This window comes from Humulus lupulus, chromosome 3 (assembly GCF_963169125.1).
Source record: "Humulus lupulus chromosome 3, drHumLupu1.1, whole genome shotgun sequence".
In the NCBI taxonomy this organism is placed as follows: domain Eukaryota; kingdom Viridiplantae; phylum Streptophyta; class Magnoliopsida; order Rosales; family Cannabaceae; genus Humulus; species Humulus lupulus.
This window is the reverse complement of record NC_084795.1, coordinates 3,462,655-3,523,602: the sequence shown is the minus strand read 5'-3', so window position 1 is coordinate 3,523,602 and position 60,948 is coordinate 3,462,655. Positions and strand designations below refer to the sequence as shown.

Below are 60,948 nucleotides of genomic sequence, written 5' to 3'. Positions count from 1 at the left end.
ATCGACACTACGATCTCTGTGACAGTAGGTATCATAAGGTTGTCTGTGGTCCGGGGTGTCTCTTTGCTTGACACCTGGCAACTGTCCTCCTACTCCGGAGAAGAGTTCTCACAAGTTCAGAAGAGATGATTACAGCCTAGAGTATTATTCTTTGACTAGGTCCTCGGGAGGTAATACTTTCGGAGGATGTACTCCTCTGATGGTGACAAACGATAATGGTGACAAACGGTAATACGAACTAGACTCAGCTCCCGTGGAGCCTTAAACAACTTTTGGGGAGCTTTAAATAGCCTACAGGGACCCCTAATCACTCTTAACTTATGCCATGTGTCACAGACAACAAATATTAATATTAATAAATTTCATATATAAAGAAAGACATATTCATGTTAGGTATCATTAAATACCTTAGGTAACAATTTAGAACAATACTACTAACTAAAATAACTTAATGAAATTAATTCAGAATGTAAGCCATGTGTGACTAATACATACATTCTTAATCATAGTTAAAACACCGAACATGAATTACTAAACAAAAAAAATAGAGTAAATACTAAATGATTTTTGAGGTGGCAGCAAAAAAACATGTGCACATTTGGTTTAGTGGAATGACCTTTGGAATGGAAAACTCATTTCTACATAGAGCTCATTCTATTATTTAGTATTACATAAGAGAATTGTTATTACTCGTGTTAGCTATATATATTAGTTGTTCATATTAATTGTAAATTAACTATAAATTAGGACTAATTAGTTTCTTATTCTCTCATAATTTCTTAGAATAGCTTCCCTAATTTGCATATAAATATATGTTTCCCTAGTTTGCATATAAATATATATTTATTTCTTAATATAAGTAAATACAATTCTCTTCACCTCTTGTTACATGGTATCAGACTGTAAAATTCAAATTTTCAATGGCCATTGATTCCTTGGTTCTTTTGCTCGCTAACATGTAGCAGTGGCACTCATGGAGTTTATAGATTGTTGTTATAGTTTTTGTGTTCTAAGTTTTAATAATGTGAGCTCACTATTTTCTCTATTGAGGAAAAATAATTAAATTCCAAAGATTTTATCAATAGAGAACAAAATTTCAACAAAAACTCAATCATTAGAGTTCTAATACTAATAAATCTTAACAAAACTCCATAAAGATAACGCAAGCTATAAAAAGTTGTAACATCAAGGAAGAAAATACCTAAAATAAAATCTACCATCACCTTGAATGGAAATCTACCAAGATAGACCAAGATCTAGAAAGATGCAATCATAGTCTTGTCTAGATAGAAACTCAAAAACTCTACCACAATGAAAGAAAGATGCAATTATTTACACAACAAACAATCACAAACAAGATGCAAATCTAACAACTCACTTTAACAAAACTTTATAGTAATTTTCCTAAACAAGAAAAGTTTTTGGTCATTGAAGATGAGAGAAATACAACATCCATAAAGTTGACCATTACAAAAACAACAATAACAACAACATGATACCAGCCTGCCATCATTTAATTTAGAAAGGCTGAATATACATGCCATTCTCAAAATAGAACAAACACTTGTGCAACATTTTCTCAGTAAATTCCGGGGATGACCCTGTACCGAACCTTCTCGCAGTACGATTTCCAGTATTTTCCATACCTACAATAACAATCACATGTCAAGATTTTATGCCTTTATCTGTATGAAAACGCGCAAACCATTATTCATTTCATCTACTTATTTATTTTTCTCTACACTAGCATCGGTTTGTAAATTGCCTACACCTGTTGGACCAGAAACCACTAACATGATCAGAGTTTGTCTCTCCCATACAAGCAAATAAACTAGCAGCACTCGTAAGGTAAGTTTTAACTGATGAATTACCTCAACTTCGGGATCTATTTGAAAAACTAAATTTGGAAGGTTTACCCTTGCAATTTTTAAGGGACATATAATTTTTCACAAACAAATGATGAAATTGTGTTTGCTTACTTGGATCGGCACCGATCATCATCCCTTTTCGCCCGGTCGAGGAGAAGAATTGTAAGAAACACCACATAAAAGTAGGGTAAAGCCTGCAGGACAAAAGTGATTCAATTCAAACAAACTTCTAACAACATAAACAAATCTAACCCCCAAAAGGAAAATTACTTACGTGGTTAAAAAGAGCTGGAACAGTCCAGAAAAATGCAGCTAATATTTCTGGGACATAGTGGAAATGTCGAGCTAATCCCCACCTGCGTGAACCAGAGAACTTTGTTTTTAGAATTTTAGCATTTGACAAATTAGGACAATGGCTCATAGAAAAAGAAGAAGAAAGCATCCTCTGTCAGAAAACCAAACCATCCACATGGTTAGAATGCTCATTTTATATACATAGTGTACCCATTTCAAGGTTTCCAACATCCTGTTGGAGAGCAAGTAGGTCAACAACAGCATGCTCACCCCCCGCATTCATAACCATGAAGAAAAACAAAACCCATTTGTTCATATTTACATGGCAGAGCCTGAAAACGTACCATCCCGAAGTTAAAAGAATACTGCTTTTTGTTTCCCCAGTTGTGGTAGTGTAAGTGGCAGTTATCTGTGAAACAGAAAGGGAAGAATTATGCAGACTTTAGCAGCAGATATACAGAAAATTGTATGTATAATGAGAACCAAATAACGAGCTTCAGAGAACCATATACCTTTGATGGAGCTTTACCCCAAACCAAAGCTTTGCCATTTGTTCTGCGAAACTCTTGCCTTTGCCTATCACAGTCGTAGTTGATGTATATGCAAAGAATGCCTGCTACTAGGATGTAGAGTGCCAACTGTGACAAAGCAAAGTAGACAACTAAAATTAAGAATTAATTTAACAGGGACAATGGGGAAATAAGACAGGAAAGAAAGTATGGTTGGTTGCAAAAAAAATCAAGTCTACGCTCATCTCATGGGCTTGGCAGCTGACAAACAAAGTTACAAGCATTCAACTTTTGCATTTGGCTGGTAGAATAGATTTTCAGCTTCTAACTCAAATCTAGAATCAAATTGCCAATATACAGCTTTTACAAGCTAATAATAATATTACTGGTATATACCAAGAGAAGTTAGCTCAAATGGTAAGACATGTGGTTTGCTTCCATAAGGTCTAAAGTTAGTCCCACCAAGGTATCTACATAGCCATTGCTGTAGTTTCCTAGTCTCTAGTAATGCAGAAAAGTGTTCACATTTTGAAAAGGTTGAAAAACATTTTGGAACTGTTCCTGAACGAAAGCAGTAATACTACATTTTATTGACCAAATAAACTTAGAATAGAAAACTTTATACCTGAGTTCCAAGGTGTACGGGATGATTGACCAGGTACATGCCAGGAGAAGTATATATAGAAGGCACCCATACAAGGCATCCCCAGCAAATATAAAAACCAGCTGTCAAAATGATAGGTACAATGATCCAAATGAGAGAAAGTATGAACAAACCAAAAGAATGGGAAAGAAGCAATAGATAAATTCAGCACTACAAGAACATTTGTTTAATAATTATTTGTTCTCTTCTAATCACAGTGAAAAATTAGGTAGTAGAAACAATTTATCTGCTAAAATTAAGGCCAAGAATTTGCAACGTCATGGAAGCCAGTCCAAGTAATTGGGATCAAATACAGCAATAGATGGAAAAGGTTAAAGGGGAAGTAACTATAATCTTCGAATGGTAACGAAAGTGAGAGACTTTAATGATGATGACTTCATAGAAAACAAGTTATCTTATTTCTATCTCACTTAATTCATAAATATAAGTTATGCTTAGTATGCATTCAAAAAAATAATAAGACATCTAAATTTGTACATATTCCAAAATATCAAACCATCCAGAAGATTATTGTCAAAATGCTGTTTAATAAAATAATGGATAAAAAGGATGGAAAGTTAAAATAAAAGGATGTAGAACCTCGATCATGTGCAATATCCATTGTGCTCCAGTATCCAGCTTCCCACCAAAAAAACTTAGTAACATACACCAGCATCAATACAGTATTAACAAGCATTGAATCAGCTACTTTGCCGTTCACTTCATACTGGTAAAAAGAAAAAAGAAAGAAGTTAAATACTAGCAAAAGAGCTAAAGAGTGTGTACACAAAGCAATCTGTTGTAAAAGTGTAAAACAGGAAGGTCAGGTCTGATTTAGAGGTAAGAAATAACCACCAGGCCAGCTGCACGGGCACACAGTAAAGTAAGATTAAGTGTTCTTTTTGTTCAAATGAATTATACAGAGAAACAATCATTGAACAAGAGGGAAAATGATTGGCCGCTGGAAATGGATTGTAGAGATGTTGTCGCAAAGCAACTCAGATTCATTAATAAAATTTTAACAGTCTAAGTTCACACAATCAGTGACTACACTGCTGCCACATATCTCAAATGTAAGCGAACCAAGTTTCAAACCTAAAATGCAATTCATATTGCAACTGGCACATCAACCAACACCATAGACATAAACAAAGTGATGCTGAATTACTGACATAATTAGGCATAATTCACAACTATCCCATAGACGCTACCTGCTTTATGCAATAGGTTACAGCTAGAACTGCCCAAGACATCATTCCAAATCTGCAATTTGTAAAAACTTTAATGTCGAAGTTTTTACCAATGCGAGGATAGAGTTCCATACCCTGCAAAAAGACAATCAAAATTCAAAAGGATATTGGCAGAGTACAAGTTGAGAAAATTGATAGGTAGTTATGGTTTGGGAAAATTTCAATAATGACCGTATACACTTAGTAATCCTGCAGAGTTTAAGCTGCTACAAAGCACATACTCTCTAGCAAAAGTGAAATAGTAAAAATGACAACAACAAAAACTAACAGAAACAAGTAACAACCACCACCACCAAAAATCCACTCAAAGTCCTTTTTACAGTTGACAATTGGTGCCAAGACTGGTGCTAATTTTATTATTATGATTATTTAAATTAAAAAAAGAGATAAATAAAAAAGAAGAAGAAATCAAGCAGAGCACTATTGTGATTTCTAGTAAGTATTTACATGTGATAGCACAAAGCCCTTGAATAAGACTTAAGAACAACTGATAGGTGAATTATCCTTACAAAGAATGTCACACTCCAAAAACCTATCCTGTTGAGTATGAAATATAGATGAAGTTATATAAGAACACGGGGTCGACAATCCTAAATTTACATGTACCTTCACAACCTTATCTCATTACAGTTTTTTTCTAATTTACTACATCCCAAATTTAATAAACAAGAAAAACATAAATCCCAGAAGAATCACACTTACCCAATAGAAATCAATTATGATGTTCCCAGACGAGCCAGAATCAGTGGAAGACGGTGCCACGTGGCCCTTAAAACAGAAAGAAAGAGTCTCAAAAATGTATCTCTAAGTTCATATTTGTGAAAGGGGAACAACAATTGTATTACATAACAATTCAAAATCCTTACTTTTATGTATAATAAAATGCAAAAAACCAAGCTTCCGAAAATAAGGGCAGAATATATTTCTCCCAAATGATCATAAACAGTTGAAGGATTGAATATGCCAAACCTGAAAACAGCCAAAAAAGAGTACCAAGATATAATATATCACATTGCTTATATCAATCCCAAACTGAACAATATAAGCATCTAACTTTTAAAACAGTAATTAACCAGCAGCACTGTCCTTTAACTTAAAACAATGAAATATTTCACTTGGAACATTATGAAATTTCAGAATATCTCATCAGCTAATAAATTCCAACATTTCACAAAGAATTTGTAAATAAGAGTAAAACAGACAACTTAATTAATAACATTGTAATGAATAATGATGCACATTAATCATAGTGAATTAGTGATCACTGCAATAATTCAGAAGGTGAAGTCTGAAAAACAAAATAAGATGAATAAAACCTAAGACATCGGTTTTAAATGAAAAAGATGCTACACAACTGAGTAATACTATAATAACTTCAGGCTCTAAAAGCTTTTTCAACTTGACTGGTAAGCCATCATGGAAAAATTTCTTACCACCAAAGGCCAAAATAGGTGGTCAGTGTCACAAAATACGCTAGCATTCCATTCGCCTGTAAAGGGCATGAACTAAAGAGTAAGAAATTTACAATACTGAAGGAAAATTTAAGTAGCTGAAATTTAAGCCCATCTGAAAGCGTAATAAGATTGACAACCTTCAAAATCAGCAACTAAAAAATTCCATACATGTATCAAACAAAGAGATACAATTTAGTGTAAGACCAAAGCATTGCTAGAACGTTCAAGAAACGTGACGTAAGATTGTATGACATTTGATATGGAGATCATATTAATATACTAATCAGTATCATGAACACCTTGTATACAGGCCGATGCCCAGTAGGAGATATTGGGCCCTCTACCCTTTTTCCAGGTAGAAGTAGCTGAAGTGCAGCCTCAAAAGCAGCATAACATGCAATTAACTTCCAAGCAGTAGCAGTAGGTCTGGGCCATATATCGATAAATCCTTGCACCCCATGCTGCTTTAAGTAGTCGAAAGTTTGGTAAATAGAGCCATCAGCGTGTACCATCGTATACCACCTGCATTAAGTATAACACTTCGATTTCAATTACTAGAAATTTGTATGTTAAACTAATAATCAAATATAAATTAACAGCCAGACGAGGCAAACAGTTGTTGAATAATTAAATGTTTAAAGCATTTTTTACAATTGAAAAACGATGGTAAAAACTGCAATAGAAACAAACATGAAAGGGAGTCCACAATGTAATTAAGAGAAGAAAAAAAAAACCAATTCTAAGCCGTTTCAATGTCCACTTTAACATTTCCAACTTGCACAGAAAGATGAAAAGAAAATAATAATAACAACTTTACTTGTACCTAAGAGCCTCACGAGTTTGACATTGATGTTTTAAATATAACTAAACTTTTCAGCAACTAAGTGTAGTTTTATGAGGTGGGCTGCTCGTATATTTATTCTATCTTATTCTTCCAGTCCAGAAGAAGAGTATATTGATCTCATAAACAAGTTTATTTTATTTTTTATTCTGTTTTCCTACAATGAGTAAAATTAATAATATCAACGTAACTATGACAGGCCCAGATTCATTCCTAATATTTTCCTCCATTTTCTCATCAGCCAAGCGGAGAAAGTTAAAAAAGGTAACATGCATGCATACTAATTAAGTAATCCACGGATCTGAAGTGACATTCAAAGTTGATAATTAGTCAACCCGAGTTAGCATCCAAAAACGAAATCAATTATCTCAAGATTTGAATCTACGAAGTACAGTCTCTACACTTGTATAAAGAAAAATATTCCCATTTCACAACATCGTCGAAAAAAAAAAGGATCTCCGCAAAAGAAAGAAATATATTCACATGAAATTACAGATTCTACAATCTTCAAATCTCTTTATAGAATCATTCCAAGAAAAAATTTCCACGAAGATTAAAAATTGAATCAGACAAAAAGAGATTCGGGTTAAACAATTCTAATCGAAAAACATGAAAATATCAACCAATTGAAAAAGAAAACCATGAATCAGCATTAACTCATTGTCCGAGCCCAGACACAAATAAGCAAAAAACTGATAGTATTACAATGAAACCAGTATTGGAAGAGCTTACAGTAGAATAACGAAGGGTGGACAGAGAGAGAGAAGCGAAAGCATAGAAGCATATGTGACGAGCGAGGAGTGCACAGTGTTGGATTCCGCCATTGTCAGAGCTCAAAAATGCCACAATTCAAATGGGTTTTGAGAGTTGTGAGATGAGAGAGCTTCGTGTTCGACCAGTTTTCTATGGTTTGGTTTGATTTTGTGTTGATTCAACTGTTTTAAGGAGAGTGAGTGTGAGTGGGGAGGAGAGCCATGACTGTCTTTTAGTCAAAGTCTTGCAATTCTTCATAATTACAATTTTGCCCCCAAAACTATTCATATTTAAGAAAGTCTTCCATTTGCATCATCTCACTTAGTAAATTCTTCCAAAACTATCCTTCTGTTTATTTATGACTAAATACTATTTTTTTTTAACTTATTCTTTCATTTCTATAACCATAGTTAAGTTTTAATTTTGACTAATCAATAGTAAGGGTGTGCAATAACGATGGCCAAAAAATTAATATCCGATTATAATTTGATAGGATTGGATTTTGAAGATTCAAATTTGATTGAATCGATTGTTGGGTGATATATGAAGAAATTTAATCAAACTGAATAATTCAATTATATATATATTTATTTATTTAGGATTATACTTGTAATTTATGTTGTATTTGTATGATTTTGTATCATTTTAAATATATTAGTTTTTTTATTTATAATATTATGAATTATTTAAAAAAATTAAGCTAAATAAATACTAAAAAATATTGAATGGATCTAATCTGATCAAATACATAAGCAAAGAGACACATTTAATTAATAAAGCTGAATTAATTGAATTGATAATTGGATCGAATTAGATTGTTTGAGACAAGATAATTAGATTGGATCGGTTATAAAAATTCATCATCCAATGAATAATTAGATCGGATCGGATAGACCTTAAAACATTATATGTGATCCAAATTTTTAAATTTATATTTTAGAAGAAAAAAACAAAATTTAGAATTTAATTTTTATTTTATTTAAAACAGATTAATATATATTTTTTATATTTTTAAATTATTATAAGATTTAAAAAATTAGATTTAAGACCCACTGTAATATTATTGATGATACTCTTTAAAATCCATAAGTTTGTAAGGATTTGAATTATGTTAATATGGAATAATCTGACTCCAACGCTATAAGATTGTTAAAAATATAAAAATCTTCGTACCAAACATATTGTCAAAGATTACCAAACAGTCTCCTTAAGTAAGTCTCAGTTTTTTTTTTCATATCATCATTTATGTTTAAATCCTATAATTTTTTTTTAAATTAAAATATATTTTAAATTATAAAAATAATTAAAAAATATTTTAATAAAATCTTATTTTTGTTTTCTAAAAAATAAATAAGAAAAATTTACAGTTGAAATACTTGTAAATTTTAACTTGCGGCCAAATACCAATTTTTTATTTTTTTATGGTAAAAGTATTAAAGCGTGAACCAACATGTAGATATTGACTCGACTCAAGGGTTGTACCAGAATAAAAGAAAATTAATATTTTCAACACAAAAAAAAAAAAATTGGTATGTAGCTATTAGTAAACACAAAATTTATATATATTTTAGCAATAAATTTTCCCTTTTAAATATCCTGGTATACCTTTCACGTGCACACACAAAATATAAGTTTATTTATTTTTTAATATATGTTACAACTTTTTATTCAAAAAAAAAAAATACATGTTACAACTTCTATATGCAATACATTATAGTATAGAAAAAGCAACCCCCTTTAAAAAGGGATTACTGACTCACGTTCTTGTGTTTTTGGTATTTGTCTAGTTCTAGTCTTAATTTTTTATATATGACTTTATATATTGTAGTTATAGTACGCATCTCATTGTTTAAGCGAAATGAATTTTCAATAATACAATATTTGCAGCTAATTGCATATATAATATAACAAATATATAAATAAACTAAAAGGAAATTCTATAATACCCATCTTATTGCGAAGTTTTAAAATAGTTTAGGGCTTGATGGATGTTTATTATTATTGCACTGTGACTAGGCTTTGCTGTCAAGGCTCGAGTTTAGGGGATCGTGCTCGGGATCGCACTAGTCGATCAGCTCGGGACACAGGTAAAAAAACTGTTGGTGCTCGTAGAACAGGGCATGGCCTGATTATTTGTGTTTAATGTTGTGTATGAATATTTGTAGTTGTTATGCTATGTTTGCATGATTATGATTGATCGGCGAATACCGGAAATGGCGATAAGCATGTTTAATGCAAGTCGAACGACAACAAACATGTTGAATGTAGGCTGCCATGCATGGCCATCCAGGGTGTTGTACTCACCCGTTCGGTGAAGACCGTGTCGTTATGTGAATAGTCTGTTATCTGTTTAAATTTATGCATTTACTGGAATTAATTATTATATGTTATGTGCGTGAGTATTCTTGAATGGTATTGGCTCACGGGTGCTCTATGGTGCAAGTAAAGGTAAATGAAAGGTCGACCAAGCATGAGTTGGAGGGCTTGAAGCAACGCGTACATGTCTGGCCGCCACGGCTGGGGTTGTTTTGAGGGACACGTTGTGAACGTTTGATTTTGTTACTTAGGTCGACTGTACTCTAACATTTAAGTTGTAAATATATTTTGAAACTATATTTTGGGATCCCAATGTATCACTTTTATAACATTAATGGATGATCAGACCTTATACTTAATTTTCACTAAATGAGTTTTTATTCCGATTTAATCACACTTTTCAGTCTAAAACCTTGATTAGCGAGTTATTGTCACATTTTAAAATTACATGGTAACGACTCTAGGGTGGTAGGGCATTACACAAAAGCTTTAAAATATCTTGCAAATTTTCAGAAAATTTGAATAATTTATAACGTGGAAAATAAAATTTAAATAATTTATTACACGTACTACTATTTTATTTGATGCGCATGAAAAGTAGCATATTTGAACTCTGTTTTTGATAATGTAAATTATTTAGAATTTTTTAAAGATTTGCCCGATATTCTAAATAGCTACAATAGATTAAGTAATCAAAATACCAAAAATAGGAGAGACTATCCAAAAGGGAGTGTTTGATATGAAGTAAAGTAAATGTGAGAAAGAGATTATTTCTGTATTAAATTTTAAGAAGTAAAGTTAATAATTTGTGTAAGCCACAAATAAAGTGAAAAAGTTTACTCGATCCTAAATCCCTTCACACTTTTGAAGTCATCTCAACTGCTCAAAACAGTCAACAAATATATGTGAAAAAATATGGGTATAACAACACAGTTTTTAAGCAGAATGATTTTATTTTTGTTCTGAATTATTAGTTTGGTAAATTATATGTGATTTTAGTTAAGAAAACATTGTAAAAAAAAACACATGATATAAAGATATAAAAGTATAAACCAACAAAAATATTTGTACTTTACAAAACTAGCATATGATTTTAACATTAGGTCATCACTCCTTGTTCTGTTTGTTATTATTTTGTATTTTAGAGCTTCAAATTCCCGAAGTGGAAGAAAACAATGGAGCAACGACTGGCCAATTCATGGCGTCTCACACTCAATGAGAAGAAATTTATCGAGAACGCTCTTCTCTCCGACCTCCGACTCGACGGTCGCCGTCCATTCGACTGCCGCAATCTCATCATCACCTTCGGCAAGGAGGATGGCTCGGCGGAGGTGCAGCTTGGCCAAACCCATGTCATGGGATTTGTCACGGGCCAGCTGGTTCAGCCCTATCGTGACCGCTCCAACGAGGGCTCGCTTTCCATCTTCACCGAGTTCTCCCCCATGGCTGACCCTTCCTTCGAGCCTGGCCGCCCCAGCGAGGCTGCTGTTGAGCTCGGCCGCGTTATAGACCGTGGCCTAAGGTTTGATAGTCGTTGCCATTAGTAAAATGAAAGAAAAAATTAACTGTGTGCTGTGCATAGTAGTTTGAACAAGTGGAATTTTGAAATGTATGTGCAGAGAAAGCAGGGCTGTTGACACTGAATCGCTTTGTGTTCTTCCAGGGAAATTGGTTTGGGCCATCCGTATTGACCTTCACATTCTAGATAATGGAGGGTAAGCTGTAAATTTTGTCCCCTCTAGCACCAATTCATTTTTTCCTTTTCTGTAATTCATTTGATTTGAGTGTGTATATTTAGTTTTCATTTTGAACAATTTGTTAATAGAAACCTTGTGGATACTGCAAATATTGCTGCTTTGGCTGCTCTCATGACGTTTCGGAGGCCTGAATGCTCATTAGGAGGAGACAATGGTCAAGAAGTGATTGTACATCGGCCTGAGGTTTGCATATGGAATATCTTTGGAATTTTGTGTTGAACTTGTGGAGAAAAACTGTAAGAGAGATGAGAAATTTGATGCATACTTTATCCACTGAACTTTCTTTGAATTTTGTAATGTGTTGCATTGTGGCAGGAGAGAGACCCATTACCTCTGATAATACATCATCTTCCTATAGCAGTAACCTTTGCATTCATTGGTAGTGAAAGTAGTGTGGTAAGCTAAAAATGTCTCTTGGGGGTTATCTTGAGTTTTTGTTAGGAGGTTGGCACATATAGTTTTCTTCTAAATTTGTATGAATGTTGGCTAGGTAATAGACCCAACTCATCATGAAGAGGCTGTTATGGGAGGGCGAATGACTACCACACTTAATGCAAATGGTGATATTTGTTCTATTCAAAAGGCTGGAGGGGAAGGTGTCTTACAAAGTGTTATCATGCAGTGTTTGCGAATTGCTTCTGTGAAAGCTGGTGATATAACAGAGAAGATAAAGAAGGCAGTATGTTTATTTTTCCTTCTCCTCTATGAAATTTCTTTTTGAATGTATACAGATTATTTCTGAATCTCATTAGAGAAACAACTGGTTGCAAAGCCTTCATCGTAAATATTGTGATAGGAGAATAACCCTTTTTTTCCTTGGTTGCAATGCCTTCATATAAATATTGTGATAGGAGAAGAACCCATTTTCTCCCTCATGTTGTGCAGCGCGTTTAGTATTGTGGTTCGTTTTGGCAAATTTACTTTAGAAGGATTTTTAACTAGCATTTTTACATTTATAACTTTTTGAATACATCTCTATTAGGTTGATTCATTTAACACACAGAGAGCATTAAAGAAGATCAAACGCCATCCTGCTTCTACTGCTATGGATATTGATGGAGTTGATTCTAAATTAAGGGAAAAACAGAGCCCGCTAGTTGATAAGAAAACTACCATCATTCCCAGTCAATCTGAAAATGTTGAAGGGGGAACTAAATCATTAGAACAAGAACAAACTAAGAAGGGAAATGAGGGTGCGGAGAATTTCATCGGGGGCGCCTCATCTTGGTACGCTGCTAATTCTTTTTTTGTTTAAAAAAAAACATATATTTTAGCTTTTGTTAACTTCACTTCAATGTAATGCTCAGGATTTAGTAAACAGTATAATTTGAACATGTTTGGATATATAACTGACACATGTACAATCATTTATTAGGAAAAGCTAAGGGAGTTTTGATCACTTTAAACCTTTTCAATGATTTTTACATATTCAAGTGTGTAATCTGTGCTCAATTGTTGCATTTTGTTTTATTATCGCATGTGAGCAGCTGTATTAAATCCTTTTTTCCCCTTCTTAATAGATTATTTGGTTTTCTTTTATAAGTTTGTCAAACTCCAAGAACAAGTTGTGTTGAGAGAAATTTTAGTTTTTATTCTTTGAGCGAAGGCATACCGACTAGAGGCAGCCAAAAGCCTTATTTTACAAATTTTCAATGAAATCAGTTTCATAGTTCAAATATTTTCTTGATAGGCAGTCAATTTCTCGAGACTATTTATATAAAAGCAAGCTTCTTTTCTTGTATTGGGTTTTAGAGTGATAATATGATATTTGTTCTAAAGGCAGCAGTCACTAGTGAAGTTGCAGCTAATCTTCCATTGAAGCTCTTTCATGTCCTTTGCAACCTTTGATGTTGATTTAGTTCCATTTGATAATTTTCTTCTTTTCCTCAGGGATCCTTACTCGAAGGGTGTTGATCCAAAATTCTTAGAAGCATCTCTAGCATCGCGTGGTACTGCTCTGCTGATATCTCTTATAGAAATAGGAAAAACTCTGTTCTCATATTTTGATTACCTCAGTAATGCTATCAAATGCATATGGGCATTAACAAATGAAAATCGTTATGGTTGTTTGTTTTGAGTTGTTTTGAAAAGTGTAGAGGGAATTAGATAACCCTTGTGTACAAAAGGGTTTACTTTAATCTTAAAATATATGTGAGGTTCACACAAATTATTAACTTTACATTCTTAAAATTTGAACCAAATATAGGAACTGATTTAGATTCTCATTCCCACCTTCATTTTACCCTATACCAAACACCCCTTTATAGTTTTTTTCTTCTATTTCTACTCTTTCTTAAAACTTACATCACATCCTTCTGGATGAGTAAAATTGCCTTATCATCTTTTCTCTCAACTTTGTTAATTGTGGAAACAGGAACGTCGACAGCTAATAAGAAACAAGAGGAATCGAAAAAAGAGAATACCTTATCTGAGGCCAAGCTGGAGGAACCTCCTAAAGTTGTTAATCAAGGATCTTTAGCGGTTGAGCCAGCTCAATCTGAACAGCAATCTAAAGGAGAAAAAACTTTGAAGGATGCAGTGAAGCCCAAACACAAGAAAAAAAAGAAACAATCTTCCACTGGTGCAAGCTGATATGGAGCATGACAAACTGGACATCATCGAGGGAAACCGAAGCCAAAATTGGAACACACCGTGTTCAGCTTCAAAGTAACACACGGATATTCTTATGGGCAGAGCAGGAAATAATTTTATGAGTTCATCCATTCTTTGACTTGAGCCTGTGCCCAAGATTGACTTGACTGCAGTTTCACTGCATTGAGTTGATCAAGCATTGTTTCTTCCCATTGCTGAAGCTGATGGAATGACCTTTTTGTGTGATTTTGTTGCCACTCAAATTGGGATCTCATTCTGGGCATTCGCAATGGAATGTAGTTTTGTGTTTTAAGATATAATGTACATGAGCAGGATTAGTAGAATTACTGTCAAAATTCAGATTTATAAGAGTAAGAAGTATCCCCCACAATTTTGATTTAAATTATTGGGAGGTTACTAACATAAAGCCAAGGGTTTTATAGTTTCATTTGTACACAGTTACACCTAAAGCCAGCCATTGTGTTGAAGTTTTCTCCTTGAGTGTCACTATGAACTTGTTGTGATGGCCTGGCCAGTCAAGTCATTGTTTTTGTTGGGGACTTTTTTTTTTTTTTTTTAATTCTAATCCAAAAGGGTTGAAAAGTATTTTCACAACTGGTTAAATTATTGAGAGGTAATTATAAAATCACGAATATTATAGTGTTCTTTAGTACACATAGAGGTCTATTTAAATTATTGGAAATTTCTAGGTTGGACTTCAAAAAGAGCCGCTATTGGTGGGACTTTTTTGTATTATCAATTCGTGAACAGTTTTCGGTGCATTTTTTTTATGAGCGTGTGTATTGTAGTTATTTAGAACTTACTATAAATTTACACTGCCAAAAATCAGTTTTAAAATAGGTTATTGCAAGCGTGACTAATTTTTGTATGCGTGTGGAAAACAATATATTTGAACTTAGTTTTCGGTACTGTAGATTATTCAGATTTTTTTGAAAATTTGCCTATGCTCTAAATAACTACAATATGCACGGTCATAACAAAAAATTACGCCGAAAATTATTCACGGGTCGTAAACACAAAAGCCCTACCGGTGGAGCTCTTTTTGAAGTCCTTACCATATAATATTCCTAAATTATTTTTAAAATAATTAGTGTGGTACAAAACATAATTTAAACAAATTATTTAAAAAAAAAAGATAATAAAGATGTAAAAGTGGGAGCTAGTATATATATAACTCAATAAATTGTTTTATTCCATAAAAAATAAATGAATAAATGATTAGGATATTGGTTTCTCGGTTGCGGAGTCTGAGATGGGTCACCGTCGTCTCCCTCATCGGCAACTCCCTCCTCATCCTTCTCTCCGCCTCTCTCCTCCTCATCGCTTACCCCTCTTGCCATCGTCGCCTCCTCATTCCCTTCTTCCTCCTCTCCTTCTTCGCCGCTCTCAGAATCCTTACCACCTTTTTCACTGCCGCAGCCCAAAAAGCCACCGCCATGACCATTGTCGATTCTCCGGCAGATGCCACGCCTGTCGTTGACACCGTTATTCGCCATGAAAGAAGGGTAACATTGCGCTTCTTTCTTCATTTACACCAACTTTCACATTAAATTTTTCATTGTCCACATTTTCTTTTCTTTGATGATGATAAACTTTCTCAAGTGACTGTTTTTGTGATCTAAGTTTGGTTTATTTTAATGTTCTTCCATGGTGAATAGACACTAAATGTTAGGTTTTGCTCTTATGTGGAAATATGGAATCAAAAGAGTGTTATGAGTTACATTGTCCTTTTTTGTATGTGTGTATACATTTCATGCTCTGTCTAGGAAATTGTTACTTGAAACTGGGACTTATTGATCCTTATTTAGATTCAGTTTTTTGTATGATATAACATCAACGGAACTGTACATATATATAAAGGATTGGATGCTCATTTCAGAAGTAAAGGAATGAGATTTTAGATAATTGACATTGTGAAGATGTGATCATACTGCATTGTAGTTTTAACATGTATGTGATACTTTCCTTCTTTAATTAAGAAGAGTTGGTAATCAAATTGCAGTGTAACTCTCTCTCTCTTTCTCTCTTTTGGAAGATATGGTTATATACAAAGTAAAATAGTTTCTCAATGAGCAGATGAGGTATAAACGATGGCTTTGGTGGACTCGGTTTGCAATGGTTGTTAATATGCTGCAATTTATTGGTGCAACTTACCTCGTGTTCACAATTGCTAGCTACGCGTCTCATGATCACAAATCAAGTGATTGCATTTTAGGTAAGGTGAGCTCTTCCCGTCCATTTATTTTAATCAGATTTATGCTTTCTTCCTATTTCCTAGAAAAAAGAAGAAGTTATTTTCTGATATATATTATACTGCTATTTTTCTTGGATTTTGTATGGCCATATATAGATATATTTGTATATGTTTGTGAATCACCTCTAGTTTGTTGATTTATCCCACTGATTAATGCAAAGTTTTGTTTCTATTAAAAAAAATCTCCTTGTGCATATATTGATATGTTCACGCAATATGTCATTTATTTCTTTAACTTTATCTAAGCTTATTTCCATGGCTCCTCTTTTTCTGGATTGTATTCATGCTCTAATCATGGCATTGTCATTAACTGAAGATATATACAGTTTATTATTTATATGAAGTAAAAATGCTTTGAACCATCCTTCAAGTGGGCTAAGTCATATCAGTACTGTACTCATATATATATATATATATATTTTGAAGTTATAATGATGTCGATTTGTTTAATTGTCAGATCTGTTAAATTGGAGACTGTATTTGTTTATGGGTTATTATCTAATAATCTAAGTATTGTTGTGCTGGCTCTTTTTTGTTTTTGTTTTGATTGATTGTTTAGTTATTGAAATAGGCCAATGGATGATAAGTATCATAATTCTTACTGTGCTCGATATATCATTAAACCAGTAGAAAAAAAAAGCCAAGAATTAAAATGCTAAAATGACCAGATTGTGGAACATTTCTTTTATTATTATTTTTTATCGTGACTGTAATGATATTAGAAGGCTAAAGGTGATTCCATGCACTTTGTTGCTATGATATTATTTTTCTATTTTTCATTTGAGTGTTTACTGATCGGGTTGTAAATGTGGAGAAGTCTAAGAAAAAAAAAGATATAATTTCATACATGTTGCTAGAATAAAACTTGTGATGAGTTTTATTTATAAACGTTTTCTTTCCTCATATATAATTAATCATACATGAAATCCGTGGTATGCAAGGAATATTAGAATATGTAGCATATGACCTGATCTTTTCCCTTCTGCTTTTTTTTTTTTTTTTGCATACAAATAATAATAATAATGGTCTTTTTTATTGACTATGTAAAACAGGGTTAGTAGCAGGCAGTAGCCCGTGGAAGGAGTACTTACTTATTTTCTTTATGTTCATGGCATGCTTTATTACAATACTACATTGTTTTATGGGATCTGACGTTCTAAAGTGGAGATCATACTATGGAACCAATGATGATGCATGGAAATCCCATTACAGGGAGGTATTTGATCATGGTATTCGTGAGGTTTTGTGCTGCCTAGGACGTGGCAAATACTTGTAGGTTCCTCTGTTTAGTGGTTGGCATCAGCATGTGTGCATGCATTAACACTTTTGTGCTTTCTGATTTTGACTTGTGATTTTATTTCTCTAGGAGTGCCTTGGAGGAAGATGAAGTTTTTTCAGTAGCTCGATTACTTGGGGATCTTGTTGCTTATCGTGCATCAGGCACTGGACATTTGGAATTGTTGGCAGGTATTTCTGGATTTTGACACTACAGTAGGTTGTATTCTTTTAATACTATCAGCATATTAAATATATATATATTTTTAAGTAAATGATGGAAAATGCGATGATCTGAAGACACCACCTTCTTGATTAATCGATGAGCAGTTCATAGGACAAGATGAAGAATTAATCAAGGAGGTTGGGGAAGATGAAGTGGTGGAGGGGAAGAAAGATGGAGCATTGTTGGGTGAAGACATAAGGTGGAAGTTAGGGCATAATTGTGGAGTTTACGGTGGAGACCCGAATATAATTTTGAAAGACCCACAACAAGCTGTGGTTAGTCTTTTTGGAAAAAGGAGATTACGTAGTATTAAACCAATTAAGCATACATAATTCTACTAGACCACGGTGATGTGTTGGTTGGTCTGAGTTTAGTGAGCCCAAATAAGCATACATAATTCTACTAGACCACTGTAATGGATGGATGATTGTGAGAAAAGTAAGTTTTTTGAAGACAATTCGTACTGTGTTTGGGATAAAGTTAATTTTTTTTTTATTGTTTGGCTATTGTTGTTTTTCTTGGTTTTTTTGTGTGGTTTTCTCTTCCATACCTGTATTATCAATATTGGTCTCGTATCTTATCAAAACAGTAATATGCAAAATAAGTTTCAATTGAATGCCTAATCGTAGAAAGACAAATTAGTAGACCAGGGGATAACTTACGGACTATGATGGGTATCCCTCCTATATTTAAAATTTTCTTACTATTTATAGTTGTCAGTATTGTTTTTATCAAATACCTTTTAAATGATTATGTCATGTATTTGTTGTTATCATACATCAAGTTTCATGTTCCTATTTTTGCGTTCCTTTCTTGTTGCATGAAATGAGATTTGAGAGCCAATTGATGTACAGGTCTAGCCTTGATGCAGAAGCAAAGTGAGTCACCGAATTCCTATGATGAGGGCATGAAAGCACCTGAAGAACAGATTCAGGAGGCTGCAGCTCTTCATAAATTTGCTGAAGCAGCTTATACGGTAGAAGTAGTACAAGCTCTTCTTATGTTGTTATTTTCTGTCATTTCATTTTTAACATATACAAACCACATGTGCAGGGCCCTTTACTTGATTTTGGAAGAAACCCTTTCTTGTTTCCTTGTGTGTGGCTCTATAGACAAGGGATTTTGACTCCCTGGATGCGCAACAGGTCATTAATTCAATGAGTAGACGCTGATGCACACATATGAGATAGCTAATATTATCCTACAAAATTGACTTGTCAAGGATTTGTTATCATCAAGTGTTTGGAATTTACATTTAATATTTATATTTCATTTTCTTTTCTTAATGAAGAAGATAACATTCACCCTTGACTATATTTATAATTATGCTTCTTTGTTCTCAGGCGACCCAAACTTGATGGTGATAACTGGTGGAGGGGGAATGCAGCAGCCTTTTTAAAACATGCTAAAGTACCCCCAGAAGTACTTCGAAAAGGGCGTGTTAACCAGGTGGGAGATATGTTGTGGGTTGTCCCTCACCTTTCCAGTCAGTGTAATTTGTCTTGGTTATTGATATTACTGCCAAAGTAGGTTGGGTTTCAGTTTTCTTGGGCAGAAAGGTGTTTGGGTTGAATACGAATGACGAGCTTATCATTGAATTAAATGCTGAACTACTTTAGTTGAATGGTCAAGGAGATCATTATTTATTTTTCTTGGGAGTTAGGATAACAGTATTTATTTTAAGTTAGAGAACTCTGTCTTCATTTTTTTTTGGTAAAATAAGAAACGATGATTCAAAAGGTCCCAGAAAACTGACATAGCAGAAAAACATAAAACAGATAGAATTACATCAAGTAATCTTAGTCCCTTAACAAATCGGAAAAGGAAACCAACAGAGAAACTGGCACTCTTTAGCCATATAGCAACCCCCAACTTTCTTTATTATAATTTTTTTTAAAACAAAACCCCTTGTATTACTAAAATGGGTTTATGTTCTTATAACTAAAATGGGTTGATGACAGGATAATGCATGAAGGATCTCAACTAATAAAATTAATGTTTTCTTCTTTTGTTTATGTACTTTCTATTTCAGGCAAAGTGCGAGGCAGCGTATTTTGTAATTGTTCTGCATCATCTAAGAACATTATTGATTGCTGTGCGGGGAACTGAGACCCCTGAAGATCTGATAATTGATGGTTTATGTAGAGAATGCATTCTTTCTGCAAAGGACTTGGATGGGATGATAAAGTATTGCTCTTCTATTCTCTTTGTTTTTGTCTGTGCATTACATGCATGCATGTCTGTCTGTTGTAGTTTCAGGATGTGAGAGAGCCTCAGAACTTAGTCATTCATATGCTAAAAAATAGTTTTGCAATTATAAAATGAATTGAATAACTTGTGTATTATACAATCAAGAGATCAGGGACACATAAACATGCTAAGCAAAAAATAAAGTCAAGTAACAATCTCCTAGAATCAAGGCTATACACATACAAAATCAGATTTCAGAAACCAGATCTTTACAGCTAAAAAAAGGTGAAAGGCTAATTCTCCTTTGACTAAATCAAATTCTATGCTCGTTTAATCTGCCAACGCTGTTCCCCAAGCTTGATTGCAGATGTTGATGAGGCCAAGCTTGTTCACGAGGAAATCAAACACGTGCTATGTCAATCCCTTTGTGTGTTTATCAATCAAGCTAGCTAGAGTGGTAGATTTGGTGGTGCTATGGTTGTACCATTAGAAAGAGTTGAAAGGAATTCCCTTCTTCGTTTTCATGGCCCAACCATAATCAACCATGGTTTTCCTCAGCCACAAGTGAGGACTCTCAATGAATTTGGGAGGAGGTCACTCTTGGACATGTGACCTTTGTCTCTTTTTTAAAAATAAAAAAAAAGATTAGGAAAAATAACTTTTCAGGAGTATTAACTACTGAGATACAATCCATAAAAACTAGGGATACTAACTAACCAAATACACACAATCACATGCTCAGCCTAAACACATATTCTAACTGCAACTATTATGGCAATGTGATTTGATCCTAAGTTCTTGGACACGATGCAAAAAGAGCTTAACAAATAAATTAGTGCTTTTGCTTGGTGCTTTTGTTATTTGTATCCTTAAAGTGCTTATGTTGCTTGTGTGTGCTTATTGTTGTTATATTTATGGTAATTGCTAATTAGGAATATGGCTTCTATTGGCTGAAGCAGGCATGGCAATTGTGAATAACAGTTGCTAAGTTGGGAAAATTTGTGCGCACACAATTTGGCTTGAACTATTTGTCATACCTTTTTATTTTTTGTTTGTGTCTGCGTGTTATTTTTTCTTGCTTTTAGTTATTTATTAATAGAGATTGTTGTATTGTGTTGTGCAGCAGTAGTCATGTTAACCCTGAAATTAAGCAGAAAGTTGTCTCATCTTTCCCACATTATGGGCACTCGGGCATTGTTGAAGCTGCAAGGAATCTCTATATACAAATTGAAGGAAATGATGAAGATGATGGTAATATTTTATTTATTTATTTTAATTTCAGTAGGTTGATTAACAAAAATTTCCCTTGTGACCTAGTGAGAAAACCATAATAATGTGCATGCTTAATATTGGATCTAGATTTGACTCGTTCAAGTGTCCATTCAGGCTTGACTCATTCAAGTTCAATTTAATTTTAAACTGAAGGTCAATATTTAATTTAGTAAGTTAACAATCTTGAAAATTATTTTCATTTAATTATGTATATAATATATTTATATGTCTGAAAATATAAATAAGATATTAACATATATTATGGGATCCTTGTTGAGAAATTCGGACATTTGAGCTTCTCTAGGAGAATCCATGATTATATAAATATACATGCAGCTTTGTCAAGACTAGAGCCAAGTTATCACGAATACACACACACACACACACACGTACATTTGGGCTTCTCTAGGAGAATCCATGATAAATAAATATACATTGTAATTCTTTGTTTGTGTTAATATACATCGTTATGGTTGGGCCATGAACTTCTGAAGATAATCCTGAATAATTACAGTGATCATAATTGACATGATATCCCTAAATAAATAAATACTCTAGCATAATAAAAATTGAACACAATTTAGAGGCATATGAAACTGAGAAGAAGTGCATGAAGTCCGTAGTTGTATGTCCCGAATTGTTCCATGTTCAATGATCAATGGCCTTCAGATATTTCCGTTCTGAACTTGAGTTTTTCCTTCATGTTTGGATGGTTGGTAATGTTTTTAAAGTTGCAGAATCCAGTTCAAATGGCCTTCTTTCTTCTCTACTGGGAGCTGGGTGTGAATGTGAGGGCTACAATGTTCGCATAGTGGGTCATTCCCTTGGAGGGGCCATTGCTGCTTTGCTAGGAATGAGAGTATGGATTTCCACTTGAAGTAACTGTGTGCTTTCACTTTTATGATTTTATATTCCTTTTTTTTTTTAGGCTCGAATGCTTTAAAATAACTTATATTCTTTCCACTGCTGGACATATTTTCTGAACATTGGAGTAGCGATTACATAATTATTGAATGTGGCAATTATCTTGTTCATCCCTTCAGTTTCACCCATACTATGTAATGTGCCTGTGTTGAAACATCAGAAAATAAATAAATCCTGATACCGCCAACTCCACAAGGATAGTTTTTTTACGCCAATTGCGGCTAGCAAGTGATTGGGGTGTGAGTGTGTGTGGGAGGGGGCAGGGGTTCTAATCCCCATCATGTGTAAGGATAGTTTTTTATTTTTGCAACATTTTCTTGACTAAAGCCCTTCTTTCTGTACCGCGTGCATGTTTGGTTGTAAATCCCTATATACTTTAATTTTCTTCAGTAGAAAAATACTTGTAAAGCCAAGAAACATTAAGTGGTACATCAGTTCTACAAAAGTGAGACAAGATTTTTCATATTGGGAACTAATGAATATATTTCACCTCTACCAAAATCTTTTTCAGCTCTTACCTTTTTATCTCATAAACTCAACCACTACTTTGGTACTTCAAACTTTGTAGGAAAATTTATATGACAAGAAAATTAACTTAGCTCTTACAGATATAACTTCAGAAAAAACACAAGAGGCAACAAAAATCATATGCTTAGGAACAAAAATGCAAAGGAATTACAATGATGCCACCTGCTCTTATTCATTATCTCAGAAAACATCCATTACAATCAACTTTGTCAAAGCTGTCAATCCAGTGTTCGCTGCAGAAGAAATTAAGATCACGATGCACTACAATTGATAAAATGTACAAGAGTAACGTTTAAAATGTACTAAATAAATCATGGCTTCTCTTTGTATTGCCTTAGTTACTCCACATTCTCTCTTATTTGTCCCTCTCTGATTGCCTTTGTAGCCTCATGTGTCTTCCTCTTCAGTATATGAATCCTTGACGTGCACAAATGCTTAGTGTGCTAGTGAAGTGACATAATGCGAACTTTAGCTATTCTTGGTTAAAAATCAAGTTTGAACCCATTCTATTTTCTAAAAATGTACTTATATATTGCATTTCTTTTTTTTTTTTTGGATTTTTGGTTATAGTCAATTTATATCAAACTGTCTAAAGTTGAAATGCAAGGAAGTAACTTTGTTTCTATTAAAATTTTATATGCAGCTATATCACAAATATCCAAATTTACATGTTTATGCATATGGACCCCTTCCTTGTGTGGATTCAATTGTAGCAGATTCTTGCTCACCATTTGTTACAAGGTAAATGTAATTGCTTATTGTAGATATGCTAGATTATTTCGTACTGCTAGATAATTTATCTGCTGATTCTTCTAGTTATGTTAGATTAAGCTATACTAAATATATAATTCTCCAGTTTTTGTTTCTTCTCCTCGCCTTCTGATTTTGGCCTTTTCACAGCATTGTTTTGAACAATGAATTCTCTTCGCGCCTTTCAGTTGGGTCAGTCCTACGACTTCGAGCAGCTGCTTTAACTGCACTTTCACAAGATTCCACAACTGATACAACCATGATTTTTAGGCTAGCACGCCGCTTTCTCTATGTGAGTAACTACGAAAGAAATAGTTCTGAAGTAGTGGAACCAACTTCAAATGGATACTCTGGGACAATAAGATCCGAAAATCAAAATGACCACGCATATGGAAATCAGGACATGTTTGATTCAAGAGGTACTTTCTTCTCAATCACACTTGAGTAATGTTTTTTTTCTTCATCTTTTATATTCTTGTGATGATCTCCTGAGGACTCAAATCCCAAACCCATGAGAGTGAAGCATGGGATTGACCCCAAACTCAAATGTCATTCAAGTTTTCTTCTTAGAATAACTCTTACATGATGAGAATCAGTGTTCGCGGGAATGAATCAGAAGAGATTTTAAGAAACATAGATTATTTTATTGTAGGATGCGAGAAACGTGATCGCAACTTTTCCCTCTTCAGTGAGACCGATAACAAGGATTTTGTCATTGAAAGTGAACCAAGTGAATTCACCGATCCTTTTGTTAGGGAAATCAATGGAGTTGACGATCCTGTATCTGAGTTTATGGAAACTGTACGAACATCTGAAAATGCATCAGCCGGGAATCCACCAGAGATGTATTTGCCAGGACGTATAATTCACGTGGTGCCACAAACTAGTAGTTTCCACATGTCTCTTTGGAAAGGCCCGGGAATCCAAGAGAGAGAAAAAAGTTACAAAGCTTATCTTGCCAACAGAGAGAGCTTCAAAGATATTGTTGTATCACCATCAATGTTTCTTGATCATCTCCCTTGGAGGTATTTATCAAAATGATTTTTTTTTTCATTGTACCATACTAATATTATATTAAGTAGCCTGGAAGTTGTTTCTAATGAAATTTTTCGCAGATGCGATTATGCTCTGCAAAAGGTATTAGAAACTCAATGCACTGCGAATCTCAACGAGTCCCATCAAATTGTTGATGTGTATTAAGGTGAATTCTGAACTCCTTAATTAGAATCTCTTTATCTGCTTTTGCTCCTATCTAAAATAGGGATCATCTTCTAAAATCGAGAACCTTATATGATTGATATAAAATCTCGGGGGAGCTTTCGAGGATTGTTAGTGTATCCGATTTTCTCATTCGAAGTTGAAAGCTTCATCAAGTGAAGAACACCGTGCACACTACCTGTAACAATAGGCACTTTCAGACCAAGTTGCTCCATTACAAGTCTTTCTTGCTTGTTGGGTAGTGTTCGAAAGTTTCTCTGCTTCAGAAATGTATACCATAGTAACAGAAATATCACACTCAAAATCTTATGGACAAATCTCCTTCTTATAGAGTGGATTTTTTTTTACTTGCCAATAAAAATGTGCATAATGAGAATGTGCATGTGCTGGTGATATTGTAGATGATCAAAATTTGTTCGAGAGCTCAACAAATTGATCATTATAATCAAGTGCCCACTCCACTGCCTAGTATTACTGATTTGTTCGATAAGATTATCTATTATATTGTATACCATAATATTTATTTTTCTTATCCTATTTTCTATGTTATTTCTATAGATAATATTTTTTTCTATTATTCCATGTTGATAGTCATTTTGCTGACAAATTTATCTATAAGGTGTTTTCTTTTTATTGGATGGGTGTTCCAACTTGAGATCATGTTTTTTTTTTATATAGAAGTGAGATATTGATTTTTTTGCTCGATGGAGGTGGGATCGACAGAGGTGGGAGTTGAAATTTCTCTGGGTTTTTTGTGAGAGTGGGAGAGAGAGAGAAATAGAGAGAGAAGTGAGATATTAATTTTTTTGGGTGTGAAAAAATGAGAGGAGTATTTTGGGAAATAGGAGAATGTTTAGCATCAATTTGAAATTGTTAATAGTGTTAAAATTGTTATGTAATTATCCCTATTAGTAGGTATAAAAAATAAAATTTCCTATATGAATTTAGCTTTTTGACACGACATGACACAAAAAATAAGATTGGACGAGGCATAGCTAAATAATGGAAATTGGCACAACATGACATAACTTATATTTCCTTTATTTTTTTTCAAGAGAATCTCTAAATTAAATCTACTTAAGATTATACATACCATCTTAAACATGCATGCATCCATTAGAATGCAATTTTATTATTATATATTCTATATTTTATGGAAATAAATATTTATACTTTATATTTTCAATAATACTTATTTTGTATCTTGTAATTTAAAATCGTACATATTTGATACTCTTAATTTAAATTTTATCAACATGACTAAAATATAACTAAACTGTATTAATTATATAAGTTTTAAATTTAAATTAAAATTTTTAATTATATATAATTGAGAATGTTCATCAAATTTAATTATTTAAACTTGATAAAGAATCAAGGGTAGAAATGTGTATATTTAATTAGTTAACAAACGTGTACAAATTGAATTCTACAATCCAAAGAAGAAACAAGGAAACAACAATAGTCAATGAACTTGGAATAAAGAATAACAAATTTACTTACGCTTCTTCTTCTTTTCTACTAGACCATATCAGATAATGAAATGAAAGGGGCTTAGTACCAAAAAAACTATAAATATTCAACTAATTCCAAAACCAAAACCAAAACCAAAACCAATAAAATATTAATTGGTCCTAAAACTGAACTCTGATCTGATCAGTGAGAAAAAAAAATGGCTGAAATGTTCGTTAACGTTAAGCAAGCGGAGCAATACGCCTCGGCTCGTCCCGACTACCCGAAAGAGCTCTTCGAATTTATAGCCTCCAAGACTCCTCTCCACGATCTCGCCTGGGACATCGGCACCGGAAGTGGACAAGCTGCCCTCTCCGTGAGTTTCTCCTGATAATAACAGCTTTATCATTATTTTGATTTTGAATTCTGATGAACTGTGCTTCACCTTTCATTTCAGCTAGCTGGGATCTACAACAACGTTATAGCCACAGACTCGAGCTTGAAGCAACTCCAATTCGCACCAAAACTCCCAAACATTCGTTACGAGCAAACCCCGCCAGCCATGTCCGCAGCCGAGATCGAAGAGAGATTAACACCGGAGTCTACCGTCGATCTGGTTACCATAGCCCAAGCTCTTCACTGGTTCGACCTCCCCAACTTGTACGACCAACTCAGGTGGGTGCTCAAGAAGCCAAACGGCGTCGTCGCAGCCTGGTGCTACACTCTGCCACGTGTCAACGACTCGGTCGATCAAGTCCTGGATCGATTCTACGGAGAATCCGGGCCTTACTGGGACCTGGCGCGGAAGCTGGTGGAGGACGAGTACAGGGGCATTGATTTTCCATTTGAGCCCGTGGATGAAGGGACCAATGAAACGGGGCCGTTTCGGTTTGTGAGTGAGAAGGTTATGAATTTGGAGGAGTTTCTCACGTATCTGAAGTCGTGGTCAGCGTATCAGACGGCCAAGGACAAGGGTGTGGAGCTTCTGGTGGATCGTGTGGTTGAGGAGTTTAAGAGAGCTTGGGCGAGTGATGATGGCGATGGAGGGTCTGGTAATGCTACTAAAGTGGTCAAGTATCCCTTGTTTTTGAGGATTGGAAAAGTCAAACACATGTAGGCTCTTTTTTAGAAATGGCACCTCTGGTGCACAATATCTATTGGTGCAACTACAAAAATAAGTACTGTGAGTACTACAAAATTGAATTTAATAAATATGGTGAGGTATCATTAATCAGCATAGTGTTTTGTAGTGTTGAAATAATAGCTCTTTTTGTACCTTAGGAATTTCCTCTTATAAAAATAAAATAAAATAATTTATATTTATATATATTTTTATTTGATTTTTTCTTAAACAAATTATTTGGTAATTAATAAATAATTTTCCCACTTAAAAAAATTAGAAATAATATCAATTAGAAATAATATAGGATAGTTCTCAAGTACACCCCAAGAATAAGTGCACCAGTATACAGCTTTTTTTCAAGTTTAGTTTTTGGTTCAAGTATTTTTAGTTTTAATTATTTTATAACTATTTATTTTATAATTATTTAGAATATTTTATAAATTTAAATTTTTTTTAAAATAATTTAGAGTGCAATATTGTTCAAATAAATTACTTTATAACAATGATTCAAGCAGAGATTTCATGTCATGTTTTTGTGGTTGAGTGATTCTCATTACATTGCATTGCATTGCATTTTCTTAGCACAAAAACAACCATGAAAACCAACTATGAATAATAATATCGAAAACTTATGCCTTTCTCTGTTGACGAAATGCAAGACCCTCCAAACTACAAAGCAGCTCCAAGCATTCATGTGCAAAAATGGCCTCGAAAACCATCCATTACTCGCCGGAAAACTCCTCCTCCACTGCGTCCTCACCATCTCCGACGCTCTCGACTATGGCCGCCGTCTCCTTTCTTACTCTCCACGCCCTGATGCTTTCATGTACAATACACTTATTCGAGGACTCGCCGAATCCGATTCACCAGATAATGCTGTGCATGCGTTTATGGAAATGCGTCTGAAATCGATATCTCCCATAGATAGCTTCACTTTTGCGTTTCTTCTTAAGGCAGCGGCTAATTTAAGGTGTTTTAGATTTGGGATGGAACTCCATTGTCAAGCTCTCCTTCGTGGACTTGATACCCATCTCTTTGTTGGGACGACTCTTGTAAGTTTGTATGCAGAATGCGGGTCTTTGAACTTTGCCCGCAAAGTGTTCGACGAAATGTTTCAACCAAATGTGGTTGCTTGGAATGCCATTCTTACTGCTTGTTTTAGATGCGGGGATGTCAAGAGTGGGCAAGAGTTGTTTGAACGGATGCCTATTCGGAATTTGACTTCGTGGGATATTATGCTCGCTGGGCATGTGAAAGCAGGGGAGCTTGAGCTAGCTAGGAGGACGTTTTTAGGGATGTCCTTAAAGGATGACGTTTCTTGGAGTACTATGATTGTTGGGTTTGCTCAAAATGGTTGTTTTGATGAAGCTTTTGGACTTTTTAGAGAGCTTCATCAGCTGGGATTGAAGCCAAATGAAGCTAGTTTGACTGGGGTACTATCTGCATCTGCACAAGCTGGGGCATTTGAATTTGCCAAAATCCTTCATGGTTTCATTGAGAAGGCTGGGTTCGTATGGATAGTTTCAGTGAATAATGCGCTTCTTGATGCTTACTCCAAGTGTGGGGATGTACGTATGACTCAATTAGTCTTTGAAAGAATGTCTGAGAGGAAGAGTATTGTTTCTTGGACTTCAATGATAACATCGCTTGCAATGCATGGTTATGGTGCAAGAGCTATACAGCTTTTCCATAAGATGGAAAATCATGGAATTAAGCCGGATGGGGTCACTTTCATTTCAATTTTATATGCTTGCAGTCATGCTGGTTTAATTGAAGAAGGACAGAGATATTTCTCAAAGATGAGAGATATCAATATAGAACCTACCATTGAACATTACGGTTGTATGGTTGATCTTTATGGGCGAGCTGGGAAACTGGAGAAGGCCTATGAGTTTGCTTGTGAAATGCCAGTTTCGCCGAATGCCATCATCTGGCGGACGCTTTTAGGGGCTTGCAGCCTTCATGGCAATGTCAAACTGGCAGAAGAAATAGAGAAAAGACTTTCGAGATTGGATCCTAACAATTCTGGGGACCATGTTCTTTTGTCAAATACATATGCCATTGCTGGGAAATGGGAAGATGTTGCTTCGGTAAGAAGATCTGCGAGTGAGCAGAAAATAAGAAAAGCTCCTGGAAGGAGCACGATTGAAGTTGAGAAGCTAGTTTACAGTTTTGTTGCAGGTCAGAAACAAAACGAGGTTGTGAAAGAAGCTTATGAGAAGTTGAGGGAAATAATGTTGAGACTTAAAGTTGAAGGTGGATATGTGCCTGAAATTGGGAGTGTTCTACATGATATAGAAGACGAGGAAAAAGAAGATTCAGTGAACATGCATAGTGAGAAACTGGCTGTAGCTTTTGGGATGGCGAGATTAGGACAAGGAAAGGTTTTACGAATTGTAAAGAATTTGCGTATCTGTAGAGACTGTCATGTGGTGATGAAGCTTATTTCTAAGGTTTATGGACTGAAGATAGTGGTGAGAGATAGAAGTCGGTTCCACTCATTCGAAGCTGGATCTTGTTCATGCGGAGATTATTGGTGAAATATGAGCAACTATTTACAATTGGAGTGTTCAGAGACTCCAATAACAAAAATAAATATTTTATCTTGTTTAGCAGGAAATAATTTGCATTTTTGAAGCATTTACAAGAGGAAAATAAAGCTGAGAAAAGAGAAAGAAAGTGGCAAAAATCAAAGAGAAAAGTGACAGAAATGAAAAGAACAAAAAAAATAGAAGCAAGGCCCAGGGCCTACCAAGGGCCGTGCTCGCTTGATCAAGCTCGCCCGTTGAGCAAGAAGCCTAGTACCCAGCCCACTTCTATACAGTCTGAGGCCCAAGAAAAGGGCCCAGCCTTGGGACCTCATGCACAACTTTGAGCCTAACGACCTTTTTAATTCTTGGGAAATTTACAAATATACGATCAACTACAAAAAAATTTAAATTCAATCATTTAAATTCAAATTCAAATTAAAAAAAAAAAATCTAAGCAGTCACATCATCATCATCTAATATCTAATAGGATGAAACCGAATCTTAGGGAAACTATGAATATTTAAACTTGGATTTTACCTATAAATTATACCCTTAAGTTGGACTGAAAAAATAATCAAATAGGGCTTTGGATGATAATGATTCCCTCAACCGGGGCCGTATGGTCTGCATTGACGACTATTACTGCGACAGCAGTGATAATTCAAACAATTTTCTACGAGATACGCCGTATAATCGAGCCCATTATACCCATGGACAGAATATTGCGGCTGTTGGAGAGAGTAGTGTTTTATACTCAGTGGACAGAGATGATCCTGACCATCGATGAATTCGATGATTTTTTGCATAATGAAATATTCAAGGCGTCGGAGACTTTCTTGAGCACAAAAATCACACCCTCCTCGTGTCAAAACCTCAAGGTTTTTCAGAATACCAACTTAAAGAATAATAATAATAATGAAAACGACATTATATCTATTAGCATGGAAAATGGCGAAAGGATCACCGATGTGTTCGATGGAATTGTGGTTATGTGGGAGTTCATCATCACAACGAGAAGTACGAATAGTAATAATCGAAGAGATGGGTCGGTAAGTGCAGTGGCTAGGCCAGTTGAGAAGAATCGATCGTTCAAGCTGAGTTTCAAAAAGAAGTTTATGGAGAAGGTGGTGAAAGGTTACCTTCCCTACGTAATAGATAAAGCTAAAGCCATCAATGAAGTTTAGTAGTGCAGCTTTTCTCTAAATTAGGTGACTACCATTACTCAGATGGGAATCCATGGAGTTCCATTGCTTTTGACCATCCATCCACGTTCGACACAATGGCCATGGATGAGGGAGTTAAGGAGGAACTCATACGTGATTTGGATAGGTTCCTGAATCGAAAGCAGTTTTATAGGAAAGTGGGCAAGGCTTGGAAGCGCGGCTACTTGCTCTACGGCCCTCCTGGTACTGGAAAATCAAGCTTGATTGCGGCCATTGCTAATCATCTCAAGTTTGATATATATGACTTGCAACTTTCGAATCTCCGTAGAGATTCCAATCTTAGGAACCTCTTGCTGTCCACAACCAACAGATCCATACTGGTTGTTGAGGACATTGACTGTAGTACCACTAATGTCCTAGACCCACGATCGTCATCATCTGACGCACGCTCCTTGGCCAAGAATAATAATCAAAAGAATGATAATAGTCAGGTACATATATATGTATATATATATATATATAGTCACGATCTCAGTACGTAGTTATTGATTATATATTTATAATAATCAAAAGAATGATAATAGTCAGGTATGTATATATATAGTAGGGGGAATTCTCTTATGACTGCTTCTAAGCCTACCGATTGACCCGTGAATAGTTTTCATTATAGATATATAGTAGGGGAATTGATCTTCACTTTAAGTCCTGCTGTGGCTGTTGGGATTTTCAACTCGTGAATAGTTTAGTTTTTGGGCATAATTTTTTTTGTCGACCGTGTATGCTCTAGCTTTCTGAATACTAAGTTCTTGGCCAAGTAATTTGTTTGAACCTAATTTTTTAAAAATTTGGAGATACTCTAAAAACTATTCGGAATTTTCTGAAAAAATGTTCACGGTCGAGAACATCGAGAGCCCCACTAGTAAGACCTAAAGTGAAACCTTACAGAAGAATTACCCTATATATATATATACGATCTTAGTAATACGTAGTACCTTTGATTATATATACATTATCTGTTCATGAGTCGAGAAAATTGAGAGCGCCACTAGAGTGAAACCTTACAGAAGAATTACCCATATATATATATATATATATAGTCACGATCTCAGTAATACGTAGTACGATTTGATCATATATATATACATTATTAATTATATATTTTTGTTGTTGTTTTACAGCTGACTCTATCAGGATTACTGAACTTCATCGATGGGTTGTGGTCTAGTTGTGCGAATGAGAGGATAATAGTGTTCACAACGAACCACAAGGAGAGACTTGACCCTGCATTGTTGAGACCAGGCCGCATGGACATGCACATCCACATGTCTTACTGCACTCCCTCTACATTCAAGGCACTTGCTTATAACTATCTCCACATTCGACACCACAAACTGTTTGGGCAAATCGAAGAGGCCATAAAGGAGGTGCAGCTCACTCCAGCTGAAGTTGCCGAGGACCTCATGCGTACTGATGATGATGATGTTCTTGCAGCAGACACCGCCCTACAAGGACTACTCCTCAAACTACTAAACCGCCGAGATCATCAACTTATTATATCTTCTACTAATAATTAAGAGTGATATATAAGTTTATTTATTATTTTTTCTTTAATCATAGTGGATAAGCATTGATCAACAAAAACGATATCACTTTTAATATATATTTATATTTTGAGTTAATAGCTATATATATGTATGTAGTTTTGAATGGGTTCAAAAAGGATATGCTAAACCATGTGAGTGACTCCATAATTATGTATCAACATATATCATGAACCATAAAATAAATTTTGATATCGAGACTCCTAGGTTATCGAATATGCTAAATTTTGGTTAATTATACACGGGCTTGAACTGATAAGATATACAATAAGCGGAAAACCAACCACAATATTTTGGATTTGAATCAGAAATATTTACACGGACTTGAACAGGTATAATAAGCGGAACTGTAACCGCGATATGATGCAGAACTTGAATTGCGATAATAAGCGGACTTTAACCACACCGTATATTAAGCATAAACATCTCCAAGGACAACGATCTCTAAATAAACATTCTCTAGCAAAGTATAAGCACATGCATACATCTTAATAACTAACAAACATAATACCAGTTATATCATGTTGTAGCCACGTAAAACAAAGGTTGACTTACTTGGGCTCCTTAATTAGCACTTCTCCAATTTTTCATCCTTTAGTTAGTGAACAGGTCTTCTTAGCCGACACAGTAATTATCATGAATACTTGGATTAATTGTGGCAATCATCTCAAGTTTGATATATGGTTACAACTTTTGTGCCCATTACCCTTGCAGATTCTTTAGTATTCACTTTCAAAATATTGCTCGAATTCATATTATAGAAATCAAATTTTTCTGAAAGGGGTACTTCTTTGGTAAATTGTAGATTTCACTAATTTCGATCCGTAATGTATTACACTCGTGTTTTACTTGTTTTATATTTTTTCCCATGACATCTCATGGTTATATACTTCTATTGGAGTTGAAACGGAGCTTAAAGTCAAAATTTGCAAACAATTTATGCTTTTCGATGGCAATTTTCGCAAGTTTTTCCCTTATATTTGTACATCTCTCAGTATTTTGGTCGTATCACCCTCTACACAGCTCGAAATTGCACGAAATTTTATACATAGAAGCCTAAGTATCCATGGGCTTCGAGCATGTTAGAATGTTATGTTCATCTCATTATGATCTGATCATAATAATACCATGCATATAAATATATAGTTATTTAGTGACACTGACTAATGTCATCCTAGATAAAATATTATAACATAGGTGGCATATTATAGCACTCGAGGCGATGAGTTTATATTGATGACTGATGATGATGGGGGAACTCGATTTTATTGTATCGTAAAACCTTGTATTTGAATTCATGCACCAAGTAACACGGTGAAATTTTATATCGTTTATGAAAGCTAAGCGAGCGCTCTACCATCTGAGCTACATCCCCAAAATATGTGCTTCTATAGCTTCTAACAAATTTCAAGCGGAGTACCACACAAGCAAGGGTTATGCAAATACGACGTGTTGTCGAAGCTCTTTAGCCGTCCACCAACGGGAATTTGTCCACACAACCTGTTGTAACTCACATTCATAAACTGAAAATACTTGAGTGAGGTCAACCCAACCGGAAGACTCCCTCTTATCTTATTATGGTTAAGATCTAACCAAAACAAGTTCTCCGGAAACTCAACGTTGGACAGGTCGAACTCCAATAAATTCCTTGAAAAGTCCACGTACTGCAACGTCTTCTTGTTCAAACCGAAGAAAACAGACGCATCACCTTCGAGATTGTTCCGAGACAGGTCCACGTGGTTGAATTCCAGCATATTCCCCAACGAGACTGGTATTGTACCGGAAAGTTGATTGTGGGACAGCACAAGGTAAAAGCTCTTGCCTTGGAATTCTCCAAACGAGTCTGGTATTGTTCCTGTTAGTTTGTTTCGGTCCAGGCTAAGCCCTGTGAGTTTTGGTAGCTGCGAGAGCGATCCCGGGATCGGTCCAGTGAGATTGTTGAAAGAGAGTTGTATGTGTTCGAGATTTTTCATCTCGCTAAGAAAGTCCGGGACCCGTCCCGAGAGATTGGCCCAGCTAACGACAAGGAACCTGAGCTTGGTGAGCTTGGATAGGGCTCGTGGGATAGGTCCGGTGAGATTGGGTTGCTTGTGAAGCCACAAGACATCGAGGTACGGTAGGTCTCCGAATTGGGAGGGAATCGGTCCCGAGAGGTCCCCCGAGAGGAGCATGAAGGAGGTGATACGGTGTGTCGTTTCATCGCATTTGAGGGTGTCTGTCCAGTCAACGCAGCAGTCGGTTTTTGGGTCCCATCTGGAGAAGACACGTGGGTTGTTGAAGGCTTGTTTGATTTGGAGAAGGACTCTCTTATCTTCGGGATGGCAGAGCTCGGAGTGACAAGGATAGTAGTGGAGATAAGTGAGGAGGAAGATTAGAATTAATAAGTTCTGGATCTGCATTATATTGAGTGAGAAATTTGAATTTGATGATTAAAATGTTTGGGTTTATAGGGTTTGTATTGGGCCCATAAGAGCATCACCAACGGACGTTATCGTCAAGGTGGCTGTTGATCATTTTTTGACAACACACCATTTTATAGTTTGAACAAAATTAAGGTATCGTTGTTTTCAGTGGCAACGGTACTTTTTTTTTTTATTAATTATATATATAAATAAAATATTTTTTACAAAATAATATATTAAATAATAATATATGGAGTTATAATTGACAATTTTTGGAGTAGCTTCGCATTGAAACATTTTTATGAAAAAAATTGCCAAAAATAATGTGAATGAAAGAGAAAATAAAAAATTATATTTTAGGATTATTTCAACATGTTAAACCACTTTTGTGGTAACCACTATTAGAGTTGCTATAAAGGAGACAAGCTATAGCAATTATGGGAAAGAAGACAGCTAGTGCCGCACTACATTGTTGACTAATTTTTTTTGACCAACTGAAGATAAGGTTGAAGCACTACTTCGGCTTAAGGTAGATTGATGAGCTGATATGTATATACTTGTCCTTTAGTTCAAAATGTAAATTGGGAAAAGAGTAAATTACAGTTAATAATGAATGTTTCATTAATTTAATTATCAATTTTATTGATTAAATATTGATTAAAATTAAGACTAACCCGCCGACATATTTTCAAATTTATAGTAACTCGTATTCCTTTTATGATTATCCCTTCTCTTGGATATTGTAATTGTATCTCATGCGCACTCATCCAATCTTATTGCTCACAAACATCACTTTGGAAGACAACACTCCCAAAATGGACGAATAAAAAAGGTGTCCATCAATGGCTGAATTTGGTAAGGGCCAGTAGCTGCAAGTAAGATACGCAAGTGGTATAGTCTCTTAAAAAATGTTAAAAAATTGGAAAGCCTTAATTCCACATTTGAAACGGAGCCTTAATTCCATATTGTCCACTTGGAATAATGTTATTTTTTAAAAAATTCGAAATGTTAAAAATGTAATTCTTTAACAATGTTATTTGACATTGTCAACTTGCGTAAGTGGAAAGCTTGCGTAATAAGCATTCTTCCATGTTATTTGAGTTGAAACGTATCCTTAAGTCTACATTTGAAAAAATTTCTACATTTCGAAGATAATTTTCGCAAGTTTTTTTCTTATATTTGTACATCCCTCATAATTTTGGTCGTATCGACCTCAACACACATCGAAATTGAACGATATTTTATACATAGAAGCCTAAGATATAGGGCTACAACTTTCATATTCATTACCTTCGAAGATTTCCTCGTATTCACTTTCAAAATAATGCTTGAATTCATATTGTAGAAATCTAATTTTTCTAAAAGGGGTACCCCTTTGGTAAATTGGAGATTTCACTAATTTCTCCGTAATGTATTACACTCGTGTTCTACTCGTTAGATATTTTCCACCATGACATCTCATGGGTAAATGCTTCTATTTGAGTTGAAACGGAGCCTTAAGCCCACATTTGAAAAAAATTCCACATTTCGTAGGCAATTTTCGCAAGTTTTTCCCTTATATTCGTACATCTCTCAGTATTTTCGTCGTATCAACCTCTACACACTTCGAAATTACGCGAAATTTTATACATAGAAGCCTAAGATATAGGGCTACAACTTTCCAATTCAATAACTTTGTAGATTTCCTCGTATTCACTTTCAAAATAATGCCTGAATTCATATAGTAGAAATCGAATTTTTCTGAAAGGGGTACCCCTTTGGTAAAGTGGAGATTTCACTAATTTCTCGGTAATGTAATACACTCGTGTTCTACTTGTTCGATATTTTCTACCATGACATCTCATGGGTAAATGCATCTATTTGAGTTGAAACGTATCCTTAAGTCCACATTTGAAAAAATTTCTACATTTCGAGGGCAATTTCCGCAAGTTTTTCACTTATTTTTGTACATCTCTCAAAATTTTGGTCATATCGACCTCTACACACATCGAAATTGCACGACATTTTATACATAGAAGCCTAAGATATAGGGCTACAACTTTCAAATTCATTACCTTCGAAGATTTCCTCGTATTCATTTTCTAAATAATGCTTGAATTCATATTGTAGAAATCTAATTTTTTTTCTAAAAGGGGTACCCCTTCGGTAAATTGGTGATTTTACTAATTTCTCCGAAATGTATTACACTCATGTTCTACTCGTTCGAGATTCTCCACCACGACATCTCATGGGTAAATGCTTCTATTTGAGTTGAAATGGAGCCTTAAGTCCACATTTGAAAATATTTCCACATTTCGAAGGCAATTTGCGCAAGTGTTTCCCTTATATTTGTACATCACTCAGAATTTTGGTTGTATCGACCTCTACACACCTCGAAATAGCACAAAATTGTATACATAGAAGCCTAAGATATAGGGCTACAACCTTTCTATTCATTACCTTCACAGATTTCCTCAATTTCACTTTCAAAATAATGCCTGAATTCATATTGTAGAAATCAAATTTTTCTGAAAGGGGTACCCCTTTGGTAATTTGGAGATTTCACTAATTTCTCGGTAATGTATTACACTCGTCTTCTACTCATTCGATATTTTCCACCATGTCATCTCATGGGCAAATGCTTCTATTTGAGTTGAAACAGAGCCTTAAGTCCACATTTGAAAAAATTTCCACATTTCGAAGGCAATTTTCGCAAGTTTTTCCCATATATTTGTAAATCTCTCAGAATTTTGGTCGTATCGACCTCTACACACCTACAAATTGCACGACATTTTATACATAGAAGGCAAAGATATAGCGCTACAACTTTCCAATTAAATACCATCGCAGATTTCCTCGTATTCACTTTCAAAATGATGCATGAATTCATATAGTAGAAATCGAATTTTTCTGAAAGGGGTACCCCTTTGGTAAATTGGAGATTTCACTAATTTCTCTGTAATGTATTACACTCATGTTCTACTCGTTCAATATTTTCCACCATGACATGTCAAGGGTAAATGCTTCTATTTGAGTTGAAACGGAGCCTTAAGCCCACATTTGAAAAAATTTCCACATTTCGTAGGAAATTTTCGCAATTTTTTCCCTTATATTCGTACATCTCTCAGTATTTTCGTCGTATCGACCTCTACACACTTCGAAATTACGCGAAATTTTATACATAGAAGCCTAAGATATAGGGCTACAACTTTCCAATTCAATAACTTCGTAGATTTCCTCGTATTCACTTTCAAAATAATGCCTGAATTCATCTAGTAGAAATCGAATTTTTCTTAGAGGGGTACCCCTTTGGCAAATGGGAGATTCCACTAATTTCTTGGTAATGTTATAAACTCGTGTTCTACTCGTTCGATATTTTCTACCATGACATCTCATGGGTAAATTCTTCTATTTGAGTTGAAACGTATCCTTCAATCCACATTTGAAAAAATTTCTACATTTCGAAGGCAATTTCCGCAAGTTTTCCCCTTATATTTGTACATCTCTCAGTATTTTGGTCGTATTGACCTCTACACACCTCGAAATTGCACGAAATTTTATACATAGAAGCCTAAGATATAGGGCTTCAACTTTCCTATTCATTATATTCACAATTTTCTTGTATTCACTTTCAAAATAATGCCTTAATTCATATTGTAGAAATAAAATATTTCTGAAAGGGGTACCCCTTTGGTTAATTGGAGATTTCACTAATTTCTCCGAAAAGCATTACACCCGTGTTCTACTCGTTTGATATTTTCCACCATGACATCTCATGGGTAAATGCTTCTATTTGAGTAGAAACAGAGCATTAAGTCCACATTTGAAAAAATTTCCACATTTCGAAGGCAATTTTCGCAAGTTTTTCCCATATATTTGTACATCTCTCACTATTTTGGTCGTATCGACCTCTACACTCCTCGAAATTGCACGGAATTTTATACGTAGAATCCTAAGAAATAGGGTTACAACTTTCCTATTCATTACCTTCGCAGATTTCCTCGTATTCACTTTCAAAATAAGTTCTGAATTCATATTGTAGAAATCAAATATTTCTAAAAGGGGTACCCCTTTGGTAAATTGGAGATTTCACTAATTTCTCTGAAAAGTATTACACTCGTGTTCAAATCGTTCGGAATTTTCCACCATGACAACTCATGGGTAAATGCTTATACTTGAGTTTAAACGGAGCCTTAAGTCCACATTTGAAAATTTTCCACATTTCGAAGGCAATTTTCGCAAGTTTTTTCCTTATATTTGTACATCACTCAATATTTTGGTCGTATAGACCTCTACACACCTTGAAATTGCACGAAATTTTATACATAGAAGCCGATGATATAGCGGTACACCTTTCCAATTCAATACCTTCACAGATTTCCTCGTATTCACTTTCAAAATAATGCATGAATTCATATTGTAGAAATCAAATTTTTCTGAAAGGGGTACCCCTTTGGTAAATTGGAGAATTCACTAATTTCTCTGAAAAGTATTACACTCGTGTTCTACTCGTTCGATATTTTCTATCATGACATCTCATGGGCAAATGCTTCTATTTGAGTTGAAACGTAATATTCAGTCCACATTTGAAAAAATTTCCACATTCCGAAGGCAATTTTCACATGTTTTTTCCTTATATTTGTACATCACTCAGTATTTTGGTCGTATCAACCTCTACATACCTCGAAATTGCACGAAATTTTATACATAGAAGGCAAAGATATAGCGCTATAACTTTGCATTTCAATACCATCGTAGATTTCCTCGTATTCACTTTCAAAATAATGCCTGAATTCATATAGTAGAAATCGAATTTTTCTGAAAGGGGTACCCCTTTGGTAAATTGGAGATTTCACTAATTTCTCCGTAATGTATTACACTCGTGTTCTACTCGTTCGATATTTTCCACCATGACATCTCATGGGTAAATGCTTCTATTTGAGTTGAAACGGAGCTTTAAGCCCATATTTGAAAAAATTTCCACATTTCGTAGGCAATTTTCGCAAGATTTTCCCTTATATTCGTACATCTCTCAGTATTTTCGTCGTATCGACCTCTACAACCCTCGAAATTGCACGAAATTTTATACGTAGAATCCTAAGAAATAGGGCTACAACTTTCCTATTCATTACCTTCATAGATTTACTCGTATTCACTTTCAAAATAATGCCTGAATTCAAATTATAGAAATCGAATTTTTGTGAAAGGGGGACCCCTTTGGTAAATTGGAGACTTCACTAATTTCACCGTAATGTATTACACTCGTGTTCTACTCTTTCAATATTTTCCACCAAGACATCTCATGGGTAAATGCTTCTATTTGAGTTGAAACGGAGCATTTAGCCCACATTTGAAATTTTTTCCAAATTTCGTAGGCAATTTTCGCAAGTTTTTCCCTTATATTCGTACATCTCTTAGTATTTTCGTCGTATCGACCTCTACAACCCTCGAATTTACAACAAAGTTTTTTCATAGAAGACTAAGATATAGGGATACAAATTTCATATTCATTATAATCGCAGATTTCCTCATATTAACTCTCAAAATAATGCCTGAATTCATATTGTAGAAATCGAATTTTTATGAAAGGGGTACCCCTTTGGTAAATTGGAGATTTCACTAATTTCTTTGTAATGTATTACACTCGTGTTCTAATCGTTCGATATTTTCCACCATGACATCTCAAGGGTAAATGCTTCTATTTGAGATGAAACGGATCCTTAATCCCACATTTGAAATTTTTTCCAAATTTCGTAGGCAATTTTCCCAAGTTTTTCCCTTATATTCGTACATCTCTCAGTATTTACGTCGTATCGACCTCTACAACCCACGAATTTTCACGAAAGTTTTTTCATAGAAGCCTAAGATATAGGGCTACAACTTTCATATTCATTACCTTCGCAGATTTCCTTGTATTCACTCTCAAAATAATGACTGAATTCATATTGTAGAAATCAAATTTTTCTGAAAGGGGTACCCCTATGGTAAATTGGAGATTTCACTAATTTCTAATAAATGTATTACACTCGTGTTCAACTCGTTTGATATTTTTCCCCATGAGATCTCATGGGAAAATGCATCTATTGGAGTTGAAACGGAGCCTTAAATCAACATTTGAAAAAAATTTCCCCTTTTTGTTGGCAATTTTCACAAGTTTTTGCCTTATATAAGTACATCCCTCAATATTTTGACCGTATCAACCTCTACACTCCTCGGATTTGCACGATATTTCATACATAGAAGCGGAAGACGTAGGGCTAGAACTTTTGTGCCCATGACCCTCGCATATTCCTTAGTATTCACTTTAAAAACATCGCTCCAATTCATAATAGAGGAATCGAAGATTTCTGAAAGGGGTACCCCTTTGGTGAATTGGAGACTTCACTAATTTCTCATAAATGTATTACACTCGTGTTGAACTCGTTCGATATTTTTCCCCATGAGAACTCATGGGTAAATGCATCTATTGGAGTTGAAACGGAGCCTTAAATATACATTTGAAAAAAATTTCCTCTTTTTGTTGGCAATTTTCACAAGTTTTTGCCTTATATAAGTACATCCCTCAGTATTTTGACCGTATCACCCTCTACCCTCCTCGGATTTGCATGATATTTTATACATAGAAGTCGAAGACGTAGGGATACAACTTTTGTGCCCATGACCCTAGCATATTCCTTAGTATTCACTTTCAAAATATCGCTCCAATTCATAATAAAGAAATCGAAGATTTCTGAAAGGGGTACCCCTTTGGTTAATTGGAGATTTTACTAATTTCTCAAAAATGTATTACACTCGTGTTCAACTCGTTTGATATTTTTCCCCATGAGATCTCATGGGAAAATGCATCTGTTGGAGTTGAAACGGAGCCTTAAATCAACATTTGAAAAAAATTTCCTCTTTTTGTTGGCAATTTTCACAAGTTTTAGCCTGATATTCGTACATCCATCAGTATTTTGACCGTATCACCCTCTACACTCCTCGGATTGGCATGATATTTTATACATAGAAGCCTAAGTCCAAGGACTAGTACCTTTGTGCCCATGACCCTAGCATATTCCTTAGAATTCCCTTTCAAAATATTGCTCCAATACATATTAGAGAAATCGAAATTTTTTGAAAGGGGTACCCCTTTGGGGAGTTGGAGATTTCACTAATTTCTCATAAATGTATTACACTCGTGTTCAACTCGTTCGATATTTTTTCCCATGAGATTTCATGGGCAAATGCATCTATTGGAGTTGAAACAGAGCCTTAAATCAACATTAGAAAAAAATTTCCTCTTTTAGTTGGCAATTTTCACAAGTTTTTGTCTTATCTTCGTACATCCCTCAGTATTTTGACCGTATCAACCTCTACACACCTCAGATTTGCACGATATTTTATACATAGAAGCCTAAGACGAAGGGCTACAACTTTTGTGCCCATGACCCTCGCATATTCCTTAATATTCACTTTCAAAACATCGCTCCAATTCTTTTTGGAGAAATCGAAGAATTGTGAAAGGGGTACCCCTTCGGTTAATTGGAGATTTCACTAATTTCTCATAAATGTATTACACTCGTGTTTAACTCTTTCGATATTTTTCCCCATGAGATCTCATGGGCAAATGCATTTATTGGAGTTGAAACAGAGCCTTAAATCAACATTTGAAAAAAAATTCCTGTTTTTGTTGGAAATTTTCACAAGTTTTTGCCTTATATTCGTACATCCCTCAGTATTTTGACTGTATCACCCTCTACACTCCTCGGATTTGCACGTATAATATACATAGAGGCCTAAGATGTAGGGCTAGAACTTTTATGCCCATGACCCTCGCATATTCCTTAGTATTCACTTTCAAAACATTTCTCCAATTCATATTAGAGAAATCGAAGATTTCTGAAAGGGGTACCCCTTTGGTGAATTGGAGATTTCACTAATTTCTCATAAATGTATTACACTCGTGTTCAACTTGTTTGATATTTTTCCCCATGAGATCTCATGGGAAAATGCATCTGTTGGAGTTGAAACGGAGCGTTAAATCAACATTTGAAAAAAATTTCCTCTTTTTGTTGGCAATTTTCATAAGTTTTCGCCTGATATTCGTACATCCATCAGTATTTGGACCGTATCACCCTCTACACTCCTCGGATTGGCATGATATTTTATACATAGAAGCCTAAGTCGTAGGTCTAGTACCATTGTGCCCATGACCCTGGCATATTCCTTAGTATTCCCTTTCAAAATATTGCTCCAATTCATATTAGAGAAATCGAAAATTTCTGAAAGGGGTACCCCTATGGGGAATTGGAGATTTCACTAATTTCTCATAAATGTATTACACTCGTGTTCAACTCGTTCGATATTTTTCCCCATGAGATCTCATGGGTAAATGCATCTATTGGAGTTGAAACGGAGCCATAAATCAACATTTGAAAAAAATTTCCTCTTTTTGTTGGCTATTTTCACAAGTTTTTGCCTAATATAAGTACATCCCTCAGTATTTTGACTGTATCAACCTCTACACACCTCGGATTAGCACGATATTTCATACATAGAAGCCTAAGACATAGGGCTACAACTTTTGTGCCCATGATCCTCGCATATTTATTAGTATTCAGTTTCAAAACATTGCTCCATTTCATATTAGAGAAATCGAAGATTTCTGAAAGGGGTAACCCTTTGGTGAAATGGAGATTTCACTAATTTCTCACAAATGTATTACACTCGTGTTCAACTCGTTCGATATTTTTCCGCATGAGATCTCATGGGAAAATGCATCTATTGGAGTTGAAATGGAGCTTTAAATCAACATTTGAAAAAAATTTCCTCTTTTTGTTGGCAATTTTCACTAGTTTTAGCCTAATGTTCGTACATCCATCAGTATTTTGACCGTATCACCCTCTACACTCCTCAGATTTGCACGATATTTTATACATAGAAGTCGAAGACGTAGGGCTACATATTTAGAACCCATGACTCTCACAGATTCCTTAGTATTCACTTTCAAAACATCGCTCCAATTCATAATAGAGAAATCGAAGATTTCTGAAAGGGGTACCCCTTTGGTGAATTGGAGATTTCACTAATTTCTCATAAATGTATTACACACGTGTTGAACTCGTTCGATATTTTTCCCCATGAGATCTCATGGGTAAATGCATCTATGGGAGTAGAAACGGAGCCTTAAATCAACATTTGAAAAAAATTACCTCTTTTTGTTGGCAATTTTCACAAGTTTTTGCCTGATATAAGTACATCCCTCAGTATTTTGACCGTATCAACCTCTACACACCTCGGATTTGCACGATATTTTATACATAGAAGCCTAAGACGTAGGACTAGAACCTTTGTGCCCATGACCCTCGCATATTCCTTAGTATTCACTTTCAAAATATTGCTCCAATTCTTATTGGAGAAATCGAAGATTTCTAAAAGGGGTACCCCTTTGGTGAATTGGAGATTTCACTAATTTCTCATAAATGTATTACACACGTGTTGAACTCGTTTGATATTTTTCCCCATGAGATCTCATGGGGAAATGCATCTATTGGAGTTGAAACGGAGCCTTAAATCAACATTTGAAAAAAATTTCCTCTTTTTGTTGGCAATTTTCACAAGTTTTTGCCTCATATAAGTACATCCCTCAGTATTTTGACTGTATCAACCTCTACACACCTCAGATTTGCACGATAATTCATACATAGAAGCCTAAGACGTAGGGCTACAATTTTTGTGCCCATGATCCTCGCATATTCCTTTGTATTCATTTTCAAAACATTGCTCCATTTCATATTAGAGAAATCGAAGATTTCTGAAAATGGTACCCCTTTGGTGAATTGGAGATTTCACTAATTTCTCATAAATGTATTACACACGTGTTGAACTCGTTTGATATTTTTCCCCATGAGATCTCATGGGAAAATGCATCTATTGGAGTTGAAACGGAGCCTTAAATCTACATTTGAAAAAAATTTCCTCTTTTTGTTGGCCATTTTCACAAGTTTTTGCCTTATATAAGTACATCCCTCAGTATTTTGACCGTATCACCCTCTACCCTCCTCGGATTTGCATGATATTTTATACATAGAAGTAGAAGACGTAGGGATACAAATTTTTGTGCCCATGACCCTCGCATATTCCTTAGTATTCACTTTCAAAATATCGCTCCAATTCATAATAGAGAAATCGAAGATTTCTGAAAGGGGTACCCCTTTGGTGAATTGGAGATTTTACTAATTTCTCATAAATGTATTACACTCGTGTTCAACTCGGTTGATATTTTTCCCCATGAGATCTCATGGGAAAATGCATCTGTTGGAGTTGAAACGGAGCCTTAAATCAGCATTTGTAAAAAATTTCCTCTTTTTGTTGGCAATTTTCACAAGTTTTAGCCTTATATTCGTACATCCATTAGTATTTTGACCGTATCACCCTCTACAGTCCTCGGATTGGCATGATATTTTATACATAGAAGCCTAAGTCCAAGGACTAGTACCTTTGTGCCCATTACCCTCGCATATTCCTTAGTATTCCCTTTCAAAATATTGCTCCAATACATATTAGAGAAATCAAAAATTTCTGAAAGGGGTACCCCTTTGGGGAGTTGGAGATTTCACTAATTTCTCATAAATGTATTACACTTGTGTTCAACTCGTTCGATATTTTTCCCCATGAGATTTCATGGGCAAATGCATCTATTGGAATTGAAACAGAGCCTTAAATCAACATTTGAAAAAAATTTCCTCTTTTTGTTGGCCATTTTCACAAGTTTTTGCCTGATATAAGTACATCCCTCAGTATTTTGACCGTATCAACCTCTACACACCTCGGATTTGCACGATATTTCATACATAGAAGCCTAAGATGTAGGGCTACAACTTTTGTGCCCATGATCCTCACATATTCCTTAGTATTCATTTTCAAAACATTGCTCCATTTCATATTAGAGAAATCGAAGATTTCTGAAAATGGTACCCCTTTGGTGAAATGGAGATTTTACTAATTTCTCACAAATGTATTACACTCGTGTTCAACTCGTTTGATATTTTTCCCCATGAGATCTCATGGGAAAATGCATCTATTGGAGTTGAAACGGAGCCTTAAATCAACATTTGAAAAAAATTTCCTCTTTTTGTTGGCAATTTTCACTAGTTTTAGCCTTATGTTCGTACGTCCATCAGTATTTTGACCGTATCACCCTCTACACTCCTTGGATTTGCCCGATATTTCATGCATAGAAGTCGAAGACAGGGGGCTAAAACTTTTGTGCCCATGACCCTCGCATATTCATTAGTATTCACTTTCAAAACATCGCTACAATTCATAATAGAGAAATCAAAGATTTCTGAAAGGGGGTACCCCTATGGTGAATTGGATATTTCACTAATTTCTCATAAATGCATTACACTCGTGTTCAACTCCTTCAATATTTTTCCCCATGAGATCTCATGGGTAAATGCATCTATTGGAGTTGAAACAGAGCCTTAAATCAACATTTGAAAAAAATTTCCGCTTTTTGTTGGCCATTTTCACAAGTTTTTGTCTTATATTCGTACATCCCTCAGTATTTTGACCGTATCAACCTCTACACACCTCGGATTTGCACGATATTTTATACATAGAAGCCTAAGACGCAGGACTAGAACCTTTGTGCCCATGACCCTCGCATATTCCTTAGTATTCACTTTCAAAATATTGCTCCAATTCTTATTGGAGAAATCGAAGATTTCTAAAAGGGGTACCCCTTTGGTGAATTGGAGATTTCACTAATTTCTCATAAATGTATTACACACGTGTTGAACTCATTTGATATTTTTCCCCATGAGATCTCATGGGTAAATGCATCTATTGGAGTTGAAACGGAGCCTTAAATCAACATTTGAAAAAAATTTCCTCTTTTTGTTGGCAATTTTCACAAGTTTTTGCCTGATATAAGTACATCCCTCAGTATTTTGACTGTATCAACCTCTACACACCTCGGATTTGCACGATAATTCATGCATAGAAGCCTAAGACGTAGGGCTACAATTTTTGTGCCCATGATCCTCGCATATTCCTTTGTATTCATTTACAAAACATTGCTCCATTTCATATTAGAGAAATCGAAGATTTCTGAAAATGGTACCCCTTTGGTGAAATGGAGATTTTACTAATTTCTCACAAATGTATTACACTCGTGTTCAACTCGTTTGATATTTTTCCCCATGAGATCTCATGGGAAAATGCATCTATTGGAGTTGAAACGGAGCCTTAAATCAACATTTGAAAAAAATTTCCTCTTTTTGTTGGCAATTTTCACTAGTTTTAGCCTTATGTTCGTACATCCATCAGTATTTTGACCGTATCACCCTCTACACTCCTCGGATTTGCACGATATTTCATACATAGAAGCCGAAGACGTAGGGCTAAAACTTTTGTGCCCATGACCCTCGCATATTCATTAGTATTCACTTACAAAACATCGCTACAATTCATAATAGAGAAATCAAAGATTTCTGAAAGGGGTACCCCTATGGTGAATTGGAGATTTCACTAATTTCTCATAAATGCATTACACTCGTGTTCAACTCCTTTGATATTTTTCCCCACGAGATCTCATGGGCAAATGCATCTATTGGAGTTAAAATGGAGCCTTAAATCAACATTTGAAAAAAATTTCCTCTTTTAGTTGGCAATTTTCACCAGTTTTAGCCTTATGTTCGTACATCCATCAGTATTTTGACCGTATCACTCTCTACACTCATCGGAATAGCACGATATTTTATACATAGAAGCCAAAGAGGTAGGGCTACAACTTTTGTGCCCATGACCCTCGCATATTACTTAGTATTCACTTTTAAAACATCACTCCAATTCATAATTGAAAAATCGAAGATTTCTGAAAGGGGTACCCCTTTGGTGAATTGGAGATTTCTCTAATTTCTGACAAATGTATTACACTCATGTTCGAATCGTTCGATATTTTTCCCCATGAGATCTCATGGGTAAATGCATCTATTGGAGTTGAAACGGAGCCTTAAATCTTCATTTGAAAAAAATTTCTTCTTTTTGTTGGCAATTTTCACAAGTTTTTGCCTTATATTCGTACTTCCCTTAGTATTTTGACCGTATCATCGTTTACCCTCCTCGGATTTGCACTATATTTTTTACATAGAAGCCTAAAACGTAGGGCTACAACTTTTGTGCCCATGAACCACGCTTATTCCTTAGTATTCACTTTCAAAACATTGCTCCAATTCATAATAGAGAAATCGAAGATTTCTGAATTGGGTACCCCTTTGGAGAATTGGAGATTTCACTAATTTCTCATAAATGTATTACACTCGTGTTCAACTCTTTCGATATTTTTCCCCACGAGATATCATGGGTAAATGCATCTATTGGAGTTGAAACGGAGCCTTAAATCTACATTTGAAAAAAATTTCCTCTTTTTGTTGGCCATTTTCACAAGTTTTTGCCTTATATAAGTACATCCCTCAGTATTTTGACCGTATCACCCTCTACCCTCCTCGGATTTGCATGATATTTTATACATAGAAGTAGAAGACGTAGGGATACAACTTTTGTGCCCATGACCCTCGCATATTCCTTAGTATTCACTTTCAAAATATCGCTCCAATTCATAATAGAGAAATCGAAGATTTCTGAAAGGGGTACCCCTTTGGTGAATTGGAGATTTTACTAATTTCTCATAAATGTATTACACTCGTGTTCAACTCGTTTGATATTTTTCCCCATGAGATCTCATGGGAAAATGCATCTGTTGGAGTTGAAACGGAGCTTTAAATCAGCATTTGAAAAAAATTTCCTCTTTTTGTTGGCAATTTTCACAAGTTTTAGCCTTATATTCGTACATCCATCAGTATTTTGACCGTATCACCCTCTACACTCCTCGGATTGGCATGATATTTTATACATAGAAGCCTAAGTCCAAGGACTAGTACCTTTGTGCCCATGACCCTCGCATATTCCTTAGTATTCCCTTTCAAAATATTGCTCCAATTCTTATTGGAGAAATCGAAGATTTCTGAAAGGGGTACCCCTTTGGTGAATTGGAGATTTCACTAATTTCTCACAAATGTATTACACTCGTGTTCAACTCGTTTGATATTTTTCCCCATGAGATCTCATGGCAAAATGCATCTATTGGAGTTGAAACGGAGCCTTAAATCAACATTTGAAAAAAATTTCCTCTTTTTGTTGGCAATTTTCACTAGTTTTAGCCTTATGTTCGTACATCCATCAGTATTTTGACCGTATCACCCTCTACACTCCTCGGATTTGCACGATATTTCATACATAGAAGCCGAAGACGTAGGGCTAAAACTTTTGTGCCCATGACCCTCGCATATTCATTAGTATTCACTTACAAAACATCGCTACAATTCTTATTGGAGAAATCGAAGATTTCTAAAAGGGGTACCCCTTTGGTGAATTGGAGATTTCACTAATTTCTCATAAATGTATTACACACGTGTTGAACTCGTTTGATATTTTTCCCCATGAGATCTCATGGGTAAATGCATCTATTGGAGTTGAAACGGAGCCTTAAATCAACATTTGAAAAAAATTTCCTCTTTTTGTTGGCAATTTTCACAAGTTTTTGCCTTATATTCGAACATCCCTCAGTATTTGACCGTATCACCCTCTACCCTCCTCGGATTTGCATGATATCTTATACATAGAAGCCTAAGATGTAGGGCTATAACTTTTGTGCCCATGACCCTCACATATTCCTTAGTATTCACTTTCAAAACATCGCTACAATTCATAATAGAGAAATCAAAGATTTCAGAAAGGGGTACCCCTTTGGTGAATTGGAGATTTCACTAATTTCTCACAAATGTATTACACTCTTGTTCAACTCGTTCGATATTTTTCCCCATGAGATCTCATGGGTAAATTAATCTATTGGAGTTGAAACGGAGCCTTAAATCAACATTTGAAAAAAATTTCCTCTTTTTGTTGGAAATTTTCATAAGATTTTGCCTTATATAAGTACATTCCTCAGTATTTTGACTGTATCAACCTCTATACACCTCAGATTTGCACGATATTTTATACATAGAAGACTAAGACATAAGGATACAACTTTTGTGCCCATGATCTTCGCATATTCCTTAGTATTCTATTTCAAAATATTGCTCCAATTCATATTAGAGAAATCAAGGATTTCTGAAAGGTGTACCCCTGTGGTGAATTGGAGATTTCACTAATTTCTCATAAATGTATTACACTCGTGTTCAACTCGTTCGATATTTTCCCCCATGAGATCTCATGGGTAAATGCATCGAATTGAGTTGAAACGTAGCCTTAAATCAACATTTGAAAAAAAATTCCTCTTTTTGTTGGCAATTTTCACCAGTTTTAGCCTTATATTCGTACATCCATCAGTATTTTGACCGTATCACCCTCTACGCTCCTCGGATTTGCATGATATTTTATACATAGAAGCCTAAGACGTTGGGCTACAACCTTTGTGCCCATGACCCTCGCATATTCCTTAGTATTCCCTTTCAATACATTACTCCAATTCATAATAGAGAAATCGAAGATTTCTGAAAGGGGTACCTTTTTGGTGAATTGGAGATTTCACTAATTTCTCATAAATGTATTACACTCATGTTCAACTCGTTCGATATTTTTCCCCAAGAGATCTCATGGGAGAATGCATCTATTGGAGTTGAAACGGAGCCTTAAATCAACATTTGAAAAAAAATTCCTCTTTTTGTTGGCAATTTTCACCAGTTTTAGCCTTATGTTCGTACATTCATCAATATTTTGACCGTATCACCCTCTACACTCCTCGGATTAGCATGATATTTTATACATAGAAGCCAAAGATGTAGGGATACAACTTTTGTGCCCATGACCCTCGCATATTCCTTAGTATTCACTATCAAAACTTCGCTCCAATTCAAAATAGAGAAATCGAAGATTTCTGAAAGGGGTAACCCTTTGGTGAATTGGAGATTTCACTAATTTCTCATAAAAATGTATTACACTCATGTTCAACTCGTTCGATATTTTTACCCATGAGATCTCATTGGAAAATGCATCTATTGGAGTTGAAATGGAACCTTAAATCAACATTTGAAATTTTTTTTCCTCTTTTTGTTGGCAATTTTCACCAGTTTTAGCCTTATGTTCGTACATACATCAATATTTTGACCGTATCACCCTCTACACTCCTCGGACTTGCACGATGTTTTATACATAGATGCCGAAGACGTTGGGCTACAAATTTTGTGCCCATGACCCTCGCATATTCTTTATGATTCACTTTCAAAACATTGCTTCAATTCATATTAGAGAAATCGAAGATTTCTGAAAGGGGTACCCCTTTGGTGAATTAGAGATTTCACTAATTTCTCAAAAATGTATTATACTCGTGTTCAACTCGTTCTATATTTTTCCCCATTAGATTACATGGGTAAATGCATCTAATTGAGTTGAAACAGAGCCTTAAATAAACATTTGAAAAAAAATTCCTCTTTTTGGTGGCAATTTTCACCAGTATTAGCCTTATATTCGTACATCCATCAGTATTTTGAGTGTATCAACCTCTACACTCCTCGGATTTGCATGATAATTTATGTTTAGAAGCCTAAGACGTAGGGCTACAATTTTTGTGCCCATGACCCTCGCATATTCTTTATGATTCACTTTCAAAATATTGCTCCAATTCATAGTAGAGAAATCGAAGATTTCTGAAAGGGGAACCCCTTTGGTGAATTGGAGATTTCACTAATTTCTTATAAATGTATTACACTCATGTTCAACTCATTCGATATTTTTCCCCATGAGATCTCATGGGTAAATGCATCTAATTGAGTTGAAACAGAGCCTTAAATCAACATTTGAAAAAAAAATTCCTCTTTTTGTTGGCAATTTTCACAAGATTTTGCCTTATATAAGTACATTCCTCAGTATTTTGACTGTATCAACCTCTATACACCTCGGATTTGCACGATATTTTATACATAGAAGACTAAGACATAAGGATAAAACTTTTGTGCCCATGATCCTCGCATATTCCTTAGTATTCTATTTCAAAATATTGCTCCAATTCATATTAGAGAAATCAAAGATTTCTGAAAGGTGTACCCCTTTGGTGAATTGGAGATTTCACTAATTTCTCATAAATGTATTACACTCGTGTTCAACTCGTTCGATATTTTTCCCCATGAGATCTCATGGGTAAATTCAAATAAATGAGTAGAAACGGAGGCTTAATTCAACATTTGAATAAAATTTCCGCTTTTTGTTGGCAATTTTCACAAGTTTTTGCCTTATATTCGAACATCCCTCAGTATTTTGACCGTATCACCCTCCACCCTCCTCAGATTTGCATGATATCTTATACATAGAAGACTAAGATGTAGGGCTATAACTTTTGTGCCCATGACCCTCACATATTCCTTAGTATTCTATTTCAAAATATTGCTCCAATTCATATTAGAGAAATCAAAGATTTCTGAAAGGTGTACGCCTTTGGTGAATTGGAGATTTCACTAATTTCTCATAAATGTATTACACTCGTGTTCAACTCGTTCGATATTTTTCCCCATGAGATCTCATGGGTAAATGCATCTAATTGAGTTGAAACGGAGCCTTATACCAACATTTGAAAAAAAAAATTTCCTCTTTTTGTTGGCAATTTTCATAAGTTTTCGCCTGATATTCGTACATCCATCAGTATTTGGACCGTATCACCCTCTACACTCCTCGGATTGGCATGATATTTTATACATAGAAGCCTAAGTCGTAGGTCTAGTACCTTTGTGCCCATGACTCTGGCATATTCCTTAGTATTCCCTTTCAAAATATTGCTCCAATTCATATTAGAGAAATCGAAAATTTCTGAAAGGGGTACCCCTATGGGGAATTGGAGATTTCACTAATTTCTCATAAATGTATTACACTCGTGTTCAACTCGTTCGATATTTTTCCCCATGAGATCTCATGGGTAAATGCATCTAAATGAGTTGAAACGGAGCCTTAAATCAACATTTGAAAAATATTTCCTCTTTTTGTTGGCAATTTTCACAAGTTTTTGCCTTATATTCGAACATCCCTCAGTATTTTGACCGTATCACCCTCTACACTCCTCGGATTTGCATGATATCTTATACATAGAAGCCTAAGATGTAGGGCTATAGCTTTTGTGCCCATGACCTAGCAATTGTGGGCATCAATGAATTGAGAGCCATAACAAACACCAACTAGTATCGAACCAAAGTATAAAGCACCAAGCAAACCAGAAGCAATCATTATATGTCCAACACTCTTGGTTGCTAATGGGATCACCATGAACAATGGCCTGGCCCATCTCTTGACATGCAAAAGTAATCTGATAAAGAGACAAACGAACTAGTCTCAAAACTTTTGTAGCCAAGGGATCCTCCTATCTGACTGATGTTATTCATTGTAGCCAGCCCTGATACCATACCGCATGCAATGGCAAGGAACAAAATCCATAAGTCCACAACGCGCCTTGCTTGAAATAGGTTTAAGTTTTCTCCAGCTTGCAAAGTCCTCTTATGATCGGTATCCATCTCTTGGCCAGAGCTGCTAGACAAGTTATGATACTCAACATAATCTTGTGTTCCATTTCTATGGGATTCCACTTTCCAAGCTCTAATTGCAATGCAAATAGGGGAGCTAAGCAATAAGATTAGCACACCCAATGCAAATGCATGAAATATTAATCGCAATGTAAGAATGTGCTCTAATATTATAATGACCATAAGATAAGCAACAAGAAGTAGAGCAATTAAGGAGAAATTATTAAGGAGCTTATTCTCATTGCCTTCACTTGTTTCCTGAATCCTCATAAACCACGTGAGAAATAAACTATTGATAGTTGGCAATAATGCCAACATGAGAAGAAATGAAGTAGGTTTGTAGTATAATATTGTTTGATACACTTGAACTAATATTTCTCCACTCAGACCAAGAGACCCCTAAATAGGAAAAAAAAAACTTGTTAGTCATAACAATCACCATGAGCAAGCAACTTAAACATAGTTTATGTGTAAAAAATACACAGCTTAAAAAAAAATATAGATAGAAATTCAATTTTGTATGCGTTTTGGTTATATAGCTAGAGAACATAGAACACAAGGATTAATTAATCCAACAAACTAGAATTTGACTTTATATTAAGTTGTTTTCCTCATTATTATTAATTATAAATGTCCCTCCTCACTCAATCTTTCTTTCTTTTTCACTCTATGCAATATTTAAGTGTCTTAATAAACACCTCTAACATGGTGTCCAATCTTAATATGGACTAAGATTTATCTTACAAAAGACAGTTAAAATCGTACGAGTGTTGGGATGTTTAAATATGATTTGAAAACAGGCAAAATAATGCAAATGAAGGCTAAGCGGTTCGCGCCAAGGGAGGAGTACCCAGTAAGATTTTATGTTTATGTAATGAGTTAAAGAGGTTGCACCAGTCAGCCTCTGTTTACTTTTACAATGTAATGAATCAATGGAGCTATCCAAGCTAGCTCGCAAATGTAATGAAATTCTGTTGTTCGAAAAATATGTGTGTCATTCAAGGCGCTTAACGAACTCAGTAGGCCCTCATTGCCAATTCAAATTGCAAAAGGCATCTGCCACAAAAAAAAAAGGAAGAAAAAGCCAGTCAAAAGTGATTAGCCAGATAAATATTGTCAACCACTTAGGGGGTAGGAGACTGGCATAAAAATGTGCATACAAAGAAATAAAGGCCTTGTCTACAGACCTCGATAGAAGGACCCCTTAAGGTTGTAAGGATTAGCTACCCTTACAAACCTCGAAAGGGTCGGTAAGCCCCGAGGGACGTAGTCCCAAGGGACCCCTAAAAAACAACAACAAAGATAAGAAAAAGGTCCTTATAATAATTCTAGGTCGACCAAAGTCAACTAGCCCAAAAAGGGTCTCAAAGAAGACACTTGCGAAAAGCATCTCAAAGAAGATGCTTGCCAAAAATAGTACTATGCATAATGACGAGAAGGACGCTTCTCACACAAAATAACATGTGTGCGCAAAAATATATAAAAGGATAGCGAGATCCCAAAGGGTCAACATATCCTTACAAGTAGTCAAGGTGCACCGACAGACAGGAATCACACGTAGTAAAGAGGTCTCAAATGAAACCTTTTCAAAATAAAGAGGTGTTAATAAGAAGCCCACATGCATTAAAGGACATGATATTGTTCCATCACAAAATAAGCATAAGACTTAGCATAACTTATTAAAGTTCCTCACAAAGAAAACACAAGACCTAGAGAAACCTCTTAGGAAAAATAAATCAAGTAGCATTACAACCCAATCGAAGTAAAAAGAAATAAGTTGCCCATAGATGGGAGCAAAAGACAAGGCCAGAAAATACATCATGGTTTCCCGCCGCAAGCACTCCATTCTGCAGCCTTAGCAACAACATGGTCACCGAATGAGAAGAAGTCGAAACCAGGATTCTGTCTCCACACACCATACACGGTTCGCTCCATTGACTTGTACTTGACCTCCACTAGTTTCGCCTCAAGAGAACTAATCTTCTCCCGCAACGCCAAAACTTTAGCTTCCGCCCTTTTCTTACTCTTGGACAAAGAGGAAGCCTTCACTACGGCTGCTTCTATCTTGTGTGTGGCCTCAGCAAGCTGTTTCTCGAGTCCCTGAATCTTGACAGTAAGTCAATCATTCTCCGCCCCGGCCAAAGATAGGTCTTTTTTCAATGCTATTAAGTGCTGAGCCACGAGATAAGTCTGCAAAAGATGAGGTGTGTACATGTAGAATGTTAATATACAAAAAACATATGAATAAGGAACCACACATAATAAAGTATCGCAGGATACACACTTACCCAGGTAGTGGAATTGTAACGACCCAAATTCACTAATAAGGTTTAAGGGCTTTGATTAGTGTGCCAGGAGGGCATTACTGGAATAATTGTGATTTAATGAGTAATTATATGTTTAATGATGCTTACATGATAATTGATTATATTATATGATGATGTGATATAAATGTTTGAGATATATGCGAGAACCACATTATGATGTGGATAAATTTGCATCCGGCGACTCGAGGCGATCCTAGGGCTAGATAGTGGGAAAAGTCACAACGAGGTATTATAATTGATTTTGGGCAAGTCAGAGGTATTTTAGGTATCAGGTAGTGATTTGGACTATCGGGTGATGGAAATAAATAATCGGAGATATATTTGAGGTTAGGATGTCTAGGCGGGAATATTGGGGGATTTTACCGTTTTGGCCTCGGGGACATTTCCGGCACCCCGAGCCTTGGGATTAACTTAATGGATAAGTTAGACTTAAGGAAGTCTTTAGAAGAAAACACAAACCGACTAAGTATATTTCTCTCAGCTCACTTACACGCTCAAAGGGAACCAAAGGAAGGAAAAACACAGAAAAAACAAAGGGAAAACTACTGAGTTTGAGAGGGAACTGCTGGGATTGAGCTGTGTCTTTGGGAATTGAAGGAAGTAATCTGGAGGATTAGCTCAGGAACTGATCAAGGTCTGAGAAAGAGCTAAGGTAAGTTCTGAATTTTCGTTTTTGGGGTTAGGAACTTAAAGAAATGACTGAGTTTTAAATGGTTATGGTTTTGACATTCAAGGTGGAAATTGAGGCTAGGGACTTTGAAGATAGGTCAGGGGATTCTTGGAAAATCGATTCTACAACTGAGGTAAGGTTTAAATTACAGTTTGATGGTTGAATTTGAGAGTTTTCATGGCTGGTTTTGAGTTCTATGGGTTGAAATTTCAGAAGTTGGAATTGGGGTTTTGGAGAGTCTTAGGCTGGATTTTTGGTTGGATTGTGTTGTCTAAATCATTCTTATGTTGTTATTATTAATTGGTTTTGGTTTGGGGGCTTTGGGATAGCTTTAGGTGAGGTTTGGAGATTGAAAATGGTGATTTTTTTCTGGGTTCGAAGGGTCGGGCCGCGGCATGGTTCTTGGTGAGCCGCGGCCCTTCAAGGGGTGTTGCATGCTGAGGAAGAAGGGCGGGCCGCGGCATGGTCCAAGTAATGCCGCGGCCCTTACCTGCTTTTGTGCCCTGGATGGCTCTGTTTAGGGGCCATGCCGCGGCATGGGTGGCCTATGCCGCGGCGCTTAAGGGATTTTGGGATTTTGAGATTTTAGGCTTGGAAATTTAACCTAAGGTGCTCGGGGTTGAGTCTTTTACTATATTTGATGAAGTTCAATGTTCCGAGTACTAGAACTTGTATTGGGAGCTCATTTAAGGTTGTTAATGGTGTCTTCCCTCATGGTTGTGACTAGGTAACTAGCTAGGGCTCGAGGATTGGATCGCGCTCAAGGAGTGACGCCCATAGCTAATTCATCTGAAAGCTAAAGGTAAGAAAACTGCACCCGATTACATGTTTGTGATGGGACTAAGTGCTCCCGAGAATTGTACCGTGTCAATGATGGTATTACGCCATGGGACATGTAAAAGCGGCCTAAGAGTGCCGTACATGATATTAGCGCACAGGGCGCGGTTAACGGGATAACAGAGGGGGTAGCCTGAGGGCACCAGCCCTAGTTATCATTTGTAAACTGTAAATGATGTGAGTTGATTTGCTTATTATTTGAAATATCTGATTATATCAATTGATGACATGGTTGAGATTACGTAGTGTGATGTGGGATACTGACTTGTTGCTAATTGCTTATGCTTTGTTATTGTTGTGTTTTCTTGCTGGGCCTTGGCTCACGGGTGCTACGTGGTGCAGGTAAAGGCAAGGGCAAGCTGGACCAAGCCTGAGGTGGAGAGCTCCGAGGTGAAATGTACATAGCCAGCTGTTCGATCGCCATGGTCGAGGAGTGAGTCAGGACAGGGATTACCTAACTGCTCGTTTTGCCTTAGTATGGCTGGTTTATGTATTTGTACCTTGTAACTTTTGTAAACGGCCTTTAAACTAATGTTTTTGGGATCCCGTGTAGATAAACAATGTTTCCTAATGAAAATGTGACTTTTGAGACCAAAATGTTTTTAACCCTAGTTCCTTTACAGTTTCAGTAACACAGTTTTATACTAATGACTTGGTTAGCAAGTCTGGCACTTTATAAACACACAGTGTAACGGTCTTGGCTATCCAGGGCGTTACAGGAATACATGAGAGTCTCCTCTAGCTCCGTCATATTAAAACTCTCAAGGCCCCTCCACTCGGGCTCTGCAATATCCTCATCCGCACGGGTAAACCTCTACACAAAAGAAGCCGACACGTAATTCACCCATGGCACCTCACTCGAACTAGGAACGTCTAGATGAACAGGGATAGATGACGCACTAGCTAAACGAGGCAGAGGACCTCTAGAAGTGCAATAACTAGGGAATTTTCTAGGAGCAACATTGAACTCACCGTAAGAAGGCAAGACAAAGCGCCCTGGATTGGAAGGTGGAGCTCACGAATGGGAAGCTATATCTGGGTCCACAGAAGCAGGAGATACGCGGTCCGGTCGCTTGGACTCTAGAGAAGGTTCATCTTAAACCCAGTCATCATTTCCATCAAATGAGTTTGTGCCTGTCAGAAGGACCTTTTTCTTCTGCTCCGTAATATGCCACAAAAAATCAGGATTGGAGACGCCAAAAAGACCATAGGCATTGAGGTTTGTTGTAGTAAAAATGTAATTCTCTATTTTCTCCATAACGTCTACCTTAGCCAAGGTCTCCACGCAAACAAGTTATTGTGTAGATATTTTCAGAGGAGGGAGGTCCCCTGAACCACCAGCTCAACTGTTAGCCTAACAACAATGATAATAAAAAAAAAATAGAGGTACGACACTTACTTGGAGAAGTGTGAAAATGTTCACGAACTGAGGGGCAGCCCTTGACGGAGAAGAAATCTTGTTTCCACGAGCCAGGATTGGTGACGCTACCCTCCCTCAACAGAACTTGGGTATTGGCCTTCTGCAGAAAAAATAAAGCCCTTCGACTTAGGAGTCGGCATGAGATTGTGCATGAAGTGCACCTCCTTCGTCGTAGGAGCATGACCCACGCATCTCATATATGCCATGTACAAGCAACTGAGATTCAATCAACTATTTGGCACCAGCTAAAGTGGAGCAAGCCTAAAGTACTTGAGTACTTCTTCAAAGAACGGATGGAGAGGAATCAAGCCTCCCTCCTTCAGTATATGCTCACTGAACGTTGTAGAACTAGGGATGGCTCATGAGCCCGACACATAGAATTGAGCACGTAGCATTGGAACTAACCACTTATGTAGTATTTCTCCATTAGTTTCATTAACTTATTCTCTGACATATGGGAGACAAGGGAAGCCGCTAATAGGGGACTGAAGTCCAGCTTCACGGAAGCCACTTTTTGATGGCCTCTCTTCGACATATCTGAAAGACCGAAAGAAAAGGATGACATTTGTACATGATATTTTACCTTCCATTTACATCCCCGATGCTTTATGCACATAGGAATTTTCCACCTAGGTGTTGGAGGTGGAAGCGTTAGAAATGCATACACTATAAACAATGGTTGAAGGGATCCAAAGGTGGCTTTGAAATCGCTATAGGAAGCTTCCTCATAAAGAGGAGAGCCAGAAAGTGGAGGTCCCGGCGAAAGGTTCTCTTCCATAAACGTCAGTTCCATTTGTATGTCCAGAAGGCTTGCTCTAAAATTAGCAATGTAGTCATCAGGGTCCCTAGAAGAAGCAACCCCTCACCCCTTGAGACAAAGTCTATCTCACTTTCAACAACCTAAATTTTTTGCCTAAGGTCAATTAACCAATCCAAATGATACATACAAGCCTTCCTTAAGATCTCACGCACATGGTGTGGGTTATATATAGAAGGCTCTGAATTCGACGAAGATAGCTCTATGGGTTCAACACCGGGAGGTACGCTAGATGACCCGTCGAAAGCCATGGAACGCATCTCATGAAGAACGCTGGTGCAAACGTGTGTGCAGTGTATGTTGTGCTACAAAATACAAAAGAGTGGGTTTAAAACCCCTACAAACTTACACATAAAAGGGGGGCCAACTATGGTATGTGGTAGTGTGTGTCTGAGGTGAACATGCTAATGGACGCTAGCACAAAGCATCACATTAGGGGGTACCGGGGCTAAAATAACACCACTCCCAAGTGGTAACTTAAACCCTCGAAGGATAAGAATACTAAAAGAAAGAATAAAGGAATACCTCACGCGGATAAGGAACAACTAATGGATGCTCGTGGTTGTTGGAGATATGCTCACAACCGCCTCTACCAAAGTACCTCGCAACAAAGCTCCAGCTCGCCAGGAACACTATCAGAGTATCTTGCAGCAAAGCGCCTGCATGCACTACAACTACTTTCGTACCACACACCCTACGCCTACACAAAAAAAAAAGAGAGCAAAAAGAGACAATGTTTAGTAGCTAAGTGAATGTATGCATATCTATATATATATATTTATACCCTAAAAACAAAACAAAAGAAAAATAAAGTGCTCTTGTGGGGGATGGAACCACCCACCTCTTGGAGTTTTAAATAATAATGTACCACCAAGGCAAGGCAAATGTTAATGTAAGGAATGCATTCAAAGGAGAGGGTTATTTATACAAAATCTAAACCCATCCTATCCCTTGGATTCAATATTCGATCCATGGTTAGAAATGAAGCCTTACGCTAACCTTGGGATTCGTGAGGAGGAATGATAGGCTCAAATTCACTCTCAAGAAACCATGAGGACCAAAGAAAAGGAGATAAAATTACAACATGTATCTAGAGGGTGACATTACCAATAGTCTATAAAGACTCCTAAAGGCCCCCTCATA

The 60,948-nt window shown here is 35.8% G+C and overlaps 6 protein-coding genes and 1 pseudogene across 8 annotated transcripts; 5 read left to right on the top strand and 2 right to left on the bottom strand.

Moving 5' to 3' along the window:
- Positions 1 to 1,359: 1,359 nt before the first annotated feature.
- LOC133821783 (7-dehydrocholesterol reductase) lies at positions 1,360 to 7,805 on the bottom strand. Its single transcript, XM_062253926.1, has 13 exons — positions 7,592 to 7,805; positions 6,318 to 6,540; positions 5,998 to 6,053; positions 5,431 to 5,533; positions 5,267 to 5,332; positions 4,526 to 4,639; positions 3,915 to 4,041; positions 3,297 to 3,397; positions 2,675 to 2,800; positions 2,507 to 2,571; positions 2,143 to 2,224; positions 1,980 to 2,062; positions 1,360 to 1,646 (listed from the first exon to the last, which is right to left on the bottom strand). Exons 1-13 carry the CDS (start codon positions 7,681 to 7,683, stop codon positions 1,580 to 1,582), a joined length of 1,305 nt encoding a protein of 434 aa, XP_062109910.1. The 5' UTR covers positions 7,684 to 7,805; the 3' UTR covers positions 1,360 to 1,579.
- A 3,220-nt stretch (positions 7,806 to 11,025) lies between these two features.
- Positions 11,026 to 14,828, top strand: LOC133821782 (exosome complex component RRP45A-like). Its single transcript, XM_062253925.1, has 8 exons — positions 11,026 to 11,450; positions 11,548 to 11,643; positions 11,754 to 11,868; positions 12,001 to 12,081; positions 12,176 to 12,364; positions 12,668 to 12,912; positions 13,576 to 13,634; positions 14,060 to 14,828. The coding sequence occupies exons 1-8, from the start codon at positions 11,104 to 11,106 to the stop codon at positions 14,275 to 14,277; spliced, it is 1,350 nt and encodes a 449-aa protein (XP_062109909.1). The 5' UTR covers positions 11,026 to 11,103; the 3' UTR covers positions 14,278 to 14,828.
- A 665-nt stretch (positions 14,829 to 15,493) lies between these two features.
- Positions 15,494 to 25,467, top strand: LOC133821780 (uncharacterized). 3 transcript variants are annotated; one of them, XM_062253923.1, is made up of 14 exons: positions 15,494 to 15,803; positions 16,375 to 16,513; positions 17,605 to 17,824; positions 17,919 to 18,019; positions 18,908 to 19,029; positions 19,107 to 19,198; positions 19,397 to 19,502; positions 20,086 to 20,240; positions 21,370 to 21,494; positions 22,253 to 22,374; positions 23,611 to 23,708; positions 23,868 to 24,136; positions 24,370 to 24,742; positions 24,833 to 25,467. In XM_062253923.1, the coding sequence occupies exons 1-14, from the start codon at positions 15,513 to 15,515 to the stop codon at positions 24,915 to 24,917; spliced, it is 2,298 nt and encodes a 765-aa protein (XP_062109907.1). In that variant the 5' UTR covers positions 15,494 to 15,512; the 3' UTR covers positions 24,918 to 25,467. The 3 variants fall into 3 exon arrangements, with proteins under 3 accessions (XP_062109907.1, XP_062109906.1, XP_062109908.1); XM_062253922.1 differs by having other exon boundaries at positions 21,367 to 21,494; XM_062253924.1 differs by lacking the exon at positions 15,494 to 15,803 and having other exon boundaries at positions 16,381 to 16,518; positions 21,367 to 21,494.
- Positions 25,468 to 26,531: 1,064 nt separating this feature from the next.
- LOC133821779 (uncharacterized) lies at positions 26,532 to 27,710 on the top strand. Its single transcript, XM_062253921.1, has 2 exons — positions 26,532 to 26,763; positions 26,845 to 27,710. Exons 1-2 carry the CDS (start codon positions 26,608 to 26,610, stop codon positions 27,502 to 27,504), a joined length of 816 nt encoding a protein of 271 aa, XP_062109905.1. The 5' UTR covers positions 26,532 to 26,607; the 3' UTR covers positions 27,505 to 27,710.
- Positions 27,711 to 27,850: 140 nt separating this feature from the next.
- LOC133821777 (pentatricopeptide repeat-containing protein At1g74630-like) lies at positions 27,851 to 30,169 on the top strand. The gene has a single exon (XM_062253920.1). It carries the CDS (start codon positions 28,119 to 28,121, stop codon positions 30,048 to 30,050), a length of 1,932 nt encoding a protein of 643 aa, XP_062109904.1. The 5' UTR covers positions 27,851 to 28,118; the 3' UTR covers positions 30,051 to 30,169.
- Positions 30,170 to 30,284: 115 nt separating this feature from the next.
- On the top strand, positions 30,285 to 32,931 carry LOC133821778 (AAA-ATPase At3g50940-like; annotated as a pseudogene).
- Positions 32,932 to 34,049: 1,118 nt separating this feature from the next.
- Positions 34,050 to 35,204, bottom strand: LOC133821722 (polygalacturonase inhibitor-like). The gene has a single exon (XM_062253872.1). It carries the CDS (start codon positions 35,202 to 35,204, stop codon positions 34,203 to 34,205), a length of 1,002 nt encoding a protein of 333 aa, XP_062109856.1. The 3' UTR covers positions 34,050 to 34,202.
- Positions 35,205 to 60,948: the final 25,744 nt, after the last annotated feature.

Excerpts from the sequence above, each read along its gene's own strand:
- LOC133821783 (XM_062253926.1), bottom strand. The coding sequence starts at position 7,683 with ATGGCGGAATCCAACACTGTGCACTCCTCGCTCGTCACATATGCTTCT. Across the intron at positions 6,541-7,591 it reads CCACCCTTCGTTATTCTACT|GTGGTATACGATGGTACACG; the intron begins GTAAGCTCTTCC and ends TACTTAATGCAG. Across the intron at positions 1,647-1,979 it reads GATGATCGGTGCCGATCCAA|GTATGGAAAATACTGGAAAT; the intron begins GTAAGCAAACAC and ends TTGTTATTGTAG.
- LOC133821782 (XM_062253925.1), top strand. The coding sequence starts at position 11,104 with ATGGAGCAACGACTGGCCAATTCATGGCGTCTCACACTCAATGAGAAG. Across the intron at positions 11,869-12,000 it reads TGATTGTACATCGGCCTGAG|GAGAGAGACCCATTACCTCT; the intron begins GTTTGCATATGG and ends GCATTGTGGCAG. Across the intron at positions 12,082-12,175 it reads TTGGTAGTGAAAGTAGTGTG|GTAATAGACCCAACTCATCA; the intron begins GTAAGCTAAAAA and ends AATGTTGGCTAG.
- LOC133821780 (XM_062253922.1), top strand. The coding sequence starts at position 15,513 with ATGATTAGGATATTGGTTTCTCGGTTGCGGAGTCTGAGATGGGTCACC. Across the intron at positions 16,514-17,604 it reads ATCAAGTGATTGCATTTTAG|GGTTAGTAGCAGGCAGTAGC; the intron begins GTAAGGTGAGCT and ends TATGTAAAACAG. Across the intron at positions 24,743-24,832 it reads CTTGATCATCTCCCTTGGAG|ATGCGATTATGCTCTGCAAA; the intron begins GTATTTATCAAA and ends AATTTTTCGCAG.
- LOC133821779 (XM_062253921.1), top strand. The coding sequence starts at position 26,608 with ATGGCTGAAATGTTCGTTAACGTTAAGCAAGCGGAGCAATACGCCTCG. Across the intron at positions 26,764-26,844 it reads GTGGACAAGCTGCCCTCTCC|CTAGCTGGGATCTACAACAA; the intron begins GTGAGTTTCTCC and ends CTTTCATTTCAG.
- LOC133821777 (XM_062253920.1), top strand. The coding sequence starts at position 28,119 with ATGAATAATAATATCGAAAACTTATGCCTTTCTCTGTTGACGAAATGC.
- LOC133821722 (XM_062253872.1), bottom strand. The coding sequence starts at position 35,204 with ATGCAGATCCAGAACTTATTAATTCTAATCTTCCTCCTCACTTATCTC.